This window comes from Schistocerca nitens, chromosome 3 (genome assembly GCF_023898315.1).
Source record: "Schistocerca nitens isolate TAMUIC-IGC-003100 chromosome 3, iqSchNite1.1, whole genome shotgun sequence".
In the NCBI taxonomy this organism is placed as follows: domain Eukaryota; kingdom Metazoa; phylum Arthropoda; class Insecta; order Orthoptera; family Acrididae; genus Schistocerca; species Schistocerca nitens.
The window spans coordinates 481989211-482061299 of record NC_064616.1 but is presented as its reverse complement, the minus strand read 5'-3'; positions in this window follow the sequence as shown (position 1 = coordinate 482061299).

Below are 72089 nucleotides of genomic sequence, written 5' to 3'. Positions count from 1 at the left end.
CGGTTGGGAAGCCTATAATAAGGCCATTGCATCCTCTGCTGAGGCACCCTGGCCCACAACTGTTGTAAATGATGCTTCATATCATGGATACTGGTAACGAGAGTGTGTTGACGTCCGAGCTGGTCCCACACATGTGCAATCGGGGGAAGATCTAAGGAACTTATTGGTCACTGGAGTACCTCGACATCATGCAGACAGTTCATAGAGACGCATGACACATACGTACGAGCACTGTCCTGTTGAAAAATGGCACCGCGATACTGTCACAGTATAGGTAACACATGAGGAGGCAGGATGTTGGTGACATACCGTTATGCCGTCAGAGTTCCCTCAAGCAGTAACAGCCGTGACCAGAAATCATACCCAATAGCTCTCTAAATCATGACACCAGAAGTAACACAGCTCTTCCTCTCAAAAACTCTGGAAGACTGGCACCTTTCCCCAAGTCGCCGCCGTACTCATTCACCATGGTCATCCAGGGTAGTGCAGAACCGCGATTCATCTCTCAACACAATGCGGCGCCATTCCTGAACAGTTCTGGTCACAGTAACAATCCAGTCGCAGCCATTTGTGTTGTGGTTTTATCGGTAACCCATGCGTGGGACGGTAATTCCCTAGTCCGGCTACTACTATCTCCGACAATTGGTGCAGGACGCCGGAGAATGTTACAGGGTGAGCATTACTTGTTCTCAGATGGCAACTACGGTGCGGAAATACTCCCTTGTGGTGGTCAGGTATGGTCGACAGGAATCTTTACGGTGAGTATGCCTTCCCCCACGTTTCCCTCCAGTCCAACTGATACACGTGTATCGATTGGACCCGTCAGTCGGCCATGTAGTATCGATATGGCTAAAGTCAGAGGTCGTACTCGTTCGGAGCATAGAAAAAGCACTCTGCCCTTGCTCTTGAACAGTGAGCTGTGGGTCGTCAATAGGAGAGGTTACCTGTAACGAGGTTTGGCGGAATCACGTGCGGTGAACGCGGCCGCGCCTCGGTAGTCGGTATTCGGCTGTTGTTTTGATATACCGGAGAGCTGTGAAAGCGGGCCAATGAGGTGCCCGTGTTCGACTGGGAGTGCACCACGAGTGTTTAAGTATTACTGTGTTCTGCTTCGATCCACCACATTAAATGCATGTTGAAAATTTTGTCTGCTTGTGTTTTGAGAAGTGTGGCGTGTGGCCACTTCGCAAATCTGAAGCTGTACCCTTCGCCTTTAGATCAACATGTCATTGTATGTTGTTATTACCTTGTTCTGTTTAAAAAATATATATATATATATGGCTAGAGCCTCGAAGTAATTACAGAAACCTTACTAGTTTTGTTAAGAACCTTGTAAGTGGCTTAGTGCCGCCAATCGCTGATAACTGTTTTCTTAATTTGAGTAAAACGATCGTGATTTGGAATAGCAATAAGTAATCCGGTTGAATGCTCTAAGTATGAGTGTATGTTTCTTGAATGATGTTAATAACTGTTTTGTAAATCTACCGTCCAGTGGCTTTCCACTCAAGGATCGCTGTATCCAACGTTTCCCGTTCTAAAAGTTTTAAAAGTGCCGTTAGTTCCAAGTAATTCCATCGAAAATTCACCAATTCCGAATCACACCCCTCTTTCTACCACTAACATCGGACCGCTTTCACATCTGAATGCTCCACAAATCTGTATAAAGCACGATTCAACCGGTCGATCTAATGGAGATTCAGGTACAGATAAAGCTATCTCTCACGAGTATGCGTCAACTCCGTGTCCTTCGAAATGATCACTCAGTATGTGACGCTGTTCACGCCACTCATATACAATACTAGGCCTGATAATAATACTAAACGCGAACTAGTACAGTCTGGTGACCGTTCTACCTGTCACGGAGAATGCAACTCTAATGATCTACATCCCCCTGATGGTGTGTGTGTGTGTGTGTGTGTGTGTGTGTGTGTGTGTGTGTGTGTGTGTGTGTGTGTGTGTGTGTGTGTGTGTGTGTACGACCCAAAGTCCATTAACATTTGAAAATTCAGTACTTGACGGAATAATGCAAGTAGAGAGGTAATAATTTACAACTAAAAAATATACTTGAAATGACGTGATGTTTTATTGTAACCAAAAAAGTGCGCAAAATGACCAACAGATAGCACTTCATATCATACAAAAGCAATGATTAGCATTACATTTACTTTTCAGCAAAAATTATATTCTTCATAACAAATGATTAACATATCGCCCGTCATTCATGAATAACACCTTTAGTCGAGGCACAATGTTGTGAACAGTACTGTACAGCATATCAATAAATGTGGTCAGATACTTGTGACTTCAGGTAACCCCATAAATAAAAATCACATGGATTGAGATCTGGTGATCTGGCAGCCAAGTTTGACGGAAGTGGCGGCTCAGCTTGCGACTCTCACCAAACGATGTGCGCGAGAGATCTTTCACACCTGTAGCAATACGGGGTGCAGCGCCATCTTGCTTCCAGCAGGGGCTTCTCAGTCAGGCTAGGTATGATGTTATTGGTTAACTTATAGGCGTACCTCGCACCACTCACCCCGTAATTCCTCGAAGAAAAGGTGTCCGATCACGACTGATGTGGTAAATCCACACCACACCGTGACTTTCCCGTCATGCAGTGAGGTTTCCATGACACTTCTAGGATTTCGGCAGCCCGGATTCTGCACTTTTGGGTGTTGACAGACTCGGAATGGGCTTCGTCGGTCCACAACACGTTAGACAACCAATCGTCATCTACTTCCATTTTTTGAAGTCCTCATACCGTGAATGCTCTCCGCATCACAAAATTGGAGGCTAACAATTCATGACGCTGGATTTTGTAGTGATAGCATTGGAGGGTACGCTTTAGTGCTCTCCAAACAGTAGTTCCTGGGATGCCGGTGCTACTTGTGACTTCACAAGAGTTGACTCCACCATGCGGAAGTGAACCCGCTAAAGTCACCATTTCATCCTGAGTTGTCCGAGCAGCACTTGCGGCTGGTGGCCCACTAAGGATTAGATCGTCTAAACAACACATGGGCCCAAACCTGGTGATCATTTTCTTGATAAGGACACTTGTAACATAACTTTTACTCGTTTGAATACCCTTGCTGGGCGATAGGGCCGTAAAGCTTCAGCAGCGGATTCTCCATTCTGATATTAACTTACTTACTTACGACTCGACTCTACAGCCCTTCAAGGGCCTTGGACTGCATCACAATATCCTGCCATTCTATCCGATCCATGGCTTTCCGTCTCCATCCTCTGACACCCAGCTTTTTCATGTCTTCTTCAACTCCATCCACCCATCTCATTCTGGGGCGTCCCCTCCGCCATCTGCCTCCAGCCTTGCCATCAAAAATCTTCTTACATGCTCTGTCTTCTTCCATTCTGACCACGTGCCCTGCCCATCGCAGTCTTCTTATTTTAATGGTAGTGACAATGTCAGGTTCTTCAAAAAGGTGTTGTAGTTCTGCATTCGTACGAATGCGCCAACCTTCTTGATCATATATTGGGTCATATATTTTACGTAGCACCTTTCTCTCCCATATGCTACGGATCCTTTCCTCATTTACAGTCATGGTACACGTTTCGGCACCATACAAAACAATTGGTCTTATAATTATTTGTAAATGAGGATTTTGGATAGAAGCGAACTCCTAAGCATGGGTAATGCGGCAAAGTAGCATCTGTTACCTGCTGCTATTCTGTCTTTCACCTCACTGCCAATGTCATTTGTCTGAGTGATAGTCGACTCAAGGTACTTGAAGTCTCTCACCCTTTCAAACACCCTATCGGCTATCCTGAGATTTGGTACGTTTTGTTGGTTGGTCATTGCCATATACTTGGTCTTTTAGACACTGACTGTCAGGCCAAGTTCCCTTGCACCTTTCTCCAGTTACTGATAGGCTTCGCCTAGCACAGCAGTGTTTCGTGCGAGTAATGCCACATCGTCAGCGTAGGCTAGGTACTGTAGTGAACGATTTAAGAAGGTTCCTCCTTTATTTAACTGAATCTGACTTATGGCTTTTTGTAGGCAAAGGTTGAATAGCAATGAGGAGATATTGTCACCCTGTCTAAGTACCTTCTTGACTTCCACTTCTCTGGAGATATCGCCCTGTGTTTTTATTTAGTAGGGAGATTCCTCGATAGTTCTGGCAGTTTAATTTATCTCCTTTTTATGTATGGGGCACATTATAGCTGTTTTCCACTCCTTTGGCATGCTCTCCTCTTGCCAGACATTCAGTATTATTTTATGAATTGTTTTCCACAGCATTCCCCCACCATATTTGAGAAGTTCGGCCTAGATCTGATCTTCCTCAGGGGCCTTATTGTTTTTTTAAGGTCTTAATGGCTTGCATCACTTCCCCTATTGTAGGTTCTGGTGTTCAAACCGCTGGTCCACAGTAAGTCAGTTCCACTAGTTCCTCTCGTTCTAACCCTTCTACTTCTAGATTCAGTAACTCTTGGAAGTATTCTGCCCACCTGTCAAGTATTTTATTACTCTCCTCTATCAGATCCCCTTCTTTGTTCCTACACATATTTGTTCTGGCTTGGAACCCGGTCTTTCCTTCTTTAATCTTTTGGTACATTCATGACTTTGCTTCTCCTAGCTGTTCAATTTCTTCCAGTTTTTTCTTTTCTAGTGCTTTTTTCTTCTGTCTGCATACCCTCTTCGGTACACGGCGCTTTTCATTATATTCATTCAGATTTGCTCGAGTTATTCTCTACAATAATTTCATTCGTGCTATATTATGTTCCTCAATTCTTCTCATACATTCTTCGTCAAACCAATTTCCCTTCCTTTGAGCCCGTTCATGTCCTAAAACCTCTCCAGCTGCCTCGAGGATTGCAGTCTTACATTATTTCCGCATGCCTTCTATATGTCCAGTTGATATGTCCGTCTCATTCTTAATCCCTTCTTCTATTTTCGTCTGATATGCTCTTCGTATTTCATCTAACTTCAGTTTCTTCATGTCAAACCTCTTTTGTTTGTGGCATTTTTGTTTACTCAATAGTGAGATCCTTTGTCTATATTTAATTCTCACTAGATGGTGGTCCGAACTGCAGTCAGCTCCACGTTGGCTCCTAACATCCATTATGTCCGATCCGTATCTCCGATCAATCAATATATGGTCTATCTGATTTCTGGTTTGTCCATCTGGTGAAATCCATGTTTCTTTGTATGTTTTTTGTATGAGAAAATGTACTGCCGACAGTCATGTTTTTGCTTACAGCAAAATCTGCAGCCCTAAGTCCATTGCCGTTTGATATTTCATGGAGGCCATGTCTTCCTATGGTTGGCTGAAAGGCCTCTTCTTTTCCTATTTTTGAATTCAGGTCTCCTATTACTATCTTGACATCCTGTTTGGGAGCCTGATCATACAGTTGTTCTACCTTGCTATACAATTCGTCCTTTTGTTGTTCATCTACCTTCTCCGTGGGTGAATGTACATTTATCATCGTAATGTTGAAAAGTTTTCCCCTTAATCTTAATATGGACATCCGTTCATTGATTAATTGGAAAAACATCAACGCATGTTTCAGTTCTTTAGCGACCACAACACCTGTTCGAAAGGTATTCATCCTCCCGCCACTATAGAAGATAGTGAAATTTCTTGCGTCCATTATGCCACTCCCCTTCCACCTAATTTCCTGGAGAGCCAATATTTTTATACTGCAGTTGTTTACTTGCGTTAGCAGCTGACGTAGGGCTCCAGCTTGGTACAGGCTCCGCACATTCCTATGTACATATCTCTTATCATTTTTTTGTATGCTGGGGTCGTCATCTAAATATCTGTCCGGCTTATTCCTTTGCTAGCATTCGCAACAATGATGTTTTACAGGGGGAGACTGTTAATCCTCCGCCCAACCGTTTGGGGGGTTGCCCCTTACAGCTCGCAGAGTAGCTGGCTCCATGTTCAGAGGCGCATTCTTAGCCTTTGTAGATCCCTCTAGTAACTGCAAGGCAGCAGGTGATTTGTAGCGGGTTTACTCCCTTAGGGAGACTGGCTTCACCACGCCTCTAGAGAATTCCCTGCCCTATTCTGATCTTAAAGCTTCAATAAAAAAGTCTTTTCTGGAAAAATCAACATGCCGCCACTCTCTCACTACAGTTCTTTTTATATACGACTCTCAAGTGGCGTCGCTGACGTGATGCTGTCCAGTGCCATCTGTTTTTGCACTCGTTTTTGGTTTTAATAAAACCCCATGTATTTTTGTAAACATTTAGCGTTCCATTCGTTTGATATTACGTCTTGGAGCAATACAGGAGTACTTTTTCTAGTATTCATCAAAGAAGAAGTAACAGAGCGAGCTCACACTGCAGATGGGAGCACAAAGAAGCCCAGCGGCACTGCGTCACTTTTACGCCAGAATTGGCCGAGGACGGAGGTAGCGAACTTACATCTCTCACTAGGGCGGAGAGGAAACAAGTTTCATGTGGTAAAAGATTCTGGAAAAGTCGAAGGGTCAGTCTTAACTGAATCAGTGGTAGTTTCTTCGGCCGACACAGCGGTTGGCTGGTGAAAGTCTACAGAGACAGCGGTGATGGAGTTACACCGGCGAGCAGATGCGGCAGGAAATGGGGTCAGCAAGTCCTAACGAGTGTGACCTGCTTTTAGCTACTTCAGAGCCCCATTACAGCAGTCATCTTATCCTCTTCGTCTTAAACATGATCGAAGCATCTACATCGTCATCTCTGTGTATTTTTAACTTCCTTTACAAAGAATCTGTCGTTAAATCTTCTAAAATCTATGAAACTGTCTTATTTTAAATGATATTCTTGTGATCTATGTACAGTACTGAAGACTTATTTAATAACTTAGTTGCTTTTCACGTTTTACCACCATTGTAAAATTCTGACTGATAAAGTGATCGTTCCCATCCGCAGTGTGGAAAATCCAGAAGAAACGCAGTGGAAAAGAAAAGTAGACATACAAGCAGAGAGTGATTGGCAAGCGTCAAACGCGGCGATTCTACCAATTTGAATTCAGTTCTCCAGCAAGAATGCTACGAAAGTGTTGCACATGATAACAACTGCTCAGTATGGTGACAGCAAGAAACTGTCTTTATTTGTGGAATGTTATGAGCATAGCTACTAGTAACAGATGTTATTTGGCTTTTCCTGCATTATGCGTATTGCAAATTAAGAAAGCTTTTTTTTACCTACTGCATTTCGTTTCATTTGGGAAACATCGTCAGTGGTGATTCTGTAAAAGTCATCTCAAGCACGATGTTTTACGAAATTACAGTAAAGTGCAACTATAAACCAAATACACTTAAAGAAAATGTGGGCTTTAAAAGGCGACAAAAGCGCGCAATGAAAGTGATGCCATGCTCTATTCGACTGGAACCTCTGCTTGCAAATAGATGAAACTTCAGTTTCATGGAAACATGTGTAAAGGAGCAAAAACTAACGAGTAAATAACATCTCATTCGTGAGCAAAGCTTAACGGTAATCGAATATAGTGTCTGAAAAGAATTTACACCATCACCATTTATGATGCTTTACCAATGGAGTGAAACGCTTGCGGTAAAAACTGGATTTAATTTGCAACTAGATGAAGAAAGGGAACTCCATCGCATACTTGTTATATCCCAGCTGCTACGTAAAATGGCCATTCCAACTAACATACACTTTCTGCTTCATTACCATTTGCTGCATATTTTACCTGAATAAATTAGGTTTCCTTATAGCACTTACAAAATATCTCGTTGAGCCATTATTGATATACTTTTGTACTCATCCTACACGCCGAATGTTACTCATCTTAAATTTAGGAAGCTTATGGCTTCTATTAACTTTTTTCTTCCGATGAAGGCGAAAATGTCATGTGGCAGAAGTAACTTTCTGTATGTGTGCCTGTCAAAGAAATAAAATAATTTAACATAAAAAGTAGCAACCATACTGTTGTTCAAGAGCAGTGTACTATCCCAACGATCAAGTAATTTAATAGTCTTTCGAGCAATAGGAGTAATATGTCAAGATTTTAAACTCTGAAATTAACTACACAGCAGATATTTTAATTGCACTAGGAAAAAAAATAATATTTTTGTGGTTGGGTCTTAATCCATCATCAAAAGTCAAGAAAAATTCCTTTATTCAAACTGTGTTTAAGTATTCAGTTTTACATATAAAAAGTAATTGGAACATGAATTAATACAAGTGAGATAAATTCAACTGTCTATTTTAATTTCCTGTGTTAAGCATAAAAAAATGTATTCAGTAGTTTTATAGAGTTTGTAATTTGTAGTTGTAAGTTTGCTGTCAATGCACTGAATAACGTTCTGTTCTCAAGGTGAAATTAAATTTTGTACGTTGTAGCAAGATTCTTTGGTGTTTACTAACATGAAGTTATGTAAGTCTGTAGGAAAGTACTTAATGGACAGCAAAAACCGTTCAGAGATTTATCTCTGTATTATTAGGATATAATAAGTATTGCAACCGCAGTTACTTGTACAGAAACAAATTTCCATATTGATGATAAGCTGTTTTAGAGTGGCGTTTATTATTGTACCTAATGGAAAGCAAAACGAATTTGTCGTGGCCGAACGAGTGCATGTCGTATTAATTGGAATTATGTTGTGTGATCCGCATAATGTGGCTATAGAAAGATGCAAGGTCGTGCAATACATAATAGCAACAACACATCCACCATGTGATGAGCCAGCGGATAGTGTCGTTCTGCCAATTCTGGGTTAATAATTTAGCATTCATTTTTGTGCTTATGCATGTATAGCGAAAGCTATTTTACCATTTAATTTAACACGAGCTGTTTGCAGAAGACTAGAAAGTATGGTGGAAATTGAAAAGCGTCGAAGCTGTGTGTTTCGTCTCTTTTCATTTCGCGATTCTGTAATATGTCAATTAGCTAGGTTTTTGATATGCAAATTAGAAGCAGTTTGATACGGAAATTAATAACATCTCAATTAAATCCAATCGAAATTAGTGAAATTACGGAAACGCATGTTTATTTGTATCTGCAATATAGTGACTGATTGTGTAGGTGATTTCTGTTTTTTCTTCTATTTTTGCACTTGCAGATGTACTGGTTACAGCTTAAGACGACTTCAGACGACTGTGTCCACCACGGAGTAGACAGGACATTCCGACAGAGGGACCCTCATAACACCCGCTGGTCTTAGGAGGTGGAGATAAGGCCTGTCGGCAGGCGCGGGGTAATGCCGGTGGGACCAGATCAAGCCATCTTCGTTTTCTCACGCTAGAAAACAGTGCGTCATGGACACTAAAAAATACGACACGTAAGTTGGTTGAAATATCATGACGTAAAATTCTCTTACACAATTTTATGGAAGTTGGACACCACTACACTTGAGTAGTATGGCCGCATTTTTTCTGTTTTGGTGGAAGTAAAGCGGTGTTCCTTTACTTTTTTCATTGATGGGACACTAAATGTAGCTCTCCTGGTTGGCAATTGCCAACTTGAGGCCCGATAAAAGTTAGCAGAACAGACGCGCTCTATGCTCTTTAGACTCTTTGGGTTCTGTTTCCGGTAGACAGACTTCAGTTTCTGCCTGCAGTAGAGACACTTCTGATTCTGATCTCCGCTGGGTTACAGAGACTCCTCGTTCAGACCTTGTCCAAAGACGATGCAGCAGCTGCCAGAAAACAGGTGCACAGTGGGCCATCGGCAGCACCAGCAGCCAACACACTCACACGGCAGGGATAGAGAGATTTGCGTGCAGTACCGGCCGTATAATTTGTGATGAAATGAGTAACACTGCATAATTTCACTTTTAGATTCAATTTGGCCACTGGGGCAGGCACATCTGCGCGATAACTTCACTTCTGTTTCCAGAATGATAAGCAATGACTGTTGCCGAGTTGTGGATTTTGCTCAGTCAGTTTTAATATTTTAGGAAGCTGAATTTACCGTCACACACTTTCCTGTCCCAAACTTTACCAACCTCAGGTTATTTCAATTTTGATTTTTCCTTATATTGTTAGTGTCTTTACATTAGCTGTAAGCTTTTATTGAAGCATTTGACAATGTTTAAAGTGAATCAGTTATTGTTAATAAACTCAGGGATTTATTTTACCTTTCATAGTTAGTCATCCCATTGCATTAGAGGAAATCTGTGATTACCTTCAACCATCGAGCCATTGCTGAGCCGAAAATTAGTGTTTATTAATCCCGTTGCAAGTAGTTTAAATAGAAGCGTATCATTGAGTACAGACTATGTAGGCAACTTGATAGCATTGTTTATCTCTCTTTAACACAGAGGAAAACCTTCAAATGTGTGTGAAATCTTATGGGACTTAACTGCTAAGGTGATCAGTACCTAAGCTTACACACTACTTAACCTAAATTATCCTAAGGACAAACACACACACCCATGCCCGAGGGAAGACTCGAACCTCCGCCGGGACCAGCCGCGCAGTCCATGACTACAGCGCCCCAGACCGCTCTGCTATATGAATCATCCTAGAATATTGATTGAAAAAGGCGATACACATTTATAACATTTGTAGATTTAGGGAAAGCTGTAGACTGGATTACATGATTTGAAATTATGATGGTAGGAGGGATAAAGTACAGGGTGCAAAGATTATCTACAACTTTCGCAGTTATAAGAAACAAGCTACATGAAATCGAAGCAATGGTTGAGAAGGGAGTGATGTTATTAAATCTGTACTTTGGGAAAGCTGTGAATAAATTTTGCAGCCATGTGGAAGGGAAATTAAAGTTCAAGAAGAAATTTTGGAATCTTTTACTGTACGCCAATGAAATTGTATTGCTGCCGGAGATGGCAGAGAACTTGGAAAGATCAGTTGAACGGAATGAATAGTGTCTGGACTAGAGGCTGTTACATGAATGTCAGCAAAAGGAAAACTAGGGTCATGGTAATCGAATTAAATTGGTAGGTTCTACGGGAATTAGTAAATGTTCTCTGAAAGTATTTTTTTGAAGTGGACAACCTAACTAACCCATACGCTGCTGTGGACGTGTATATAAGTCCTGCTACGCCGTTGCCCAGGTGTTGCGAACGTGTATAAGCGCGCCGCTTTGATTTTGCTACAGTGCTGTTACTTCCATAGCACAATGAATAAAAAGAGTTTCGAGTATTTATCATACAATATATGTACCTCACTGAGTGCCATGATTTGCAAACACCTTCGTTTCGCTGTTTTGAATTGTTTATGAGATATAAGGATTTTTATGATCACATGATTCGACAGGCGCAAGCGTGTGAAGAGACGCGTCACCCGCGACTGTCCTTCAGCTATAAATCACAGTAACTCTAGAACGAAATGAGATATTCTTCTGCTCTCAGTTTTAAATAAAATTTCGATATATTATCAACGTTTCATTCACTGCAATGTGTAAGCTAAAATCAACCATATGCAAAGTTTAAGCAATGAGTTTTTTACCTCTGAGAACTCTTTAAAATTTCGTGCAATGTTTTACTTAATGGGCGAGAGAAGAAACAGTGACAAACATGATGGTGCCCCTCTCACGGATCCCGATTCTGGAGCCATGGCTGAGAGCCAGCACACTGGCAGAGCCGAAAAGCATTCTCCGCCTCTCTGCGCGAAAAATACTACCACATTACTTGTTTCGTGCCGGATACTTGCAGTTACGTAAATTAATTTGTGCAGAATACGTTTTGCTAGGCGCATCACCGATACCCTTTACAAGTGTTGGCTGTGAAACTCTGGCCACATACACACTTACATGCAGTTAACATAGGAGATGCGTAGAAGCAATAATACCTGAAAATGCAGTAGCGCATAGCAAGAACAAATATCAACAGGAGCAAACTACCTTCCAAAATAATAAATAAAGTAAAGTACAATAACGGTTATAAATAAAACGAACAAAATCGTGGACATTCTGTTGTATTAATTTATATAGTTACCCGGTTTTTCTGTACACCAATATTCAAGAAAGGTGGTAGGAGTAATCTACTAAATTATAGGTCTGCTGGCGTCTGTGGCCGGTTCTAGGCACTTCAGTCCGGATGCGCTGCTGCTATGGTCGCAGTTTCGAATCCTGCCTCGGGCTTGGATGTCTGTGATGTCCTTAGGTTAGTTAGGTTTAATTAGTTCTAAATCTAGGGGACTGATGACCTCAGATGTTAAGTCGCATAGTGCTTAGAGCCATTTAAAAAATTACAGGTCCATGTCATTAACGTCAACATGAAGCAAAATTTTGGAACATATATTGTGTTCGAACATTATGAATTACCTCGAAGAAAACGGTCTATTGACACACAGTGAACACCGAGTTAGAAAACATTGTTCTTGTGAAACACAACTAGCTCTTCATTTACACGAAATGTTGAGTGCTACTGACAAGGGATGTCAAATTGATTCCGTATTTCTGGATATCCGGAAGGCTTTTGACACTATACCACACAAATGGCTTGTAGCGAAATTGCGTGCTTATGGAATATCGTCTCAGTTATGTGTGTGGATTCGTGATTTCCTGTCAGAGAGGTCACAGTTTGTACTGTACTGATGGAAAGTCATCGAGTAAAACAGAAGTGAGTTCTGGCGTTCCCCAAGGTAGTGTTATAGGCCCTTTGCTGTTCCGTACCTATATAAACGATTTGGGAGACAATCTGAGCAGCTTTCTTAGGTTGTATGCAGGTGATGCTGTCGTTTATCGACTAGTAAAGTCATCAGAAGATGAAAAAAAATTGCAAAACAATTTAGAAAAGGTATCTGAATGGTGCGAAAATTGGCAAGTGACCCTAAATAACTCGCTACATCTGACAAAGGTAGATATTTCAACATCCTCAAAAAAATAAAAATCTTTAAGCACATGAAACAAAAGATTCGAATAAAATTCAAAGTGGACAAACATAAATACGAAACAAGAATTTATCCACAATTCCACAAATTTCCTCTTAAACAAAAACTTGCCAAGAAGTGAAATGACCTCACAAAGTCCACACAACAGAATTTACACAAACTACACTGAGGTGACCTAAGTAGTGGGAAGGCGATAAGCATATATACAAATATCATTCGTATCGTGTACACAAAGCATAAAAGGGCTGTGCATTGGCTTAGTTGTCATTTGTATTCAGGTGATTTATGTGAAAGGATTTTCGACTTAATTATGCCCTCACGACGGGAATCAACAAACTTTGAATGTGGATTGGCAGTTGGTGCTAGACGCATGGCATCCCATTTCGTAAATCATTAGGGAATTCAATATTCTGCAATCCACAGTGTCAAGAGTATGCCGAGAATGCCGAATTTCAGGTATTACCTCTCACCACAGACAATGCAATGGCCGAGGGCCTTCACTTAACGACCGAGAGCAGCGGCGATTGTGTAGAGATACCAGTGCTATCAGACAAGCAACACAAGTGAAATAACCACAGAAATCAATGTGTGACGTACGACAAACCTATCTGTTATGACAGTGCGGCGAAATTTGGTGTTAATGGGCTATGGAAGCAGAAGAACGACCAAAATGCCTTTGCTAACAGCACAACATCGCCTGCTGGGCCTCTCCCGGGCTCGTGACCCTGGACGACTGGGAAACGGTGGCCTGGTCAGATGAGTCCTGATTTCAGTTGGTAGGGCCGATGGTGGTGTTCTACTATGTGGGCAGATCCCTCGAAGGCATGGACGTAAGTTGTCAATAAGGCACTGTATAAGATAGTGTGGCTCCATAATGGTGTGAACTGTGTTTACATGGATTGAACTGTATGTTCGGCTACTTGAGGACCATTTGCAGCCATTCGTGGACGTCATGTTCCCAAACAATGATGCAATTTTTCTGGATGACAATGCGCCATGTCACCGGGCCGCAGTTGTTCGTGATTCGTTTGGAAAACGTTCTAAACAATTCATGCAAATGATTTGACCACACAGAACGCCCGACATGAATCCCAACGAGCATCTATGGGACCTAATCAAGAGGTCAGTAGGTGCACATAATTGTGCGCTGGCAACTCTTACGCAATTATGGACGTCTATAGAGGCAGCATGAATCAATATTTCTGCGGCGGTCTTCCAACGGCTTGTTGAGTCCATGTCACGTCAAGCTGCGCGCTACTCTGGGCAAAAGCAGGTTCGACACGATGTTATGAGTATCCCACTGCTTTTGTCACCTCAACGTATGTTTCATACAGTTTACTTCTATATTAATTTAGTTTTATGAGGTTTACTTTCAATAACAGAAACAATCATATGACGAATATACACGTCACATAAGTGACATAAACAATGCGAAAATTACACAAAATAGAGATAATTGGAACCTGCAGTATCGACGTCTTTGACAACAAAATACTTCTCTGGTAATGTAAAGCACATTGCCTCACCTGTAACAAGGCGCGGGCCTGCTAAAATTTTTGGTTCAAATGGCTCTGAGCACCATGGTACTTAACATATGAGGTTATCAGTTCCCTAGAACTTAGAACTAACCTAAGGACATCACACACATCCATGCCCGAGGCGGGATTCGAACCTACGACCGTAGCGTCGCGCGGGCCTGCTAAAACCAAGTAGAAGATAAAGTAAGTAAATTATACGTAAGTACTCGGAAACCTAGCGCAAAATAGTGAAAACATTCCACAGCACAATTTATTGTGTACCTTTTGTAGGCTCGTTGGAGTTTGGCACGTAGCCTGATACTGGTTTGGGAAAAATAAAAATAAACAATGAAATAGGTAACCTTGTCTATCTATATACATACAACGACATTCACCAGCTTGTTACAGACTGCAGGAAAACGTAAATATGAAACTTTTATACATAATACAGTTTTTAATTTTGTTATTTACAGATTAAAATAGTTTTCGCATATAAATCTGATATGTAATTTATCTACGGTTTTTATTCCTCTTTTTTACATGTTATGGTTCAAAAGCCGGCCGGGGTGGGCGAGCGGTTCTACGCGCTACAGTCTGGAACCGCGCGATCGCTACGGTCGCAGGTTCGAATCCTGCCTCGGGCATGGATGTGTGTGATGTACTTAGGTTAGTTAGGTTTAAGTAGTTCTAAGTTCTAGGGGACTGATGACCTCAGAAGTTAAGTCCCATAGTGCTCAGAGCCACTTGAACCACTTGAACCATGGTTCAAAATGGTTCAAATGGCTCTGAGCACTATGGGACTTAACATCTATGGTCATCAGTCCCCTAGAACTTAGAACTACTTAAACCTAACTAACCTAAGGACATCACACAACACCCAGTCATCACGAGGCAGAGAAAATCCCTGACCTCGCCGGGAATCGAACCCGGGAACCCGGGCGTGGGAAGCGAGAACGCTACCGCAGGACCACGAGCTGCGGACTACATGTTATGAAGACCAAGGATTTTTCCCATGTTGTTAGCGGATGTTGAACTGAAAAATCTTGGTTGTACTTTCAACCTTCTCAATTTTTCGACTTTTAGGAACACCATTTTTCTTTTGTTGCATTTGCGGTTTTTGCACGTCATTCTTCTAAGACGTCACGAACATTTCACGGTAGGAACGTACTGTGGTTTCACCTGTTTCTATGTCCTTTTGTGTTCATTTATTTTTCGTGCAGATTATGAGCAATGGAAACCTTGTGGAAGCATTATTTTTATTAAAATTTTGTATTTATGTGTATCTGTGAATGAGTGTGTGTTTGTATGTGTGTGTGTGTGTGAGTGTGTGTGAGTGTGTGTGTGTGTGTGTGTGTGTGTGTGAGAGAGAGAGAGAGAGAGAGAGAGAGAGAGAGAGAGAGAAAACGTCTCAAACGGAAATGTGCTTATATCATAAAAGTAAATAATAATTGATATATAACTGCTGCTGGTGAAGATAGTCACTCAGAGGAACATATAAAAAGAGGTATATGTTTTAAGAGATGCTGTGCTGTAATACACAGAGGACGAGAATTTGTTTCTTTCCTGGTCCTCCATCACTACGATACCATCACACATAAAGTTGAAAAAAATTTCATGTTTTCCTTTTCTTTTTGGTTATCCATCGACAACTATACGGGGTGGTCAATTGATCGTGACCGAGCCAAATATGTCACGAAATAAGCGTCAACGAAAAAACTACAAGGAACGAAACTTCTCCAGCTTGAAGGGGGAAACCATATGGCGCTATGGTTGGCGCGCTAGATGGCGCTCCCATAGGTCAAACGGATATCAACTGCGTTTTTTAAAATAGGAACCCGCATTTTTTAATTACATATTCGTGTAGTACGTAAAGAAACATGAATGTTTTAGTTGGACTACTTTTTTGGCTTTGTGATAGATGGCACTGTATTAATCACAAACATATGGCTCGCAATTTTAGACGAACAGTTGGTAACAGGTAGGTTTTTTAAATTAAAATAAGGAACGTAGGTACGTTTGAACATTTTATTTCGGTTGTTCCAATGTGATACATGTAGTTTTGTGAACTTATCATTTCTGAGAACGCATGCTGTTACAGCGTGATTATCTGTAAATACCACATTAATGCAATAAATGCTCAAAATGATATCCGTCAACCTCAATGCATTTGGCAATACGTGTGACGACATTCCTCTCAACAGCGAGTAGTTCGCCTTCCGTAATGTTCGCACATGCATTGACAATGCGCTGACGCATGTTGTCAGGCGTTGTCGGCGGACCACGATAGCAAATATCCTTCAACTTTCCCCACAGAAAGAAATCCGGGGACATTAGATCCGGTGAACGTGCGAGCCATGGTATGGTGCTTCGACGACCAATCAAATGGTTCAAATGGCTCTGACCACTATGGGACTTAACATCTATGGTCATCAGTCCCCTAGAACTTAGAACTACTTAAACCTAACTAACCTAAGGACAACACACAACACCCAGCCATCACGATGCAGAGAAAATCCCTGACCCCGCCGGGAATCGAACCCGGGAACCCGGGCGCGGGAAGCAAGAACGCTACCACACAACCACGAGCTGCGGGCGACGACCAATCCAGCTGTCATGAAATACGCTATTCAATACCGCTTCAACCGCACGCGAGCTATGTGCCGGACATCCATCATGTTGGAAGTACATCGCCATTCTGTCATGCAGTGCAACATCTTGTAGTATCATAGGTAGAACATTACGTAGGAAATCAGCATACATTGCATCATTTAGATTGCCATCGATAAATTGGGGCTAATTATCCTTCCTCCCATAATGCCGCAACATACATTAACCCGCCAAGGTCGCTGATGTTCCACTTGTCGCAGCCATCGTGGATTTTCCGTTGCCCAATAGTGCATATTATTCAAGCGTTATGTACGCCGTGTACTTCATAGATCAGCTACACTTTCCCAAACCCCTCTCTGTACTGATAAGAATCTGAAATGTTTTCTAAGGAATTAAAATTCGTCTAAGGTAGAATTATGGTTTCTTGTATTCTGATTTACTGGAGCCACGGCATAATGTATGAGAATGAACGATGGCTGCAGCAGCGCGAGACGCTTACCCGCAGGACGCAGCTGAAGCATCCCTGATGCTTCCGATTAGAATCGATGCTCACCTTCTCAAGGAAACTATTTCCGCCGGGAGATATGGAAACGCTACGCGGCCAACAAACACAGTTATCGACAAGGCCACGCGAACTGCGAGGGAACTTCCGAATGCGCCGCGCTCTTCATTTTGTATGTGCGCCTAAGACGACTGCAGTTCCAGTTAAGACCCAAGTTCAGACTTTAATATTTGCCTCTCTCCGGATTAATTAGGTCGTAGCGTTTCGTATCATCTAATGGCTACACCGTAAACGGCTGCTCGTAAAAGGATGAAGGTAAATTGGAATTTACGAAGTTCCAGAACCTTTGGACGTAAAGTATGTTCTTTTTTTTTTAGGAATTGATAAATGGCTCGCAGAACTTTGCTGTCGAGGCGTTTTCCTTCGAGAATACAGTTTCAGCAGTCATGTGCCGGAGTCTATGTCTAAGGTGTCTCGTTTCCCGCGGTAAGCTCTGCACTGCGCTTTTCCTTAAGTCTTCCGCGGAACTTTATGAGTTAAATCTATCTCCTACCTACTTCAAAAAAATACAGAAACGAAAGAAAGAAATGTGGTTAGAAGCTAAGTACTGCATTAACTGGTGCAAAAAATTTTTGAAAGCCACCTGAGCTGTAAACTCAGCTATCACCAAGACCGTTTACGATAATGAATTACGTTACCTCCCAGATCAACGGTAAGAATGTCTTCGCCTGGTGAAATATTGTCTTTTGTCACATCGATATTTGTTACATTTTTTTTTCAATCGTATGACTAGGGGCTCCCCGTCGGGCAGACCGTTCGCCGAGTGCCGGTCTTTCAATTTGACGCCACTTCGGAGACCTGCAGTCGATGAGGATGATAGGATGATGATGAGGACAACAGAACACCCAGTCTCTGGGCGAAGAAAATTCCCCGACCCAGCCGGGAATCGAACCCGGGCACAGGGGACTGACAACCCGTCACGCTGACCATTTAGCTACCGGGATCGGACATTTGTTACCATAACTTACAGAGATATCATGCGAACTTCGTGTATGACCTAGGGCATAATGCAGGAAGCTCTATGAAGCTTTTTGCCGATGATGCTGTTGTATACAGAGACGTCCCGACGCTAGATAATTCCAGCAGAATGCAGGCTGACTTACTGAGGATAGACACTTGGTGCAGGGATTGGCATAAAGAACATAAAAATGTAACGTATTGAGGATAAATAATGTAAGACTGGTTATTTTTTGACTACATAAACGCCAAATAGGCACTGGAAACAGTCACAACAATTAACTATCTTTGAGTATGCCTATGGAGTAATTTGAAATGAAACGACCACATCATAATAACCGTAGGAAAGGCAGATGTCAGAATGAGGTTTATTAGAAGATGCTAAGGAAGGATAGCCCATCCAGTAGGAGGAAACCATCGTTAGACATATACTTGATTATTTCTTGTCAGTCTTGGCCTCCTACCAGATAGCACTGATAGAGAAACAAGATCCTACACTTACCGTAATTTACGGACGGTTGGTTAGTAGGTGCGGAGTTGGCACCCGATAGCGTTCCATTTGGGTTTCATCGGATTCAGATAAGCTCAATTTGATGGCCAACACATGAACGTGAGTTCATATCAGCACACTCCTCAAACCATTGCAGCACGATTCTGGAGTTATTACACGGACAGTTATCCTGCTAGAAGTTTCCATCGCTGTGGAGGAAGACATTCAGCATAAGGCGTTACGGGTGTTCCCCAATAATGTTCACGTCGTCCACATCTGTCATGGTTACTTCGATTACTACCGCAGCTCCCATGGAAGCCCAGCATGTTTCGAGCAGCCTTTAGCTGGATAACGGCGTATCTCTCCACGACCGTTGACCTGGTTTGAAAATAAATGGAATTCATCCGACCACGCGACACGATTCCATTGATCCGCTGTCCAATCTCGATGGTAACCTGCGCACAGTAATCGTAACTTACGATGTTGTTGGGTCAGCATAGGTTATGGAGGGGTCTTCTGCTGCGCAACACCATGTTCAAAACTCTGCACTGAACGGTGTGCTCCAAAACGCTTGAGCCGGCGCCAACACTGTACAATGTCCTCAGATCTGCCACAGATCGCTGCCTGTCCTGCTTTAAAGATCCTCCGATCCCTACGTTCTGTGATGAGGTATAGATGTACTACTTCTTGTCACCTACTCGTGGTTTCAGCATTCTTCAACCACTTTCCATAGATGGTCACAATAGTAGCACGCGAACAGCCGACCATCTTCACCATTTCCGAGATGCTCGTTCCCAGGCACTAGGCCACAACAGTGTGCCTTTTGTCAAAGTCGCTTAAGTTAGTGGATTTTGGCATCTGCTATGTACTGCTCTCACCGCGTCGCGTGTGCTCAGCGCCACCAGGAAGCATACAATCTCACTGTGGGCAATGGTCGTAAAGTTTTGGCTCATCAGTGAATATCATTGACGCTTCCAGAATGAGATTTTCACTCTGCAGTGGAGTGTGCGCTGATATGAAACCTCCTGGCAGATTAAAACTGTGTGCCGGACCGAGACTCGAACTCCGGTTCCGAGATCGAGTCTCGGTCCGGCACACAGTTTTAATCTGCCAGGAAGTTTCATCACTGACGCTTGTCTTGTCTAAGACTGCAGATGTTCCTATGGGAAGATTTATTCTTCAGAGAGAGTTGTAAAAATACTAGCTAGTAGAAATCAAATGTTTGTTTTGGCTATCCGTTACTGAAAAAGAACGCAAAAATTAAGCAATATGCCAAAGCAACCAAAAGAAGGAATCACTAAAATAGGGTGTAGAACACGATTCAGTTTCGCAGAGGTATATCTCTGCCAAAATGGTTATTCTGTCATCTACTGGTCGACGAAAGCAGAGTCTGAGATTTCGCAGAATAACCATCTCTCGACGAAGTGGCATACAACTGAATTCGCACACTCATGAAGTGACCCTGGTGTCATCCTATTGCTAATGATAATAAACTACAGCTGATCTAAATCTCTGACTAGAGAAATATTAGTACAAGAGTAATGTGAACCCAGCTCATTAAGGGGAACTGTCATATATTATGAAGTGATTAATAAGGAAATAAAAGTGAATACCTCTGTTTTCTATGGTTATTCAGTTGATCTGTTTCCACTGAGTGGTTTCTTTTCTTTTAGAGCTAATATGTGGCAGGTAAAGCAGAACAGTCCTCAAAGTGCTTCGTAAGATATAGCACTCCGTCTTCAGACCACAAGTGGCCCATCTGGACCATCCGACCGCCGTGTCATCCTCAGATGAGGATGCTGATAAGAGGGGTATGTGGTCAGCACACCGCTCTCCCGGTCGTTACGATGGGTTTCTTTGACCGAACTCGCTACTATTCGGTCGAGTTGCTCCTCAGTTGACATCAAGAAGTCTGAGTGCACGCCGAAAAATGGCAACAGCACATGGCGGCCCGGATGGTGACCCATCCCAATGCCGGCCACGCCCGACAGCGCTTAACTTCGGTGATCTGACGGGAACCGGTGTATCCACTGCAAGGCCGTTGCCCCTTTCGTGAGATATAATGGGAAAAAATGGAAAGTAGATAAATTACTGTATACAAGCAATGTAATAACTTAAAGGTAAAATGAAACTACCACAACAAGATACTACTGTGAAGAATGCCTTATGTTTACGTGTGTATTAGTTCTGTAAGTGTACTCGGGTAACGCTGAAGCCCGAATTTAATTCGAGATTATAAGTGAAATTGGTTGAGTTAGGATAATAAGTGATTTCTTTAATTTGTGAAATAAGTGATCTCACTTGCCACCTGAGATGTCTGGGAACATCAACGAAATGTAAAAGCGTTCACCTCTTACAGAGAGAAAAATTAAATTTAAGGTAATTTTGGCGTCAGGCGCAAATCCAGGGTTCAGTTCTTGGAAAGGGGTCAGATGTAACATTCTGTCCGTTCACTTTCAACAAGCCACAGACCCATAAGATTTTAATAATAACATGAACAGAATGTTTTAATGCAGTTATAAGGATAATAATAACTTGTTTACATCACTAGACAGTACACCGCTGTATCATAACTGCCAAGAAGTTGCAGTTCAGAGAAATACATCATCTGAAAAGTATTCGTTCAAATACTTGTGAAGGGCGCCGAACCGCACAATAACCCTTGGTTCTGTGTTAGGCGGCGGTGGAGTGAGTAGACTGCTGTAGCCTGGGCCGGCCGCTGTGGTCGGGCGGTTCTAGGCGCTTCAGTCTGGAACCGCGCGACCGCTACGGTCGCAGTATCGAATCCTGCCTTGGACATGGATGTGTGTGACGTCCTTAGGTTAGTTAAGTTTAAGTAGTACTAAGTTCTACGGGACTGATGACCTCAGATGTTAAGTCACATAGTGCTCAAGCCATTTTGCTGTAGCCTGTTGTGGGGTTGTGTACAACTGAGGGCTACGGCAGGGACGAATCCTCTCCGTCGTTTCTAGGTCCCCAGTTCAATACATACATACATACATACATGCAGTAAATAATGGTGAGGAGATAAATCACATATTGTGTGGAATCACTTATATTAATTCCATAAAAATCATTCCTCCGTGCTACGCGGCCGAGAACACAAACAGGAAAACTGCACTGAAGAGCCAAAGAAACTGGTACATCTGCCTAAAATCGTGTAGGACCCCCGCGAGCAAGCAGAAGTGCCACTACACGACCTGGCATGGACTCGACTAATGACTGAAGTAGTGCTGGAGGGAATTGTCACCATGAATCCTGTAGGTCTGTCAATAAATCCGTAAGACTACGAGGGGGTGGAGGTCTCTCCTGAACAGCACTTTGCAAGGCATCCCATATGTGTTCAGTAATGTTCACGTGTGGGGAGTTTGGTGGCCCATGGAAGTATTTTAAACTCAGAAGAGTGTTCCTGGAGCCACACTGTGGCAGTTATGGACGTGTGGGGTGTCACATTGTCCTGCTGGAATTGCCCAAGTTCGCCGGAATGCATAATGGACATGAAATGATGCAGGTGATCAGACAGGACGCTTACGTACGTGTCACCTGTCAGAATCTTATCTAGACGTATCAGAGGTCACACATCACTCCAACTGCACACGCTCCACACCATTACAGAAACTACACCAGCCTGAACAGTCCCCTGCTGACATGCAGGGTCCATGGATTCATGAGGTTGTCTTCACACCCGTACACGTCCCTCCGCTCGATATAATCAGCAACGAGATTCGTTTGACCAGGCAACATGTTTCCAGTCATCAAAAGTCCAATGTCGGTGTTGATGGGCTCAGGCGATGCGTAAATCTTTGTGTCGTGCAGTCATCAAGGGTATACGAGTGGCCTTCGGTTCCGAAATACTATACCGATGACGTTTTGTTGAATGATTGACACGCTGACTCTTGCTGATGGTCCACCATTGAAATCTGCAGCAATTTGCAGAAGGGTTGCACTTCTGTCACGTTTAACGATTCTCTCGAATCGTCGTTGGACCCTTTCTTGCAGGATCTTTTCCAGCTGCAGCGATGTAGGAGATTTCATGTTTTACTGAATTAATAATCTTCACGGTACACTCGTGAAACGGTCGTACGGGAAAATCCCCACTTCGTAACAACCTCGGAGATGGTGTGTCCCATTTCTCGTGCGCCAACTATAACACCACGTTCAATCTCACTTAAATCTTGATAACGTGCCATTGTAGGAGCAGTAACCGATCTAACAACCTCACCAGAGACCTGTTGTCTTATATAGGCGTTGCCGACTGCAGTCCCTTATTCTGCATTATTACGTATCCCTGTGTTTGAATACGCATGCCTATACCAGTTTCTTTGACGCTTCAGAGTATATTACAATAAATATTAGCCGCGACTACTGAGACCGCACACGACAAGCAGCGCAAGGGCGGTATAAAACAGACATGACATTAGTGAACTGTTTAAACTGGAAAAGTGGGAAGTAACAGTGGAAAAAAATGAGCAGTCGGTTACGTAAGTCTAAGCTGCGGCCTCAGTACTCACGGCTAGTATTTACTAATACACAGCTTTCCTTTTGTGTTCCTGGTCGCGTAGCACAGAGGAGCCGTTTTTATGGAGTTAATGTAAGTTACTCCACGTAATTCCCTTCCCACAATTTTTATTGTATTGTTGTGTGCATAGTTCCGCGTAGTCAGCGCGTACACAACTTTCCCACTAGAGCGCGCCCCGCTAAGCACAACTGCGCAGGCGCAGCGCTCGTCCGTCTCCACACTACGAGATGGCGCTGTCTTAGAGACGGACCAAATTCTGCTTCCGCCGATCCGCGTATTAATATGTAACGCAACCAATGAGATTGCTGCTAACGTAGAACCTTTTCTCCTCGCGGACCACACTCGCGCAGTGATACCTGAACGCGCGAGGTATTATAACGAGTGTACAGACCTCCGATTAGTCAGTCTGCATTTGTCAGCACCAGTCCGTACCAGTCTGCATTAGTCTCTACCAGCCTGTAGTCAAGTTTCAGTCTGCGCCTAATAAGATTATCATATTCCTGTACATAGCCATGAAGAGAAATGTATAGACACTTTCTCAAGTATCAGAGATATGTGAGAATAAGATTAACGTACCAAAAGCAAAGGAATTTCAGATTGTCAATTGTAAACAGCATCCAGAATCAAGTTACGTAATGTCTACGATTTTTATTATTTTAATAAATGTGTGTGAAAATTAATCAAGTTCTGTTTAAAGTTAGTCACCGTCAATCTGCTACTCTAAGCGTGCAAGTGGCATTTCTATCGTCTGACCTAACGGCCGAAGATAAACACGCCACGATAAGACCACGAGACATATTGCTGACACTCGCCTACTTCGCTAGAGCGACAAGTCAAATAATCTGATGGTGTGTGTACTGAAGGTCTTACAGTACGCACCCCACATGTATTTTATATGTTTCAGTATGCTGGTGACTTTTGGTGTCCGGTCGTGATGTCCGTTTTGTCGAATGTCTTAGGTGCCTTTTGTCCTATTGACATGGAACATTTGGTTCAAATGCTTCAAATAGCCCTGAGCACTATGGGACTTAACATCTGAGGTCATCAGTCCGCTAGACTTAGAACTACTTAAAGCTAACTAACCTGAGGACAGCACACACATCCATGCCCGAGGCAGGATTCGAACCTGCGACCGTAGCAGCAGCGCGGTTCCGGACTGAAGCGCCTAGAGCCGCTCGGCCACAGTGGCCGGCATCATTTTGTTCCATGACAGCATTGGTGTGAAGGTGACCTCAAATGGTTAAGTGATTTTATATGTAAATAGCATCATGCTCTGTCTTTTAATTCATTTTAATTCAGAAATTTTAGCTACATAGTTCCTTATCTGATATTTCGGGATTGAGAACCAATCCCATTCTCCTGTAGCACAATATTTCCATTATTACAGATTACACCAGGTGATTGAACTTTAAGTGTTCCAAAACCAGTCGTGTACACAATAAGAGATTAGGTGTTAAGCAAGTGTTGTGTGGATTATTCATTTTAAATTTCGGGAATGTTGTTGTCCATAGACGATTGCCTCACAGATACTGCTAATTTATGCACGAGTTGTCATGCCGATACAGGCAACCATCGGCTCCGAATTGTTCCTCTACTGTACGCAGCACACACTGCTGTAAAATGTGTTCATATCCTTCTCTTCCTAGCGTTTTCTTAAGCACAATAAGAGGACCACACCCTAACCACGAAAGACATCCCCATACCGTGACACAACCTCCTCAGTAATTCACTGCTATTGCTACACATGATTGCAGGTAACGTTCCCTTGGCATTCGCCACATTCAAATCCTTCTTCCTCATTGTCACAGGGTATAGCGTGATTCGCCACTCCAAATCACTTGGTTTCAGTCATCCACTGTCCAGTGGCATCGCTGTTTGTACCACCTCGGGAATCGCTTAGTACTGACCTCAGAAATGCGTGGCTTATGAGCAGCTCGATGATTGTACCCCGTTCTTTTTAACGCCTTTCGCACAGTGTGCTACCTGGACTGCCGGTAGCACTTCGGAACTCACGAGTGATAGCTTCCGCTGATTTCATGCGATTTTTTACAGCTACCCTCCGCAATGTTCGATGGTGCCTGACTGACAGTACATGACGTCTGCTTGATATTGAGTTAACTTTGGTTGTTCCTTCGAGGTTCCCACGGAGCGAGGTGGCGCAATGATTAGCACACTGAAATCGCATTCGGGAAGACAACGGATGAAATCCACGGCCAGCCATTCAGATACAGTTTTTCCGTGATTTCCCTGGATCGCTCTAGAAAAATGCCGGAGTGGATCCTCCGAAAGGGCTAGGCGGATTTCCTTCGCCATTCTTGAAACGATCAAAGCTTGTGCTTGAGCTCCATCTCTAACGATCTTGTTGTCGACAGAACGTTAAACCCTGATCTTCCTTCCTTTTTTGCTTTTCCACTTGATAATCAAATCACCAACATTCGACTTGGGCAGCTTTAGAATGGTTCAAATGTCCGTGATGAATCTGTTACCCAGGTGAGATCCAATGACTATACCACGTTCAAAGTCACCGAGCTGTCTTGGCCGAATCCATTCTGTTGTTAATGCGTCTCTATTGACAGCACAAGACTCCCCTCTTTCTTTAAATTGGCGGTTCGGCTACTCGAGTCGTCTGTTGGTCAATTCCGCGTTACATAGAGTCGTCCGGATATTTTTGATAAGATAGTGCAACGGTGCACTTTCGACCCCTTGTTACCACCAAGAACATGGTACTGGATTCGATATTCCCAACCATGGTCTGAGTTTATAACAAGAGAGAATGGAGTACGTAGCGATACATGAAGAGACTCATTTTTCTCTCGCTCAGTATGCAAACGGGAAAGACCCGGAAGTTACTAGTATTTATAGGAAGTAAACTCTGCCGTGCACAGTGGCTTTAGGTGTATCTACAAAGTGTTTCAGGAGGAATAGTAAGTATTTTATGGGAGGTGCTAATGTAGAATAATTCGAATAAAACTATACATATAAGATGTGTTCAATTTTTATTGATTACAGAAAATCCGTTGATAGAAGGTAACCCAAAAAAACACTCACAGGAAGTGATGAATTCTTCTCGGCTTATCAGCCGAGTGATGGTGTCTTCTTGTCGCAACGTTTCAATAAGTCTCGTACCAATCATCTTCTGGCGAAGAGGGTAGAACGTAAACCTTCAACAAGGACACGCAGAATTTCTACACGTAGGGGTATCATTGTTCCATATACAATAACATGGCGGATATTATGTATCTACGGTCTGTATCTTTATTGCTTACAGCGGATTCATCACCTTCGTGAAGAAAATATAGATTTTCTTCTAATTTTGTAAGGCAACTTTGAAATCACTTCGCCAGAAGATGATGGGTACGAAACTCATTGAAATGTTTCGACAAGACGACGCCACCACTCGTCTAATAACCCGAGAAGAATTCATCAGTGGAATACGCCGGAAAGACTGCAATCGCATAAACTCACAGGAAGCGTTAAGTAAAGCAAATTGTTATGTTCAAAGATGAATTTTATAAATTCCACAAGTCTTCAATACACTTTCGAATTCTCTAGACATTACCATAAGTAGCTTTTCTGATATTGTCTTTGAGTTCTTTTGTGAAGGGAGCTCTAGTGATAGTTTCAACCATTAATTTAAATCTTTTGTGTACTTTTTATTTGTAGACGTCGCCTTTCAACCATCCTCACAAGCAACCATCTAAAGATGTTAAGTTCAAATGGCTCTAACCACTATGGGACTTAACATCTGAGGTCATCAGTCCCCTAGACTTAGAACTACTTAAATCTAACTACCCTAAGGACATCACACACATCCATGCTCGAGGCAGGATTCGAACCTGCGACCGTAGCAGCACCGCCGTTCCGGAGTGAAGCGCCTAGAACCGTTCGGCCACAGCGGCCGGCAAAGTGGTTAAGTAAGGGGACTTGTTGGCCCATAAATGTGACCACCTTTGTAGATCTATCTTCCAGGGAACGTCAGGTTTAGATGATCTTGCCGAATCAAGTGTGTAATGATCTAATCATACTGGAAGGACATACCCATCCTTGTAGTTAACAGAATCTATCTCAATAATGCCTTTTAAGAAAAGTGGCATGTCGGTCTTCACCATATCACCGATCTGTGTTACGAGTGTTGTTGATATTTTCACGAATGAAAGAGGCCTCACCAGTAAATAGTACTGATTGGATTACTCAGTGATTTGAAATTGGCCAACGACAAAATTAGAAGCGTATATCTATATTTTCTTTTCGAAGGTGATGAGTCCGCTGTAAGCAGTAAAGATAGAGACAGTGGATACATGATATCGGCCACGTTATTGTATATGGAACAATGATGCCCCCTACGTGTAGAAATCCTGCGTGTCCCTGTTGAAGGTTTACGTTCTACTGTATAATGTCTTCTACTTATCACACACTGTCCATCTGCATATCCCGCTTTATATATATATATATATATATATATATATATATATATATATATATATATATAAAATGAACACCTAGCTACTGCCCCAATCTCAGTAAAAACACGAAAAGCAACGACTCTGGAGTATAATACTCCGCAATTAGGAACTCTTCTACCGTATTCTCCACTACAAAACCAGTATATAAATGCCATACCAGCATAATCAGCACTGCGATATACGTGCGGCATACTTAAACAGTACAGCAGAAGTAGCCAACAAATGACAATCACAGTTCAAAAATTCAGTTTTGTAATCTCAAGCACAATTTCACAACTTGAGCTTCGAAATTAAAATGACAATCGATGAATGAACTCATCGAAATGACAAATAATCTCCGTAACCAATAAAAAATGGACAATCAATATGTGGAATGTTTTATTCTATTTAATCTGTGCTTCCACAACATAAAAAATTCCCTATTCCCGCTAAAACAGCCTGCATATGTAGATGTCGAATAAACATGCCCATTTCACCAATCGCTTGGCCACTGCTGCTGCAATTAAACCTCCGATAATCGGAGTACGCGCGCCTGGATATTTCAGCCGCATTCCTGCATGCCTCAATACACCTCCGCCCAGCCCGCGATTAACCGCCACCGGCGCCTGTCGACCCGCGTATCGAACGATTCAGCGTATCGCACGAGCTGTCCTCGCAATAGAACGTGTATTTATTTCAATGTTCAGCTAAATGAGCTTTCAAGTCAGTGGAGATCTTTCGAAGAACGATGTCTCATTTTCTTTTTCAAAATAGGCGCCATATAATTTTACTCTCTTCATTCAGGGAAACACAAAAGAGCAAATTGCGTCTTAGAGAAATTCAGCATTTTGTGTTGAGCAAATTCTTCAATTGTACTGTATTTTTGACGCATTTTAATAAATCCATTATCATATTTGTGACCTACAGTCGCGGTAGTAACTACCATTTCTTCCTTTCAAGGGCCGGCCGCGGTGGCCGTGCGGTTCTGGCGCTGCAGTCGGGAACCGCGGGACTGCTACGGTCGCAGGTTCGAATCCTGCCTCGGGCATGGGTGTGTGTGATGTCCTTAGGATAATTTAGGTTAAGTAGTGTGTAAGCTTAGGGACTGATGACCTTAGCAGTTAAGTCCCATAAGATTTCACACACATTTGAACATTTTCCTTTCAAGAACAAACATTCTGCCCATTCTTATGAAGTAGTTACGCCACAGGATCTGTTAGCGATTGAGTTTTCACAACATTACTATATGTAAAACAAAATGTATTTCTTATTTTTTTCTTTAATCAGATATTTGAAGGCAGTGAATGGGCATTTGAACATTCAAGGAAAAAAATTGATTATAGGCCTCTAGCGATCCCCCATATCAGAACACAGTGCTTTCATCTCCAGACGTCACGCTGTGTTAAACTCTCTTCTTGAGAAAGACACGAAGTTGATTCTGTGCCAGGATTTGAATACAGGTTTATTAGTACAGGGTGACAATTATTGAACTACATGAAAAAAAGTAAATTAGGTACAAACTACAGCGTGCACATACTTCATTCAATATGTAAACGTCACTACAGATATTCAGATTTAGGTTATGACATGTTCGATATGCCTGCCACCATTGGCGATGATGTGGTGCAGACGAACAGTGAAATTCTGCATGACCCGCTGATGTGTCGGAACATCAATGTTGTCGGTGACCTCCTGAATGGCTGTTTTCAGCACAACAACGGTTTAGGGCGTTATTGCTGTACACCTTGTCTTTAATATAGCCCCACAATACGGAGTCGCATGTGTTCAGATCCGGAGAATATGCCACCCCGAGGCCCATACCAGTGGCCTCTGGGTACCCCAGAGCCAGAGTGCGTTCCCCAAAGTGCTCCTAGAGAACACCAAACACTCTCCTGCTTCGATGGGGTCGAGCTCTGTCTTGCATGAACCATATCTTGTGGAAATCAGGGTCACTTTGGATAATGGGGTGAAATCATCTTCCAAAACCTTCACGTACCGTTCGGTAGTCACCGTACTATCAACGAATATCGCACCGATTATTCCGTGGCTGAACACTGCACACCATACAGTCACCCGCAGAGGGTGAAGAGACTTCTCGATTGCTAAATACTGATTCTCAGCCTCCAAAATGCGACAATAATGCTCATTAGCGCACCCATCCAAATGAAAGTGAGCTTCGTCGCTAAACCAAACCATGCATACGCATACTAATTCCCATCATGCCCCGCGGCTAACCGTGCAATTTGAACATTCTAACGCAAACCGTTCAGAAGTTATGACGATCTTATTGTATATAGTTGTATATAGCTCCAACTTCTTTTCTCACGTTACAGGTGCTCAATATAGGCGCCATTTGGACAGCGGCAATGTCAATACGTCATTAAATGGCAGACCCTAACTGCCCGAGAAGACGTGACAGCTCCCCATATTGGAAATCTGTTCACTCCACTGTCTACCTGCAGGTGCGAACTAAGTCAATGCAACAACGTGAAGCATATGATTTTTCTTCATTTTCCGACACACCTACGCCCTGATGCGACTACGCCAGGACCCGTATTACGAATATTAACTTGTAGAGATGCTCTGTCCACTGATAAGTATTATATTTTATGCCTTGTAGTTTTCATGCAAACAGATCCTGAAACCATGGAGGTTCTTACAAATCACACTGTTTAAACTTTTTGCCTGATTCTCCAGAAAAAAAAGAATGATAATGGACGTACTTAAATCTTAAAACTTGGTAGAGACAGTATAATTTCCAAGAAGACTTCGAGGAAACAGCAGCAGGATCATAGACAATATCTTCAAAGTCTGTTGTCTAGTTGAAGTTCAAAGTGTGAGGGAAGTTAGCAATGACCTGTCGGATCAATATGCGCAGATAATAATAGTGAAATTATTCAAGGCACAGTCATACAACAAGCTAATAATCCACAGATTCAGAGATATATCTCCACCTGCAGTGCACACATATACAGCCGATCTCGTATGGCTAACTTCGCAATATGTCTACGATACAAATGACTTGAACGACAAACGTAATACATTTATTCAAACATTTATCACTTTCTTTAATAGGTCTTCCGAATTAAAATATGGGGAAACACATTCAGCACAAATAAGCTATCGATATTGATACTGACATTGGCATTAGAACATCATCTAGCAGGAAACAGGGGGTATACCGAAATATGATGGATAGTCTGAACCCGGTAACAGAATTTCACTACAAAAAAGGGTGCTCAAGATAATACATCTCTTTTGTGTGAAAGTGAAACTGATGGTGATGCACTAGAGTTGCGCAAAACACACTCGTGTGCTAAATTAAAGGACTAAAGCAATTTTCACATGATGTGTAGCTGCCGAGTAACACAGCTCGATAAAACTTGGACCATACGTAAAAAGAACTGGTACAGTATGGGGCGGAAGGTAACTAAAATAAATATCCAACAAGACGAACAACAAAGACGCTTCCATGCAAAGACAATAATTACGCTGAAGTCACCGTGAGGCATGATGATCCCCTAGACATTACAAAAGGCGGGACATGGTTCATAATATGGTTTGTGATCACCACAGAAGGCAGTGCATGCACTGCAATGTGTTCCCATGCTGGACACAAGGTTGAGAAAGAGTATTTTCGGTACAGCGTTCCATTCCTCCATCAGCGCGGTTGACAAAAGTGGGATGGTCGTTGGTGTATGTGTACGTACTGCAATACGCCTCCTTAACGCATCTCCCATGTGCTCGATAGGATTTAAGTCGGGGAAACGGGCAGGCCAGTCCATTCGCCGAATACCCTCTCGTTCCAAGAGCTCCTCCACCTGCGCTGTTCGATGCGGCCGCGCATTCTCATCCACAAAACTGAAGTTACCATAACATCTGGACCACCGCCGGCCACTGTGGCCGAGTGGTTCTAGGCGCTTCAGTCCGGAACCGCGCGACTGCTCCGGTCGCAGGTTCGAATCCTGCCTCGGACATGGATGTGTGTGATGTCCTTAGGTTAATTAGGTTTAAGTAGCTCTAAGTTCTACGGGACTAATGACCTTAGACGTTAAGTTCCATAGTGCTCAGAGCCATTTGAACCATTTGAACCTGGACCACCAAAACGATTGGCTTCGACACTGTTCTTGGTGTATTACGGGTTCCCAATTGTCGTTAAATGAGGGCAGGTCCAGCAGAGCTTCTTACCAAGTTGTGTCCAGAATGAGAGCACGTTTCAAAGCTAGCATTGCCGTCCGTGGTGATCACACAACCTTTTAAGAATCATGACCAGCCTTTTCTAATGTGCAGGCGTCCAACACGAATCGTTGTGACTTCAGAGTGATCACTGCCTTGAATAAAACTACCTTCTGTACTATACTGTAGCAGTTCTATTTATGTATGGTCCTAGTTTCGGCAAGCCATGTTGCCTGACAGTGACACATCACGCGGAAGCTACTTTCGTCCATAATTTATGTACACCACCTTGTCAACAGTTGGAAAATAAAAGCCGGCCACTGTGGCCGAGCGGTTACAGGCGCTTCAATCTGGAACCGCGCTGCTGCTACAGTCGCAGGTTCGAATCCTGCCTCGGGCATGGTTGTGTGTGATGTCCTTAGGTTAGTTCGGTTTAAGTAGTTCTATGTCTAGGGGACTGATGACCTCAGATGTTAAGTCCCATAGTGCTTAGAGCCATTTGAACCATTTGGAAAATAAAACTGAAATTTTATTGTTAAAGATAAGTATGCTAAACTCTTGAAAGCTGGTGATCCGATCCAACTAGTTCACCTGTAGCTACAGGAAAGAAGGAAAGGTGAAACTTGAATCAATTATTAAGTCACAAAGAGCAAAGACTCCCATGGGTATAATGAAATTTCAAATAGGGCTTTGAAGAACAAAGCTCCGTATGTTAGTTCTATATTCAGTCACCTGTTGAAACGCGGCTATTTTTTGCAACGACTCGTTTCATTCATAAGTTAATATGACCCTATCCTCTCTCACTGGAGACTCTTTGGTTGCGCCATCGAATCAGACGCTTGGAGTTAGAATTTGCTTTTACTGAAAGTTCAGCTTCAGCACTGGGTAGTCCCAGTTTCCTCGTGTGACTGTCTTGGTTCTCGTCTTCCAGACAGACTTCTGTTGCTGCATTCACTTCATGTTGCTGCACATTTCTGTTGGTGAGATTGCTACACGTTTAGACTTAGGTAATGCATTGCGAATATAATCAGCTGCATTCGTGTTGGACGAACTTATTCTCTTATGTCACGGTTACATACAGTAAATGTTTTATTGTACTTGGCTCTCTGACTGAAAACGGAACTTAGTTCTTTGAGAACGGATTTGAATCGACTGCCCAAATGGACCGGGATATCCATGCGTTCTATTGGCATTCATGGCCATACTAAATACTAAACCCTCCACTCATTCAACAACAAGTTATTTCGATTCATTGAAACCATTATTTTATTCATCACGGAAAGTGGTCTACTTCTGTTGTACTTAAACTTCGATGTGAATAACCGACTTTCAGTTTTCCTCGTCCTAATCTGAAAATAAATTGGTTTTACTAACAGAGCAAGTTCTTAGTGAACTTCATATCTACACTCCTGGAAATTGAAATAAGAACACCGTGAATTCATTGTCCCAGGAAGGGGAAACTTTATTGACACATTCCTGGGGTCAGATACATCACATGATCACACTGACAGAACCACAGGCACATAGACACAGGCAACAGAGCATGCACAATGTCGGCACTAGTACAGTGTATATCCACCTTTCGCAGCAATGCAGGCTGCTATTCTCCCATGGAGACGATCGTAGAGATGCTGGATGTAGTCCTGTGGAACGGCTTGCCATGCCATTTCCACCTGGCGCCTCAGTTGGACCAGCGTTCGTGCTGGACGTGCAGACCGCGTGAGACGACGCTTCATCCAGTCCCAAACATGCTCAATGGGGGACAGATCCGGAGATCTTGCTGGCCAGGGTAGTTGATTTACACCTTCTAGAGCACGTTGGGTGGCACGGGATACATGTGGACGTGCATTGTCCTGTTGGAACAGCAAGTTCCCTTGCCGGTCTAGGAATGGTAGAACGATGGGTTCGATGACGGTTTGGATGTACCGTGCACTATTCAGTGTCCCCTCGACGATCACCAGTGGTGTACGGCCAGTGTAGGAGATCGCTCCCCACACCATGATGCCGGGTGTTGGCCCTGTGTGCCTCGGTCGTATGCAGTCCTGATTGTGGCGCTCACCTGCACGGCGCCAAACACGCATACGACCATCATTGGCACCAAGGCAGAAGCGACTCTCATCGCTGAAGACGACACGTCTCCATTCGTCCCTCCATTCACGCCTGTCGCGACACCACTGGAGTCGGGCTGCACGATGTTGGGGCGTGAGCGGAAGACTGCCTAACGGTGTGCGGGACCGTAGCCCAGCTTCATGGATACGGTTGCGAATGGTCCTCGCCGATACCCCAGGAGCAACAGTGTCCCTAATTTGCTGGGAAGTGGCGGTGCGGTCCCCTACGGCACTGCGTAGGATCCTACAGTCTTGGCGTGCATCCGTGCGTCGCTGCGGTCCGGTCCCAGGTCGACGGGCACGTGCACCTTCCGCCGACCACTGGCGACAACATCGATGTACTGTGGAGACCTCACGCCCCACGTGTTGAGCAATTCGGCGGTACGTCCACCCGGCCTCCCGCATGCCCACTATAGGCCCTCGCTCAAAGTCCGTCAACTGCACATACGGTTCACGTCCACGCTGTCGCGGCATGCTACCAGTGTTAAAGACTGCGATGGAGCTCCGTATGCCACGGCAAACTGGCAGACACTGACGGCGGCGGTGCACAAATGCTGCGCAGCTAGCGCCATTCGACGGCCAACACCGCGGTTCCTGGTGTGTCCGCTGTGCCGTGCGTGTGATCATTGCTTGTACAGCCCTCTCGCAGTGTCCGGAGCAAGTATGGTGGGTCTGACACACCGGTGTCAATGTGTTCTTTTTTCCATTTCCAGGAGTGTACATGACTCTTTTTTTCCGAAAGAGCCTTTGTTTCTCCTACAGCCACGTGCTTATGTAGCATCATGACCTGCAACAGGTCACACTATGATTCTATGCCATGCTTAACTGTACCGCCTATTCACATATGCACATTTCTCAACGCTACGAGCGTTATTATATATTATGCAAATTTCGGTATTTTTAGGTAACTAGTCATGCAGGAGACTGATGTTAAATAGCAGCAACGCAGCCAGCACTCGCTGCACATCATCTCTCACGAAAATACTCATATAAAAGTTCTTTTTGTATTCAGATGTTTGTATTTGAGTACTGTTCCAAATTGTCACAAATTTTACAAACCGAAAAAAAAACATGTGTATGTCGAGGACGATTTCTTATGAAGGATCTCCAATACAGTAAGAGTTAGCAATCTGTGCTCTTCCTAGTTGACGTTTTCTTCTGCTTTCTGAGAACTAAGCAACCATTACGACGTACAGTTATTTCCTTCTGATCCTTCAGAGCCCGTTTTCCGTAGTGCTTGTGAAAGTTAACTTTTATCGAAACTTAAACAAATGTCAAATACATCTTCATCTGGTATTGTGCAGAAACGGTTGTAAACTATTGCAAATAGTTCAAAGTCTGGTTGATTTGTTAAAACACAGGATACGACAGTTCGCCTTCACAGCGGGTTTCAAGTGTGGTGATGTGGGGCGGCATGTTGGAAAATATGTTGCTGTTATATAAAATTTGTTTGGTTGTAGAAATACTGCATTTCCCGGCCGATGCACCATATGTGGGGCGGCAGGTGGAATTATTGTTGTTAATGATGTTCCTATTATTTATGCTGTTGTTTATGCTGTCTTTCGCCGTTCTCAACACTGGCTCTCCAACTACAATATTGGCTACCAGAAAGTGATTAGCAAAACGTGAAGCCTGTATTTAGAATTCCTAGTACCCACTTCATATGAGAATACACTTATAGTTACAGCTTATAGCTCTGAGGAATTAGAAGATTGTCCGGGATTTATAATCAAAAACGATTTTCTAAAAAAAAAAAAAAAACGTTCTGTATTCTGAAAGTCACAGATGAAAACAGAAGAATCCACACAATCTAACTAACAGAGCAGTTCAGAGTCTAATCCGCTGATGCAACTATAAATGTCCAAATTAAATGTTTAAATGAATGCTCACCATAATTTGATGATTAGGTTCATCAAACGCCACGCTAAATAATTGGTAGAATGTCTGTCCCGCGGCGGCACGTGAAAATACGACATACGCAAACTGAAGATCGATAATTAAAGTCAACCCAGAATTAACACTTCACTCGAAAATGATTTCATGGTTACGCGTATTCCGAGTAACTTAATACGGCATCCGAGGCTGTTTGTAGCAATGATAACGACGCGACGCGACTCCCGACACAGATGACGTGCTATTCAGCGTCTGGAGAGAACTGGGGCCTTGCTTCCTCGCGCAGCGTTCTTATATATAAAGCCGCAGTGCGGACGGCTAAGGGAACGCCTGATCAAATCGGCTCTCCCGACTAGCCGCTGGGCCAGTAATGCACCACATTAAGTTATTGAATAAATTATAGCTTCTTTTGCTGATGGCCGATGAAGCTCTTAATTTAAATGTGCATCCAGCACACAGGTAAGTATTGATAATAAAATTTTGACGTGGCTAAGTTAAATATTTTGGGCGAGAGTATTAATTTAATTACACTGCACGCAGTAGACGAGCTCTGAACTGGCCCTTTGGAGATACGCTATCGCTATAGTTTTATAGGTATTCAAATGAAACTTCACATTTTCATAGTTATAGCGGATCTCCAACCTACTTAAATATAAACATCCTAGCCTTATTTATTAGCCTACTTAATCTATCTTGCTTCCTTAAGTTTTAAGACAAAACCCAGAAAATAATGAATTTCCACTAAAATTTTAATTTGTGAGATCCAAAGTACTGTTTTTATTAAATAATTATGAAAAATGAATCTAAATATGAATTTTTAATTCTCTAGCTCTTTTCTGTTGCGCCAATGATTTTTACAGAAAAATGTCAAAATTTCGAAAATGGCTAAAGTTATCGAACTGATATTCAACACATGTTGTTTTAGTATTACTCCTGACATGCTAGAAATGTTTTAGGTTATTTGCTTGATTTTTAAAGTATTGCGCTACATTTATGACGTCAGAGCTAGTTACAGCGGACTGGGCTGGCACACAATGCAAAGACTGATGTGAATTTACTACGGCGTGAGTAGGCTGCTTCCCTACAGTGAGTTCCGTTAGTGAAACCACTCCATAAAGAGTGTGAAAGCGATTACGTAGATATCACTCCTTTGCTGCCACTGCTTTCGAATGTTTCTGGAAAAGAAATGTATAAGACAGTAATGGAACATCTCGGCACATATAATTTACTGTCGGAACCTGTATCTGGTGTCAGAAGAAAGGGTATCCACAGAAAATGCAATTTATTCTTTCCCGTGTGAAGAACTATTAGTTCTAAACGACAAGTTGCGAACGGTTGGTGTTTTCTTTGATTCGGTAAAAGCATTTCATTGCATGTATCCTGTATTACCTCTGCGTAAACTGGAACATTATGAGATTTGGGGAAATGCCCAACAGTGGTTCACTTCATATCTAGCAAGTAGGAAGCAGAACTTTGTCCTCCAGTATTATACTGAGTGCACTATCCGAAAATTACCTCGAGCAATTAAACAGAGAACCGACTCGTGGAGATAACATCTTGGACCTACTGATAACAAACCGACCCGAACTTTTCGACTCTGTATGTGCAGAACAGGGAATCAGTGATCATAAGGCCGTTGCAGCATCCCTGAATATGGAAGTTAATATTGTTGTTGTTGTGATCTTCAGTCCTGAGACTGGTTTGATGCAGCTCTCCATGCTACTCTATCCTGTGCAATCTTCTTCATCTCCCAGTACCTACTGCAGCCTACATCCTTCTGAATCTGCTTAGTGTATTCATTTCTTAGTCTACCTGTACGATTTTTACCCTCCACACTGCCCTCCAATGCTAAATTTGTGATCCCTTGATGCCTCAAAACATGTCCTACCAACCGATCTCTTCTTCTAGTCAAGTTGTGCCACAAACTTCTCTTCTCCCCAATCCTATTCAATACCTCCTCATTAGTTACGTGATCTACCCACCTTATCTTCAGCATTCTTCTGTAGCACCACATTTCGAAAGCTTCTGTTCTCTTCTTGTCCAAACTAGTTATCGTCCATGTTTCACTTCCATACATGGCTACACTCCATACAAATACTTTCAGAAACGACTTCCTGACACTTAAATCTATACCCGATGTTAACAAATTTCTCTTCTTCAGAAACGATTTCCTTGCCATTGCCAGTCTACATATTATATCCTCTCTACTTCGACCATCATCAGTTATTTTACTCCCTAAATAGCAAAACTCCTTACTACTTTAAGTGTCTCATTTCCTAATCTAATTCCCTCAGCATCACCCGATTTAATTTGACTACATTCCATTATCCTCGTTTTGCTTTTGTTGATGTTCATCTTATATCCTTCTATCAAGACACTGTCCATTCCGTTCAACTGCTCTTCCAAGTCCTTTGCTGTCTCTGACAGAATTACAATGTCATCGGCAAACCTCAAAGTTTTCATTTCTTCTCCATGAATTTTAACACCTACTCCGAATTTTTCTTTTGTTTCCTTTATTGCTTGTTCAATATACAGATTGAATAACATCGGGGAGAGGCTACAACCCTGTCTCACTCCTTTCCCAACCACTGCTTCCCTTTCATGCCCCTCGACTCTTATAATTGCCATCTGGTTTCTGTACAAATTGTAAATAGCCTTTCGCTGCCTGTATTTTACCCCTGCCACCTTCAGAATTTGAAAGAGAGTATTCCAGTTAACATTGTCAAAAGCTTTCTCTAAGTCTACAAATGCTAGAAACGTAGGTTTGCCTTTTCTTAATCTTTCTTCTAAGATAAAACATTTCTACGGAATCCAAACTGATCTTCCCCGAGGTCCGCTTCTACCAATTTTTCCATTCGTCTGTAAAGAATTCGCGTTAGTATTTTGCAGCTGTGACTTATTAAACTGATAGTTCGGTAATTTTCACATCTGTCAACACCTGCTTTCTTTAATAGGAATATAAATAAAGGAAGGAAGGTTTATCTGTTTAGCAAGAGTAATAGAAGGCAGATTTCAGACTACCTAACAGATCAAAACGAAAATTTCTGTTCCAACACTGACAACGTTGAGTGTTTATGGAAAAAGTTCAAGGCAATCGTAAAATGCGTTTTAGACAGGTACGTGCCGAGTAAAACTGTGAGGGACGGGAAAAACCCACCGTGGTACAACAACAAAGTTAGGAAACTACTGCGAAAGCAAAGAGAGCTTCACTCCAAGTTTAAACGCAGCCAAAACCTCTCAGACAAACAGAAGCTAAACGATGTCAAAGTTAGCGTAAGGAGGGCTATGCGTGAAGCGTTCAGTGAATTCGAAAGTAAAATTCTATGTACCGACTTGACAGAAAATCCTAGGAAGTTCTGGTCTTACGTTAAATCAGTAAGTGGCTCGAAACAGCATATCCAGACACTCCGGGATGATGATGGCATTGAAACAGAGGATGACACGCGTAAAGCTGAAATACTAAACACCTTTTTCCAAAGCTGTTTCACAGAGGAAGACCGCACTGCAGTTCCTTCTCTAAATCCTCGCACAAACGAAAAAATGTCTGATATCGAAATAAGTGTCCAAGGAATAGAAAAGCAATTGGAATCACTCAACAGAGATAAGTCCACTGGACCTGACGGGATACCAATTCGATTCTACACAGAGTACGCGAAAGAACTTGCCCCCCTTCTAACAGCCGTGTACCGCAAGTCTCTAGAGGAACGGAGGGTTCCAAATGATTGGAAAAGAGCACAGGTAGTCCCAGTCTTCAAGAAGGGTCGTCGAGCAGATGCGCAAAACTATAGACCTATATCTCTGACTTCGATCTGTTGTAGAATTTTAGAACATGTCTTTTGCTCGAGTATCATGTCGTTTTTGGAAACCCAGAATCTGCTATGTAGGAATCAACATGGATTCCGGAAACAGCGATCGTGTGAGACCCAACTCGCTTTATTTGTTCATGAGACCCAGAAAATATTAGATACAGGCTCCCAGGTAGATGCTATTTTTCTTGACTTCCGGAAGGCGTTCGATACAGTTCCGCACTGTCGTCTGGTAAACAAAGTAAGAGCCTACGGAATATCAGACCAGCTGTGTGGCTGGATTGAAGAGTTTTTAGCAAACAGAACACAGCATGTTGTTATCAATGGAGAGACGTCTACAGACGTTAAAGTAACCTCTGGGGTGCCACAGGGGAGTGTTATGGGACCATTGCTTTTCACAATATATATAAATGACCTAGGAGATAGTGTCGGAAGTTCCATGCGGCTTTTCGCGGATGATGCTGTAGTATACAGAGAAGTTGCAGCATTAGAAAATTGTAGCGAAATGCAGGAAGATCTGCAGCGGATAGGCACTTGGTGCAGGGAGTGGCAACTGTCCCTTAACATAGACAAGTGTAATGTATTGCGAATACATAGAAAGAAGGATCCTTTATTGTATGATTATATGATAGCGGAACAAACACTGGTAGCAGTTACTTCTGTAAAATATCTGGGAGTATGCGTGCGGAACGATTTGAAGTGGAATGATCATATAAAAATAATTGTTGGTAATGCGGGTACCAGGTTGAGATTCATTGGGAGAGTGCTTAGAAAATGTAGTCCATCAACAAAGGGGGTGGCTTACAAAACACTCGTTCGACCTATACTTGAGTATTGCTCATCAGTGTGGGATCCGTACCAGATTGGGTTGACGGAGGAGGTAGAGAAGATCCAAAGAAGAGCGGCGCGTTTCGTCACAGGGTTATTTGGTAACCGTCATAGCATTACGGAGATGTTTAATAAACTCAAGTGGCAGACTCTGCAAGAGAGGCGCTCTGCATCGCGGTGTAGCTTGCTCGCCAGGTTTCGAGAGGGTGCGTTTCTGGATGAGGTATCGAATATATTGCTTCCCCCTACTTATACCTCCCGAGGAGATCACGAATGTAAAATTAGAGAGATTAGAGCGCGCACGGAGGCTTTCAGACAGTCGTTCTTCCCGCGAACCATACGCGACTGGAACAGGAAAGGGAGGTAATGACAGTGGCACGTCAAGTGCCCTCCGCCACACACCGTTGGGTGGCTTGCGGAGTATAAATGTAGATGTAGATGTAGAACAAAGAAGGAAGTGGTCTGTATCTAACTGGTTTCGTGTAAAGTGGTTGGTGCCACAGGATTATTTTCTGGGTCTATTGTTTATATGCTGTACATCAGTTATCTGCCACTAAACGTCACATGAGACAAACTATTTTCTGTTTACAAACGATGCAAGTATTATTGTGAAAGGCGTCCAACGTAATATAAGTGATTTAGCTAGAAGGATACTCAGTAACATCAGCACCTGACTTTCAGGGAAGACATAAACGCTGAACTGTAAGAAAACGCAATGCACACAGTCACTGACACGGAACCAGTGTATGAGGGAAAATTTACTGTCAGAATGACGTCATTCTGTGAAGTCGAAGTTTTTTAATTCTTAGGACTGAGGGTAGATGAAAGCTTTTTTGTTTGTATCACGTCCAAGATCTTACGCAAAAAGTGAATGCTGCTATCTTCATTATAAAAGTGATCTTCCCTGTCTCTGACCTTTAACTGCGAAAGCTTGATTACTTTGCTGCTCTTTTACTCTGTTATTTCGGATGGCGTTATATTTTGGAGGACCTCTGTCCAATCAGCAACAATATTCTTAGCCAACAAAAGGGTGGTCAAACTGATATGTGGCGTCAGTTCGTGAACTTCTAGTATGCCGCTATGCAGGTATCGCGGAATTTTAACTCCGTCAACCCTGTACATGTATTCCATCTTGGAAACTGTTGTTGACAATACTGACGCATTCAGAAGAAACTGCGACATTCGTTGAGTGAATACTACACAGAAAAACGACATGCACATGAATAATATGTCCTTAAGCGTCACACAGAAAGGTGTGCGCTATTTAGCAGGCGTTATTTTCAATACATTTCGACAGAACTGTAAGAAAAAAAGAACAATAAACTCAAAGTATTAACATTACAGTTTTCCTTGGAGCACAACCCTTCTATTCTGTACAGGAGTTCTTTGCAGTATTTATGAACATTTCTCTGTGGCGTTTTATTTATTTATACGAGGGCCTCCCAATCAGTAATGCAACATTCTTTTTTTCTCAGCCAGTTTCGGTTAAGAATGCGAAATTTGTTCTGGGACATCGTGGAATATTACTGCTTCAGCCCCTGAGGTTTCAAGTTCCGATTGGTGGCAGCGCTATACGTAGCCTTCAGAATGGCGTCTGTAACGGAGATGCGTTCCAAGCAGAGAGTTGTCACTGAGCTTCTTTTGAGCGAAAACCAGAGTATCACTTATATTCATAGGCGTTTGCAGAATGACTACGGAGACCTGACAGTGAACAACAGCATGGTGAGGCGTTGAACGAGGCGTCTGCAATCATAACAAGTCGTGCAGATCTGTCCGATCTCTCCTGTGCCGGCAACCTGCTAACAGTTGTGATTAATAAAATGTTGGAACGTGTCGACACTCTCATTCGAGGTGATCGGCTGATCTCAATCAAACACCTCGTTGCACAACTGTACGTCTCTGTTGGTAGTTTGCTGACACACTCGTCCACCAGTTGGGGTACTCAAAGGTGTGTGTCCGCTGGATTCTTCGCCGCCTAACAGGAGACCATAAAGTTCAAAGAAGGGCCATTCGTGGCACAACGAAGGGTGCACTCCGCGGGAAGCAGTAAGTGGATGAAAAGCAGTTTATTGATGCAGAACGATGTTCACTCCAACGTCGAGCAGTTAAGTGGTACAATATGGGTATACAGGCTCTCCCATTAAAGAGGCGTAACGCCGTCGCATTGCACGGAGATTATCCTTAAAAATAAGGGTTTGTAACCAAAAGAATGGAAAATAATATGGTGTATTGGAAACCTGAATGACACCAAACTGCTTTCAGAACAAAATGTGTTGCGTCACCTATTGGACGCCCCTTGTATGTTCTCTTACAATCTTATTACGTTTTATTAATTTTTCGTTTACAGATTTGCTAATCAGCGTTCTATAAACTATATACCGACTCGAAAGACGAAAAGGCTGTCATGGATCCACCAAACAAGGTAAGTAGATAAACATGCGTCGAATGTACGTGTCATCGTTTTCGGTTTCAATTTATTTACGTAAAAGTATTGTAAAAAATTGATGGTTTTTGCTTTGTTTTAGGCCTAAAAACAATGACAAGTGCATTTTTATTTTTATTTGATTGCTTACCTGCAACTACATTAACCTGTACAAATCGGCATTTATAATTAATGCTTTTTTAGGAGAACAATGGAAGCAAGATTAATATGCTAATGCTGTAGTTTTTGGTCTAAAATTGAAAAGCAGTCATTAACTTCGTATAATGTTTTTATAGAAATAACTCGAGATACGTTAAAAATGACACTAAGGTCTAAACTGGTGACCCAAACTATTATGACCACTGCCCGCTGACCAACCGAAAGCAACCAGTTCACTTTGCTGGTGTGTGACGCGTTGTATGTAAGTGTAGCGGAGACAAATGGGGAATCATTATAGCGACGATATAAGCCGCAGATGGGGAAATCCACTGATATAAGTGACTTTGACGAGGAAAGGTTGTTATTGGCCTGATGTCTGGGAACCAGCATCTCAGCCGGCTGTTCGCGTGCTGCTGTCGTAAACATACACTCCTGGAAATTGAAATAAGAACACCGTGAATTCATTGTCCCAGGAAGGGGAAACTTTATTGACACATTCCTGGGGTCAGATACATCACATGATCACACTGACAGAACCACAGGCACATAGACACAGGCAACAGAGCATGCACAATGTCGGCACTAGTACAGTGTATATCCACCTTTCGCAGCAATGCAGGCTGCTATTCTCCCATGGAGACGATCGTAGAGATGCTGGATGTAGTCCTGTGGAACGGCTTGCCATGCCATTTCCACCTGGCGCCTCAGTTGGACCAGCGTTCGTGCTGGACGTGCAGACCGCGTGAGACGACGCTTCATCCAGTCCCAAACATGCTCAATGGGGGACAGATCCGGAGATCTTGCTGGCCAGGGTAGTTGACTTACACCTTCTAGAGCACGTTGGGTGGCACGGGATACATGCGGACGTGCATTGTCCTGTTGGAACAGCAAGTTCCCTTGCCGGTCTAGGAATGCTAGAACGATGGGTTCGATGACGGTGTGGATGTACCGTGCACTATTCAGTGTCCCCTCGACGATCACCAGTGGTGTACGGCCAGTGTAGGAGATCGCTCCCCACACCATGATGCCGGGTGTTGGCCCTGTGTGCCTCGGTCGTATGCAGTCCTGATTGTGGCGCTCACCTGCACGGCGCCAAACACGCATACGACCATCATTGGCACCAAGGCAGAAGCGACTCTCATCGCTGAAGACGACACGTCTCCATTCGTCCCTCCATTCACGCCTGTCGCGACACCACTGGAGTCGGGCTGCACGATGTTGGGGCGTGAGCGGAAGACGGCCTAACGGTGTGCGGGACCGTAGCCCAGCTTCATGGATACGGTTGCGAATGGTCCTCGCCGATACCCCAGGAGCAACAGTGTCCCTAATTTGCTGGGAAGTGGCGGTGCGGTCCCCTACGGCACTGCGTAGGATCCTACGGTCTTGGCGTGCATCCGTGCGTCGCTGCGGTCCGGTCCCAGGTCGACGGGCACGTGCACCTTCCGCCGACCACTGGCGACAACATCGATGTACTGTGGAGACCTCATGCCCCACGTGTTGAGCAATTCGGCGGTACGTCCACCCGGCCTCCCGCATGCCCACTATACGCCCTCGCTCAAAGTCCGTCAACTGCACATACGGTTCACGTCCACGCTGTCGCGGCATGCTACCAGTGTTAAAGACTGCGATGGAGCTCCGTATGCCACGGCAAACTGGCTGACACTGACGGCGGCGGTGCACAAATGCTGCGCAGCTAGCGCCATTCGACGGCCAACACCGCGGTTCCTGGTGTGTCCGCTGTGCCGTGCGTGTGATCATTGCTTGTACAGCCCTCTCGCAGTGTCCGGAGCAAGTATGGTGGGTCTGACACACCGGTGTCAATGTGTTCTTTTTTCCATTTCCAGGAGTGTATATGGGGAGCGGTTGAAGGACGTTAAAACCACAAGTAAATGGCAGAGTTGTGGAGGTCCAAGTTTCGTTACAGAACGTGAAGGCGACAGGCTTGCCTGCACTATAAAGAAGGACGAGCGGCTATCGGTGGCGGATCTGACGACGGCGTAAAATTGTATAAAATGTCGAATTAAAACACCCTTAGCCGTCTAAATTTACAGTTGTTATTTTATTCGAGCAATCAGTTGCAGCGCTACATGATACCGTCTTCAAGCCCCCTGACCGACGTGTACGAAGAATTCCACTTCTGGTCCATTCAGAAAGGGGCCAGCGTTCAGTGACTGGTATCCGTAGATTTCTTTTTAACAACAACGATCTTTTCGATCATCGGTATAGTCGGCAAGTGATGATCGAAGGGATAGCTGTTTTAAGAAGAAATCTATGGATGCCAGTCACTGAACAGTGGCCGCTATTTTGAATGGACCAGAGGTGGCAATCTTCCTGCACGTCGGTCAGGGAGCCTGAAGATGGCGTAACGTAGTGCTGAAACTGGCTGCTCAAATAAAATAGCAACTGGAAATTTAGACGGGTGAAGGTGTTTTGATTCGACGTTTTATATTGAACAGTCGAGATCCCGCAACCATCTGCGTAAATATGGATTTGCAGAGTGTAAAATACTGATGCTACAGAAGTGTTTCGGAATACGCCGTTCAGCGCATCTTGTCCAACATGGCGCTCTGCCGCAGACGACCGCTATGTGTTCCCACGTCAGCCCAACAGCATCGTCAGTTACGACTGAAGCTGAAAGGTGTCATCGAGATTGAACAATGGAGAAGTGTAATCGTGTCGTCTGGTGGGAAGATTCACGTTTCCTGTTACACCATTTCTATAGTCATGTCCGGTAAACGGCTACTCAAAACATGCACCACGAAAGGGACGCAGTGCGGAGGGGGACGTGTTATACAATGGGGCACATACACCTCGGCTTCCATGGAACCTATGGTAGTAATCGAAGGCACGATAAAAGCTGTGGTCCCACGTACCTCCGCAAACCTATCAAAGACTTGTCGAATTCATGCCACGCAGAATTGCTGATGTATTGCATTCCAAAGATGGACCGAAACGCTATTAAGGATGTAGCCATAATGTTTTGGCTCATCAGTGTTGGTGTCGAAACATAACTCGGTACAGAATATAAAAAATAAATACGTTGTGTTTGACAGAATACCGAATTTTAATAACGAAATTTAATTCGTAAACTCGGAAGGAACGTCAACAAGAGCTTCGAACGCCAGTCACTTACCGCTGGGCGTCTCCTCTGTCGCTTGTCAACTTGGTTATATAAGCAAATTCAATAATCGAAAGTTTCGATTAAAATGTGTGTAAAGTATCACAGAAATAAGATAAAAAATTTTAGAAGACTTCTTTATTCAGCGTCGCATCCTGGAAGGGTTGTCACGACCGGCGCTGCTTTCAAGACGAACCTCGGATAAAGATGTTGCACTTTATGCCTTGCATCATTTTGAAAGAGGTAAAAGCGTGACTGATGGAATCATACTATACGCTTCTAGTCATCTATCCAGTTTGTGTTGTTGAGCTCTTTGAAGGCTTGCTGCTGTGTGTTGCTGGATGCAATGGCCTTTTGGAGATACCCGGCCTCAAATGTCCACTCGCTGCGTTCTCTCGGAAAGTGATCGAAATGGATCTACATTCATTGATAGGTTTGTAAACGACTGTGAGTAACAAGGCTTTATACAAGTTTCCCATCACTGTTGGTTAGGATCTCATTACGACCAATCTTTCTACGCCGTTTTACTTGGTAGCGAGTGCTACACCATTCTCGTAGACACACACCAATACACCATAGATGATACACCAATAAATCGGTCAACATCGTTGACGGTGCTCCTGGTCACGTCCAAACAGGGTAATTCCTTTTTGCCATTCTGTCACGACTCGAAGTCGAAACATCTTACTGTGCTGATCCATAAATCGACTGGCTCATTGGGGGTCACATGACCGCTTAGTATCAGTTCTATAAACAAACAAACGCCGTCCGGACAGGCTTTGAAGGCCCATTGCTACCGACTGGCCGCCGTGTCATCCTCAGATCTTAGGTGTCACCGGATGTGGATACGGAGGAGCATGTGGTCAGCACACCGCTCTCTCAGCCGTTGTCAGTTTTCGTGACCGGTGGTATAAGTTCTATAGCGCTCCAAAACAACCAGTGTGCGTTTTAAAGAGCGTGACTAAAGATTTGTCTAGTGAGCTCCGTGCGATATACAGTTTACATCATACCCCCAACATGCTTTTGTAACGTGTGAGTTGCACATTTTTTGTTATATATGGGGTTGGTGCATACGTTCGTAGCGTTTTCCCAGCGTTTTTCCGGATACACGTAACAGAGACATACGCAACACTAATATATTCTCCTTCATTATTTACAACTGCCAATAAACGCTGGGGTAACTTCTCGATTCCATGACTGTAGAAATAACGTGGTTTTCAGGCAAAGAACTTGTCGAGCCATGTTCGGAGCGCATTTTCATCCGGAAAGAAAATTCCTTGAAGGCTGTTCGATATAGAGCAGTAAAGGTGAAAATCTGAGGGCGTAAGATCAGGTGAACACAACGCAGTCTTCCTGTTCGTTTTTCTTAGATTGTGTCTGCAAGACGTCTCAGTTTCGACAGTTAATGTCAGCAGTAATGGTTACACCTCGGGGAAGCAATTCGTCGTACACCACACCGTCGTTGTTCCACTTGATGCATAATATTATCTTTTGTCGGTACACACAGGTCTTTGTACGTGGAGTTGCTGCTTTGTCTGGGCTGAAACATTCCTTTCTTTTTCTTATGTTAACATAAAGACACCATTTGTTGTCAGCAGTAACGAAGCTGGATGGGAATAATCGGTGTTGTTCACGAGTCAATTGATGACGAGTACCCACACACTTGGTTTCTAGACTTCCGCCATTGCTTGCAAATGTGGCACAATTGTGGAAAAAATCACACTTCTCGTGTACACAGGCGTTGATCATTGTGTATTAATGTGTTCAAACAATCTTCGTCGAACCACGAACGTCTTCCGGAACGAGGACAGTCACTAATCCAGAATGATATTTCCACTCTGCAGCGGAGTGTGCGCTGATATGAAACTTCCTGGGAGATTAAAACTGTGTGCCGGACCGAGATTCGAACTCGGAACCTTTGCCTTTCGTGGGAAAGTGCTCTACCAGCTGAGCTACCCAAGCACGACTCACGCGCTTTCCTCACAGCTTTACTTCTGCCAGTACCTCGTCTCCTACCTTCCAAACTTTACAGAAGCTTTCCTGCGAGCCTTGCAGAACCAGCACTCCTGAAAGAAAGGATATTGCGGAATGGCTTAGCCACAGCCTGGGGGATGTTTCCATTATGAGATTTCCACTCTGCAGCGGAGTGTGCGCTGATATGAAACCTCCTGGCAGATTCAGTTGGTAGAGCACTTGCCCGCGAAAGGCGAAGGTCCACAGTTCGAGTCTCGGTCCGGTACACAGTTTTAATCGACCAGGCAGAAGTTTCCGAGTCACTAATGTCAAAACGGCCTTCCTTAAAATGAGAAAACCATTTTCTTACCGTGCTGTGTCCAGTGTCATTGTCCCCATACACGGCGCAAATGTTTCTGGCTGCCTCCGCTGCTGTCACCCCTCTAATGAACCCAAATGGAAGAATATATCGGATATGTTCAGATTTCTCCACTTGGTACTCCATTTCTAGCGTCCATAGCTCCACCTATTATCTCCAAATGGCAAAATGTTAATATGTAAACTCAAGTAACAACAGTGAACTAAAAATAAAAAATGGCAGTCGATAAATAACCCATAGCAACCGGAATATCGACATGAAAAACAAAAACGCTACGAACTTATGCACCAGCCTAATAAAAAGGACATTTTGTATGATAAATACGTCTACTGACAATAGTTTTGTTTCACTGCGTACTTCAGCCCATCAAGAAAAATTAACAAAGACATGGAGCATTTTTTATTCAGGTCAGAATGCCCGGCAAGACCGCAAAGGTCCGTCCTGGCTGTACGGTGCAGTCTGTGCCATTAAGGAAAAGAGTGGAAAGGAAGTATTGCCTGGCACTACATCCAAGATGAACCTCAGATAAGAAAGTAGCCAGTAGCGCCTCTTGGACGCCACGGTCGGTTCTCCAGTGCTCGGCCGTAACTGTTTTTAAATTTTGATCAGGGGCGGCACGCAGCAACAGGTAAGTGGCCGCATAATCGCGCGCCATCTCCTGCAGCTGTGGCCCGATCAAGTTTTCATCGCGAGCACTGCCGACTACCCAGCCACTCGCTCCGCCTCACTCCCTCTTTTTTATTTTCCAGCAGGAACTGAAACTGAAAATGCAAATGCGGTAAATTCGATTTTATGAGAACGTCATAAAAACTTTAGAATCTCATATTACTTATGTATGGCCCACGTAAAATTCTGAAAATGCAGAATGTTATTAATTTCAGAAGATTACACAAGTTATATGTAATCCATTATTTAATAACAGACAAGGCGAGGTACCGTAGTCATTTAGAATATTGCCCTCTTACTTTAGGGAAATGGGATTGAATTTACGTCAGGTCATCGTGGGTTAAGTTGTTAGTAACATGAACCATATACGCCTTTAGTAATCGAAATGACGTGGAAAGAATCAATTCTAGGATACATATAATTATTTGTTTGTTAGTATGGATACTCGGTTTTTCGCTTCCCGCGCCCAGGTTCCCGGGTTCGATTCCCGGCGGGGTCAGGGATTTTCTCTGCTTCGTGATGACTGGGTGTTGTGTGATGTCCTTAGGTTAGTTAGGTTTAAGTAGTTCTAAGTTCTAGGGCTTCCCCCATGAACCATGGACCTTGCCGTTGGTGGGGAGGCTTGCGTGCCTCAGCGATACAGATGGCCGTACCGTAGGTGCAACCACAACGGAGGGGTATCTGTTGAGAGGCCAGACAAACATGTGGTTCCTGAAGAGGGGCAGCAGCCTTTTCAGTAGTTGCAGGGGCAACAGTCTGGATGATTGACTGATCTGGCCTTGTAACATTAACCAAAACGGCCTTGCTGTGCTGGTACTGCGAACGGCTGAAAGCAAGGGGAAACTACAGCCGTAATTTTTCCCGAGGACATGCAGCTTTACTGTATGATTAAATGATGATGGCGTCCTCTTGGGTAAAATATTCCGGAGGTAAAATAGTCCCCCATTCGGATCTCCGGGCGGAGACTACTCAAGAGGACGTCGTTATCAGGAGAAAGAAAACTGGCATTCTACGGATCGGAGCGTGGAATGCCAGATCCCTTAATCGGGCAGGTAGGTTAGAAAATTTAAAAAGGGAAATGGATAGGTTAAAGTTAGATATAGTGGGAATTAGTGAAGTTCGGTGGCAGGAGGAACAAGACTTTTGGTCAGGTGATTACAGGGTTATAAATACAAAATCAAATAGGGGTAATGGAGGAGTAGGTTTAATAATGAATAAAAATATAGGAGTGCGGGTTAGCTACTACAAACAGCATAGTGAACGCATTATTGTGGCCAAGATAGACACAAAGCCTATGCCTACTACAGTAGTACAAGTTTATATGCCAACTAGCTCTGCAGATGATGAAGAAATTGATGAAATGTATGACGAGATAAAAGGGAGTGAAGGGAGACGAAAATTTAATAGTCATGGGTGACTGGAATTCGTCACTAGGAAAAGGGAGAGAAGGAAATATAGTAGGTGAATATCGATTGGGGGGGAAGAAATGAAAGAGGAAGCCGCCTTGTAGAATTTTGCACAGAGCATAACTTAATCATAGCTAACACTTGGTTCAAGAATCATAATAGAAGGTTGTATACCCGGAAGAATCCTGGAGATACTAATAGGTATCAGATAGATTATATAATGGTAAGACAGAGATTTAGGAACCAGGTTTTAAATTGTAAGACATTTCCAGGGGCAGATGTGGATTCTGACCACAATCTATTGGTTATGAACTGCAGATTGAAACTGAAGAAACTGCAAAAAGTTGGGAATTTAAGGAGATGGGACCTGGATAAACTGAAAGAACCAGAGGTTGTAGAGTGTTTCAGGGAGAGCATAAGGGAACAATTGACAGGAATGGGGGAAAGAAATACAGTAGAAGAAGAATGGGTAGCTCTGAGGGATGAAGTAGTGAAGGCAGCAGAGGATCAATTAGGTAAAAAGACGAGGGCTAATAGAAATCCTTGGGTAACAGAAGAAATATTGAATTTAATTGATGAAAGGAGAAAATATAAAAATGCAGTAAATGAAGCAGGCAAAAAGGAATACAAACGTCTCAAAAATGAGATCGACAGAAAGTGCAAAATGGCTAAGCAGGGATGGCTAGAGGACAAATGTAAGGATGTAGAGGCTTGTCTCACTAGGGGTAAGATAGATACTGCCTACAGGAAAATTAAAGAGACCTTTGGAGAAAAGAGAACCACTTGTATGAATATCAAGAGCTCAGATGGCAACCCAGTTCTAAGCAAAGAAGGGAAGGCAGAAAGGTGGAAGGAGTATATAGAGGGTTTATACAAGGGCGATGTACTTGAGGACAATATTATGGAAATGGAAGAGGATGTAGATGAAGATGAAATGGGAGATAAGATACTGCGTGAAGAGTTTGACAGAGCACTGAAAGACCTGAGTCGAAACAAGGCCCCGGGAGTAGACAACATTCCATTAGAACTACTGATGGCCTTGGGAGAGCCAGTCATGACAAAACTCTACCATCTGATGAGCAAGATGTATGAGACAGGCAAAATACCCACAGACTTCAAGAAGAATATAATAATTCCAATACCAAAGAAAGCAGGTGTTGACAGATGTGAAAATTACCGAACTATCAGTTTAATAAGTCACAGCTGCAAAATAATAACGCGAATTCTTTACAGACGAATGGAAAAACTGGTAGAAGCGGACCTCGGGGAAGATCAGTTTGGATTCCGTAGAAATGTTGGAACACGTGAGGCAATACTAACCTTACGACTTATCTTAGAAGAAAGATTAAGAAAAGGCAAACCTACGTTTCTAGCATTTGTAGACTTAGAGAAAGCTTTTGACAACGTTAATTGGAATACTCTCTTTCAAATTCTGAAGGTGGCAGGGGTAAAATACAGGGAGCGAAAGGCTATTTACAATTTGTACAGAAACCAGATGGCAGTTATAAGAGTCGAGGGGCATGAAAGGGAAGCAGTGGTTGGGAAAGGAGTGAGACAGGGTTGTAGCCTCTCCCCGATGTTATTCAATCTGTATATTGAGCAAGCAATAAAGGAAACAAAAGAAAAATTCGGAGTAGGTATTAAAATTCATGGAGAAGAAGTAAAAACTTTGAGGTTCGCCGATGACATTGTAATTCTGTCAGAGACAGCAAAGGACTTGGAAGAGCAGTTGAACGGAATGGACAGTGTCTTGAAAGGAGGATATAAGATGAACATCAACAAAAGCAATCCGAGGATAATGGAATGTAGTCAAATTAAATCGGGTGATGCTGAGGGGATTAGATTAGGAAATGAGACACTTAAAGTAGTAAAGGAGTTTTGCTATTTAGGGAGTAAAATAACTGATGATGGTCGAAGTAGAGAGGATATAAAATGTAGACTGGCAATGGCAAGGAAATCGTTTCTGAAGGAGAGAAATTTGTTAACATCGAGTATAGATTTAAGTGTCAGGAAGTCGTTTCTGAAAGAATTTGTATGGAGTGTAGCCATGTATGGAAGTGAAACATGGACGATAACCAGTTTGGACAAGAAGAGAATAGAAGCTTTCGAAATGTGGTGCTACAGAAGAATGCTGAAGATAAGGTGTGTAGATCACGTAACTAATGAGGAGGTATTGAATAGGATTGGGGAGAAGAGAAGTTTGTGGCACAACTTGACTAGAAGAAGGGATCGGTTGGTAGGACATGTTTTGAGGCATCAAGGGATTACAAATTTAGCATTGGAGGGCAGCGTGGAGGATAAAAATCGTATAGGGAGGCCAAGAGATCAATACACTAAGCAGATTCAGAAGGATGCAGGTTGCAGTAGGTACTGGGAGATGAAGAAGCTTGCACAGGATAGAGTAGCATGGAGAGCTGCATCAAACCAGTCTCAGGACTGAAGACCACAACAACAACAACACGTTCTAGGGGACTGATGACCATAGATGTTAAGTCCCATAGTGCTCAGAGCCATTTGAACCATTTGATACTCGGTTTTCATTTACAAATGGTTCAAATGGCTCTGATCACTATGGGACTTAACTTCTTAGGTCACTCCTCTGGAATTTAGAACTACTTAAACCTAACTAATCTAAGGACATCACACACATCCATGCCCGAGGCAGGATTCGAACCTGCGACTGTAGCGGTCGCGCGGTTCCAGACTGTAGCACCTAGAACCACTCGGCCACTCCGGCCGGCTTTTCATTTACAGATTACGAAGTGGCAAAGTGGCTTAAATTTCTAACTAGTCAAGAATAAACAAAAATCAGAAATTTGCTTTGCTACTTCTGAGACGTTGTACTCCTTTGCGAGTCACTTACAACTTTAGTAATGAGGAATAAAGGTATTCTTTTTTTGCTAGCGCTCTAGATGTGGACATCACAGTTCTCCTTGAATTGTGATTTTGTTAGCAAATATACATATTGTGAAGAAGCAATGGAAATACCAAACTCCTGACTGGATGACTGTAGCTGAACACCACACTGTACTCTCATTGCTCGTGTTTGTGCAGTAAGTCGTTATTTCTTGGTGATGAGTTATCCAAGAAAATTGTGTAATAAGAGGTTAATGAGTGGAAATGAGCAAAATATGTTAAAATGTTGATTCGTTTGCTTCCACAACTAGTGATAGGAACAACCAACCGAATGAGAGCGATTGATTCGGTCAGTGGTTGGAAAACAGTCGAATCGTTCAATTGTAGCTTTACGTAGCACTCGAATTACTCATTCAGTCTTCTGAGTTAAAGCAGTCCATTGGAACTATCGAATGAAATCACTCGATACAGTTGATTTTAGTCTTATTTATCAGTTTGATTATTATTCATTCATTTCTTTCTGGTGAAACCCCTCTGTGGGAGCAATCGATTCAACACATTCGATACGGTCCATTGCAGTTATGCATACTGACTGAATTATTCGTTTTTTGTAAGTGTCCACTGGGAGGATGTTTGCTAATGATTGGAATGTCAGCTGAATGTGTAAAAGTAGCCCGGTACATCTCACATGATTAAAATCGTTGCCTTCCAAAACAGTGGTCAAGGAATTCATTATCTGTGAAATTAAAAATGAGTCAAAATTAGTTCAGTTTAGTACATAAAATTGCGAGAGAATCGGTTTGACAACCATTGACAATGCTAAGTTATTCCCTTGGAAAGCTTTCACAAAGAATCTGGAATATGACTGAAATGAAAGCACAACTGGATAAAACCATTACCATAATTTTCGCATGAGTCATACCACGACTGCCGAAGGGTTTGTGTTTAAGACAGAAAGCAATGCAGAAGGGTATGCATTTGCACATAGACTTCCTGTAAACTTGAGTGCAGTTCAGGAAACGATGATGAAGGTGGATAGCGATCAGGCAATCTTCGCTTCAAATTAAACCACAAACGATCAATACTGTTGAGATATGCTAACTTTGGTGGCCATAAAAGATGCGAAACTTCATTCTCGTGCTCACGAAAGCGAGCAGTGTGAACGGGGCCCATATCGTCTTGAAACACAGCATCCCCATTAGGGAGCAAACTTTGTCCCGTCGGATAGACCTGATCAGCCACAATGGTCACATCAACCTCACCAGTAATACTACCTTGAAAAATAACCATGGGCCCATGGAATACCACGATATGCTTAACAAAATCAGCACCGAACCCCAGCTATATTTCACTCTTGGGACGCAAACTCGGCCAGAAGTTGGAAACAGTGTGAAAGAAGACTCATCCGACCAAATGATATTCCTCTATTGCTCCATATTCTTGGTTTTATGTCTTCATTACCACGTTTTCCTTATAGCAGCATTGCATCACGATAAGTGGCTTTGAAAATCCAAATCGCTCTGGAGTTCCCTCTTTATTGTGTTCTATTTGTGTTATTTTGCTGCTGACAGGGTTAGCGAGTGCGATATTCTATTCTGCAGTTACTTTTACAGCTGTCGTCCTCTTATTTTTCTTCACAATTCTCTTCAATGACTGCCACGTTATGATCACAGACTTTCATTCACATTGTGACTTAGTGAATGATGTTTTTTTGGGTTCCCTGGTTGCGGTATAAACCTTCGACCGGTGACTTTTCAAACACAAACACTTCGGTTAGTTATGGAAGCAGACACCATACGAGCACTAGCAATTAGCCGACATTCGAATACACTGGGCTCGAACATAATGCACTCACAACTACACAGAACACTGTTCTCACAACCATGACATGACACAGGTGCCGTTTCTGGTCAAATACAACAGCGCAACCTGCAGGCCTGGTTAGCATCTTCACTTATGTTGAAGCGCGGATTTATCACGGTGTTGTCAATTTTGTTATCGGATCCCTGTAACCACCTGTGAAATCCTACTGCCGAGGCTGGAATATTGCTGAAATGGCAGTGTGGAAGACCTCAGTTCGCCGCAGTGTGTAACACCATTATCGATTATGAGTAGTTAGTACAGTGTAATTATCTGCAGACAATTATGAAGTGTTTATTCTTTATGCGTTAAGTTCTTTGAATTCTTGGAAGGAAAAGGAAATTCGTGATGTAAATTTTGTTTTAACTTAACAGTGCGCTAAAACAATGAAACTTTATTAAATATGTCTGTTTGTGAAAACGAAATTGTATCTAGAAAACTGGTCCATACTTAGGGATCTGTACTGTGAAATAGAAAAGACGTAGGGAACCTCCTCCATTACGGAAGGGGCTTGGCGCGCGAGAAAATGTGGAAGTGGCGGTCAATCTGGCCGGCAAGAGAGAGAGCACGTTAGGCAGTCAGTGGCCAGCAGTCGCGTAGTCAACACCTCAGGTGCCAAGTGAGGCAGTCTGAAACCAAATCTATGATGGAATGGCCTCGGATGTGGTTTCGGCTGTAAAATGGTGCTCTCGCATTTGCAAAGGCTCTAAACATGATGAATATGTCGCCAAGAAGAATTAAATAGAGCTTAAAACCGCTACGAGGAGAGCTGATAGCCACCACGTGCCTGCCACCTCGATTGCGCCATCACTGCTTCACCTACTTTGGAAGACAGATATGTATGCCAGTATGAACCAATGTGCTTCTGTGTGCTTTTGCAATAATAGTTCAAGTGTTGCAAAATTTGTGTTTGAACTTTGAAACTGTCCTCTTCATGATACCAAGCAGGGTCCTATCCTAAAAGTGCTAAAGACCGAGTATCCCGTTTATGAAGAAATGCAAATTTGTTTCTATTTAAATGTGCATAAGTTTCAGTTTTAAGGTATATAAATCCTGCTAGTTATATCATTTGTTTCATAGATAAAGAGAGAGGCACATTATTTTAAACTTGTTAAAAAGCTTTATTTTGCTTTGAACTGCTGCTACTTTGATTGTGTCAAAGTTTAGTGCTAAAGCGTATAAATGTTGATACTTAAAACTACTTGCTTCACAAGTAGTAAAGGAGGCACATAATCTTGAACCTACTGAAAACTTAACCTAAACCTGAATTTACTTCCGAAGCTGAAAAAGAATATTGCTAGAGTAAATTTAAAGCCGGCGGGAGTGGCATGGCGGTTCTAGGCGCTACAGTCTTGTACCGCGCGACCGCTACGGTCGCAGGTTCGAATCCTGCCTCGGGTATGGATGTGTGTGATGTCCTTAGGTTAGTTAGGTTCAAGTAGTTCTAAGTTCTAGGGGACTGATGACCTCAGAAGTTAAGTCCCATAGTGCTAAGAGCCATTTGAACCATTTTGTAAATTTAAGTAGGGTTTTAGTTTAGCATTTATATCATGCAAATTGTTTATGAAATGTGTGCATAGTTTCTTGTAAAGGAAGGGATAGTTTAAGGGCCCCTAACTTTAATGTTTGCTCATAGGTGAAAGTTAATTTGAATATGGTTCTTCCTAATGAAATTTGAAACATTTACACAGTACAGTGAACATGAAATGTCTTAGTACGGTGTTAATTTATTGCATTTGTGAAGTGTATGTGTTAGTCAAACTTGAACTCTTGTCTGGTGCCACTTAATCTTGTGATACCTTTGATGACATTTGGTGCTGATGTAATTAATGATTGAAGTGGTAATTATTTTCAATATGAGTAAAAAGTCTGATTTATGTTTCTGTGATTGCCAACTGATTACTACTGATATCCACTATGCAGCGCGTCTGGTTGTTGTGAATGTTCATTGCACTTTACTAGGAGAGAAAGAATGAAAGTTTCTTTTGCAAAATTATATTTAAGTCCATGAAGAATAATGTTCTCATATTATTATGCCTAGTTAGGCTGGCGACCGTTTATCATTTCATTCACGAAAACTTTCACTACTTTTATTATTTCCTAAATGAAAGTCTTTCTACTTTCTACTAATTGCCGTAGTACGAAATTCAGGTTCGATACCCTCTGTCCATTAGGTTAACACATGGTCAGTTTCAAAATTCTTCCGAGAGGGTAACGCTATACTTTAGGTTTATGTCATATTTTGCATTTAACAGTCCGCGGGTGTGTTATAAGTGACAAGCTAAATGTCCTCAGGCTGCACGGCATTGCTTCCCTGCGTGACTGAAGGCTGTCCCCGTCGCCATAATGTTGAGCAGAGTCGCTATAAATACTCGCTGCTCAGACGCTAGCAGTACCTCTTCTTCGGCTACTACCGACACTGAGACATACTCCACGCCAGTACGCGGTCCCATGTGGGACAACAGTTTCGTCTACTTCTAACCGCTTTATCTGCTGGATGCTTGTCTGCCAGCTGCTGCTAGACGCGATGGTTCTAGGGCTCGAGTTGGAGCCAGCAAGAGGAGCTACCTCAAGGGAGGCATCGTCTGGTCTCCGGGCGCCTCCAAGGATTATTGAGTTCGGGGCAATGTTCATTTTGTATACTGACTGCCCTGTGGAAACAACTGTAAACACTGTACTCCCCTCCTTTCAGATATCGAAGTTTGTATTCCCAGTGTAATTAGCACAATCTACCTTCCCTTTCAGGCATTGTTGTGTATGTTCTCTCCAGTGATACGAAATACCACTTTTTTGGAATACACACTACGGAAAACTGTTAGAGTGATACCTGTACGTCATTCACATAGCAAATGTATGAATAAAAATTGAAAAGAGAATATGTAGTGCTTGTGTGACATCGACGTAAATTTCGACTTTGCTGCTGATTTTTAGTTAGCGACGCCACCACGTGAAAACAGCGATGTACGCAAATGAGGTGAGACAAAATTGATTTTACAAAGCGTAAGCGACCGGGTTGCCAAGTAATTAATGGTGACTGACGTTAAAACTGCCATTAATTTTCTTCAAAATTTCGAGTCTCAGCATAATAAAACTGCCCTGCGTGTAAAATTTTTGTTCCTACGTCTCATGCCAATACCTATAAATAGCTTAAAGGTGCTGTAAAATAACTCGATACAATATGTCACGGAATCAAGGCGAAATGGGGAGGCCAGCTACGCAGCGGCGACGATGACAACAAAAGAGTGTTGACATTGTTTACGCTCGGCGGTTAAACCGCCAATTCTACTGTGTACAAGCAAACAGTGTTACAACATCACATAATCACACGGTATATGGGAAATGGCTAATTGAAAATGAATAACCGTCATAAAGTATGATGATGCCTGCCGATACCTCGTTTCCCGAGATGGTATTCTCTTGTTCACATGGAAAAATGCTGTGCCTACAATTTTCGGCTCATTTTTAGTACATTTCAGGGTTATTTCTACCGAATGTTTCACTAAGATTCCTGACTCTGCTATTCCAGTGCGTTCTTCTTTTGTTGTTCTTGTGATCTTCAGGCTAAAGGCAGGTTTGTTGCATCTATCCATGTTACTCTATCCTTTGCAAATCTCTTCATCTCCGATTAACTACTGTTCACTGTATCAATCTCTTAGTCTTCCTCTACAATTTTCAACCTCCACACTTCCCTAAAATACTAACTTAGTGATTCCTTGATATCTCAGAATGTGTCCTGTCAACATGTACGTTATGCAGCAAATTTTTTCTGTAGCATCACGTTTCAAAAGCTTCTAGTCTCTTGTCCTCTGAACAGTTTAGTGTCCATGATTCACCTCCGTTCAGTCCACCCCTGGTAGCTGAGTGGTCAGCGGGACGGAATACCATATTTAACGGCCCGGGGTCGATTCTCGGCTGTGTCGGGGATTTTGTCCGCTCAGGGACTGAGTGTTGTGTTGTCCTTGTCATCATCATTTCATCCCCATCGACACGCAAGTCGCCAAAGTGGCGTCAACTCGGAAGACTTACACCAGGCAAACGGTCTATCCGACCGTAGGCCATAGCCACACGTCATTTCCATTTACATCCGTACAAGGCTTCGCTCCAGACAAATACCTTCAAAAAAGAATTCTTAGTACTCAAATCTACGTTCGATGTTAAAAAATTTCTCAAGAAACGCCTTTCTTCTCATTGCCAGCCAACAGTCGATATCCTCTCTGCTTTGACCGCCATCTGTTATTTTACTGCACAAATGGCAATACTCATGTACTGCTTTTAGTGTCTCGTTTTCTGATCTGATTTCCCCGGGATCGCCTAATTTAATTCCCCTATATTCCATTACCCTCGTTTTGCTTCTGAAGATATTCATCTTATATCCTCTTCAACATTTTATTTATTGCTTCTCGAAAATTTTCTTTGGTTTCCTTTACTGCTTGCTCATTGCACAGATTGAATAAAATAGGGGATAGACTACAACCCTGCCTCACTCTCCACTCAGTCTCTGCTTGCTTTTCATGCTCTTCAACCCTTTATAGCTGCCGTCTGATTTCTGTACAAGTTGTAGGTATCCTTTGGATCCCTGTATTTTACCACTGCTCCCTTCAGAATTTCAAAGAGAGTATTGTAGTTATTGGGCAAAAGTACTTCTACACCACTTACAATATCGAATCTATGTGCAAATTAATTAAATTGATGTATTAAATCATCCCTCCCCTCCCCTTGACCGATTGTTATCATAAATGGTTTCTGAGAAACCCCCTAATCCCTCCTCCCCCCCCCCCCCCAATCTGTGGGAAGAGACACTTCTTTTGTCAACTCTTCCAAATTCAATTCAGAACCACTTACCCCATCCTGGGAAATCCCCCCGCTCTCCCTTCTTGCACTTCCTCCTCCCCACCTCCATCAGGCAATAGGTGAGAAGAAGCCTCAACTTGTGCTGAGCTACAGGAGAGGAAGAATGTAAGGCAGTGTCTTTATTTATTTACTTTATTTATTTTGAGGGACTTGAATTGTCCTCCACACTCCACTGCCCCTTATCCACATTTTCCTCTCCCACTTTCCGCCATCTCCCACCCCCCACTCTTTCCGATTGTGTGTAGTTATGTTTTCCCCGAAGTCTGAAGACCGATTGCTCTTGTTCACAATACCGCCACTAGAGGGTGCTCAAAACTGTCCTATAGCTGCCCCACCCACCCCCACTTTCCGCCTCCCTCTGCCCCCACTTGTTAATTGTCAGGGAAAAGGCTGGAATGGAACGTACTGTTTTTATTTTTTGGCAGGAAATGTGTTTAATTGACGAGATGTTGCTGATAGACAGAGAGGAGTTAAATAAGTGTATTACCTGTATGAATACCGCTGAGGATTGTGTCCATAGCCTCCTACATGAGAAATGGAAGGATGTGATAATGGATGAGCGTAGGGGGAATACTTTTCAGCAAATCATGATGCTGTATCAAGATGGACTGAGAATGGATTTTGCAACTCATAGAACTACTACCAGTGCTGGAGCTGTTCGTGTTTTTTGAAATGTCAGGTCAATCCACAGTGCAGGAGAAAACCTTGTCCTATTCCACCAGCCCCGACTGAATCAACCAGAGATGTTCACCTCAGTGTATTGCGCAAAACTGAGGATGCTTGAAATGGGATTTAGTTCTCCTTCTGATTGTGTGTGTATGTGTGTGTGAGTGTTCACTTGTTGGTTGCTCTAATCCACAATACTACACGAAATGGACTCGCATTCGGGAGGACGACGGTTCAATCCCGCGTCCGGCCATCCTGATTTAGGTTTTCCGTGATTTCCCTAGATCACTTCAGGCAAATGCTGGGATGGTTCCTTTGAAAGGGCACGGCCGATTTCCTTCCCCATCCTTCCATAATCCGAGCTTGTGCTCCGTCTCTAATGACCTCGTTGTCGACGGGACGTTAAACACTACTCTCCTCCTCCTCCTCCACTACACGAAATTTGCAGGGAACTGTCCTACAGCCACTGCCATAATAACTGCATCCTACCGATCTACAAGGCATAGCTGCTGAGGAACCTGGTACACAGATACATGATAAGAATGGACAGGGAAGCAAACTACAACAGAAATGTAGAAAGCGTTGCCTCTTATCGATCTACAAGTGAAATAGCTGCTCAGGAACTCATACACAGATACAGGGTAAGAAGAGATAGAACAGCAAAGTATCACTAAAGTGTAGGAAGGCCAATACACACTATCACCTCTGATGGAAAATGTCTCACTACTGTAATTACAAAGCACAGTTGTGGTGAAGATAGATACTCCACTCGCAAACAATTGGTCATAATGCGCGCGCGCGCACACACACACACACACACACACGCACACACACACACACACACACACACACACACACACACACACACACTTGGTATTGAGAAAAGTCATTGTAATAACACACCTATCGCAAAAAATACCCAAAAAGATCTCATCAGGAGAGAGTGGTGTCAGCTGGAAGTATGTTCTCCTCGATGTGCGGATACAAATTAACCAGCCTATAACCAGTCTTACCTCCTCTCCTAACTTCCGTTCCTCCCTGCTCTCCTCTCCCATAGGTTGCGAATCAGTTTTCCAGGCCTGTTCTAGCCTGTCGCTGATGGTACACAAGGAGATTCAGCTGAAACTCTTGATAAATACATAATCTGTGGCTACACAAGCACTTTCCTCAGGCCAGAGCATTCCTTTGACTGGGAAATTCCAGATTTGATTCCTGTTTCTCTCTATCTCTCTCTTTCTCTCTCTGTCTCTCTCCCCTCGCTCACTTGAGAACTGGAGAGAAAATCTCAATCTCCATTGAGCTGCTGGACTGGGAAGATCTCCTGACACGAAATGGGTAGTACACTAGAGCAATGTATTGGTTATTTATTTAAATATTAATTAAATTATTTAATGAAGTGGGTGAGAAATGCTGGGCTGTGGTTCTCTTTATATGGGTAGGGAAAAATAGCCCAGTGCTATGATTCCATACGACAAAGGGGGAGCTGACAAAATTGCGATATCAGAAATAGCTGGAAATAGTCGATTTCCACTGCTCTATCAAATTAATTGTTTAACAATTTGCGAGAGACAAATAGATTTCTTATAACACTTCCCACCACCTTACGATGAGTTTTCTTCAAAATAATATATGCACTACTGGCCATTAAAATTGCTACACCAAGAAGAAATGCAGATGATAAACGGGTATTCATTGGACAAATACATTATACTAGAATTGACATGTGATTACATTTTCACGCCATTTGGGTGCATAGATCCTGAGAAATCAGTACCCAGAACAACCACGGCCTTGATATGCCTGGGCATTGAGTCAAACAGAGCTTGGATGGAGTGTACAGGTACAGCTGCCCATGCAGCTTCAACACGATACCACAGTTCATCAAGACTAGTGAGTGGCATATTGTGACGAGCCAGTTGCTCGGCCACCATTGACCAGACGTTTTCAACTGGTGAGAGATCTGGAGAATGTGCTGGCCAGGGCAGCAGTTGAACATTTTCTGTATCCACAAAGGCCCGTACAGGACCTGCAACATGCGGTCGTGCATTATCCTGCTGAAATGTAGGGTTTTGCAGGGATCGAATGAAGGGTAGAGCCTCGGGTCGTAACACATCTGAAATGTAACGTCCACTTTACAAAGTGCCGTCAATGTGATAAAGAGGTGACCGAGACATGTATTCAATGGCACCCCATAAGAGTGGACGATCAAGAACGAAGTGCTCGTATTAAGATGGGTGTAAGACAAGGCTGTAGCCTTTCGCCCTACTCTTCAATCTGTACATCGAGGAAGCAATGATGGAAATAAAAGAAAGGTTCAGGAGTGGAATTAAAATACAAGGTGAAAGGATATCAATGATACGATTCGCTGATGACATTGCTATCCTGAGTGAAAGTGAAGAAGAATTAAATGATCTGCTGAACGGAATGAACAGTCTAATGAGTACACAGTATGGTTTGAGAGTAAATCAGAGAAAGACGAAGGTAATGAGAAGTAGTAGAAATGAGAACAGCGAGAAACTTAACATCAGGATTGATGGTCACGAAGTCAATGAAGTTAAGGAATTCTGCTACCTAGGCAGTAAAATAACCAATGACGGACGGAGCAAGGAGGACATCAAAAGCAGACTCGCTATGGCAAAAGAGGCATTTCTGGCAAAGAGAAGTCTACTAATATCAAATACCGGCCTTAATTTGAGGAAGAAATTTCTGAGGATGTACGTCTGGAGTACAGAATTGTACAGTAGTGAAACATGGACTGTGGGAAAACCGGAACAGAAGAGAATCGAAGCATTTGAGATGTGGTGCTATAGACGAATGTTGAAAATTAGGTGGACTGATAAGGTAGGGAATGAGGAGGTTCTACACAGAATCGGAGAGGAAAGGAATATGTGGAAAACACTGATAAGGAGAAGGGACAGGATGATAGGACATCTGCTAAGACATGAGGGAATGACTTCCATGGTACTAGAGGGAGCTGTAGAGGGAAAAAACTGTAAAGGAAGACAGAGATTGGAATACGTCAAGCAAATAATTGAGGACGTAGGTTGCAAGTGCTACTCTGAGATGAAGAGGTTAGCACAGGAAAGGAATTCGTGACGGGCCGCATCAAACCAGTCAGTAGACTGACCACCAAAAAAAAAAAAAAAAAAAAAAAAAAAAAAAAAAAAAAAAAAAAAAAACACGCCCGGTGATACGCCAGTATGGCGATGACGAATACACGCTTCCAATGTGGGTTCACCGCGATGTCGCCAAACGCGACCATCATGATGCTGTAAACAGAACCTGGATTCATCCGAAAAAATAACGTTTTGCCATTCGTGCACCCAGGTTCGTCGTTGAGTACACCATCGCAGGCGCTCCTGCCTGTGATGCAGCGTCAAGGGTAACCGCAGCCATGGTCTCCGAGCTGATAGTCCATGCTGCTGCAAACGTCGTCGAACTGTTCGTGCAGATTGCTGTGGCCTTCTTCGCCAGACATCAAGGCGCCTAGAGTACCAGCAACCAAACTGACAGCCTGCAGCCGCGGGTTGCCCACCTCGCAGGCACACCGAAGCACTACACAACCGATAGGCAATATTGATGAACGGCCACCACAACAACAACAACACAGCAAAGACACCAGCGGCCACCAGGGGCCACTACCGGCCCACATAAACATAAGGAAGAAGTTGCTACAGATCCTGGAACTATTTTCACACGTGAAACCACTTGATGGAAAATAGTTCCGAGGTACTCATCCGCCGGAGCGCTATAAAAGCCGGCGCTCGGCCGCACATTGGCAGTTCATCGACCGCCAGCAGACGTGGATAGCTGCCGCCCCGGCAGCCCAGCTTGGATCTTCTCACTGATCTCTGGATTAGGCTTTGTATATCGGAGAGGTCTCTGGCGAAGACTAGTAGGAAATTAGTTCAGTTGTTTTCTACATTATTCTTGTATGTAGTTGTGATTCGAAGACGGATCACTGTTCTGTGTTGGTGTTATACTTGCAAAATTTGTTTTGATTAATTGAACAGCCCAATACATTGTTTTCGGACTTTGATTGTTAGTTTCTTCTGCTTACGCAGACATATCACAGGTTGTTGTTGTCTTGCCAACGTCCCCATCTGTTGAGTCAGGGATCGAGACGTGGCTGCACGATCCGTCACAGCCATGCGCATAAGATGCCTGTCATCTCGACTGCTAGTGATACGAGGCCGTTGGGATCCAGCACGGCGTTCCGTATTACCCTCCTGAACCCACCGATTCCATATTCTGCTAACAGTCATTGGATCTCGACCAACGCGAGCAGCATTGTCGCGATACCGTAAACCGCAATCGCGATAGGCTACAATCCGACCTTCATCAAAGTCGGAAACGTGATGGTACGCATTTCTCCTCCTTACACGAGGCATCACAACAACCTTTCACCAGGCAACGCCGGTCAACTGCTGTTTGTGTATGAGAAATCGGTTGGGAACTTTCCTCATGTCAGCACGTTGTAGGTGTCGCCACCGGCGCCAACCTTGTGTGAATGCTCTGAAAAGCTAATCATTTGCATCTCACAGCATTTTCTTCCTGTCGGTTAAATTTCGCTTCTGTAGCACGTCGTCTTCGTGGTGTAGTAATTTTAATGGCCGGTAGTGTATATATGGCAGTTGTACAAGGCAAAGCTGCAACTTCCAGTTGGCCGAAGCCTCCTGTCCACTACTGCATTTGGCCGCGGGAGACTATGAGACAAGCAGGCACAGCTTTGACATATTGTTGTAACTGCAATTCCACCCCTGACATAAACTCCTCAGGCAATATTCTTTTCGAGGAACAATATTGAGAACTGACATTTGAAACAGACTGCAGAAGGATTCAGCTGCCGCCAACATACATTTCGTGAAAGGAACATGGAGATAAGATACAAGAAATGAACACTCTTATGGACGCATATAGGTATTCTTCCTTGCTGTCGCTGTATTTGTGAGTGGAATATGAAATGAAATGACTAGTAATGGTACAGGGTATCCTCTCTTAAGCAGATGTAGATGTAAATTTAGTCTACCTATTAAGGTATCAGGCCATCAAGTTATAGGCACATATAAATCAGGAAGAGGTTAACTCTTATTTATCGAGAAAACCAAAGACGGAACTTTGCGGCTGACTGTCTCTCAGTAATAACCTTCGTATTAGTCTACAATTTTCCCATTGCTGCCACTCTGTGAAAGGTATATCAGAGGTTGTAGTTTATTTGCCCGCAACACTTAGAAGAAGAGGTATAGAGCTCACCTCTCAACTCCTCTTTCGTCAGTGTATCGCTTACGTGTCATATTCTTACGAACCTTAAAGTCTTCGATATACAGCATTTCAATCCATCTGATTTTGACGAGTAAGAGATGAAATGAAATGAGCGTATGGCACGGTTGGCCGGGAGGTCACTATTCAGACGAGTTCGGTCGCCAATTGCAAGTCTTATTTCATTCGACGCCACATTGGGCGACTTGCGTGCCAGTGATGGGGATGAAATGATGATGAAGACAACATAACACCCAGTCCCCGATCGAAAAAAAATCTCCAGCCCTGCTGGGAATCGAACCTGGGCCAGCTTGCATGGGAGGCAAGCACGTTACCACCCAGATTTTTTTAAAATAGTTCGTTGCGGTTTTTTCTTTCTTTTCCAGATAGCACACAGCCCTCTGACCGAATACGCTGAGCTACCGTGCCGGCAACCTAAGCAGGGGGACACGAGTAAGAGATGTCCCCCACCAAGTCACAGAACCATGCTAATTCTCTCAAAAGCCCATCCTGTTCCAACAGCATTGTTGCAGTAGTTATAAAGCTCCACATGTCACTCACTAATCAAAGAGCTTCCACAAAGAGAAAAACAACACACTGACGTACAGGATGAAATTCACTATCATGCAGAGTATATGTGGATTGCACAAAGACATTCAGAAGCATAGCACCTACAGTTCACCGATATCGTGAGAAATACATCACTTGCTTTCCATAATACGGATCTAAAAGTATCATAGAGCTTTCAATGCACCCTACATTGAATCATTTACATTGATGTAACCGCTTTACACCTCTACCCATAATTCGGAGCTACTGTAAGAGTAGGGGGGATATTCGGGACTTAATAAAAGCGGTTGCTCATATTTAACCAACATGTGCCTACCGGCTCAAGGGACCTCCCTTTGTTCTCGCATAGAGCTAGTTATTTGTTTGGAAGCAAATCCAGTACTTACGCGCTTATCCAACTATAGTACATCGAGAGCCAAGTAACCAACAAGTACAAGTGAGACCAAATCAGTATCAGCGTCACCTCCAGCAACAGCAGTCGTTATAGTACTTCTTACACCTCGATCCGAATTGTGGTGCAACAGTCTCCAGGTGACATACTGAAGGGATTTACAGTCACTCGTCTCTACACCATCATATCCTAGTGGGCGGATCACACCCCCTTTTAAAATCCGTGCAGATGAATTTAAGCTTGATATATTCTTCTGCTTTAGCTCACCGACTGTTCAGTTCTTAGAGCATGAGTTGCTTTCCTTAAGATTACAGCAAATGACTCTGAACCCAACATATGCAACCTACTTCAGCTCGCTCCAGATGCTTACTGCTAGGCGTTTTATGGCAGTTAACGTTTTCAGTGACAGTGTAAGGGACTTCTAGTCCTATTCATGCACAACAGATTTAGTTTTGTGCAAGCCAATTACCAAATCCACCACAGGTCTTCCAGCCTGCTTGCAGACAAGTCCATCACCAACGATCATAAAATATACAGGGCTATTACAAATGATTGAAGCGATTTCATAAATTCACTGTAGCTCCATTCATTGACATATGGTCACGACACACTACAGATACGTAGAAAAGCTCATAAAGTTTTGTTCGGCTGAAGCCGGTCTTCAGGTTTCTGCCGCCAGAGCGCTCGAGTGCGCTTTGAGACAAAATGGCGACAGGAGCCGAGAAAGCGTATGTTGTGCTTGAAATGCACTCACATCAGTCAGTCATAAAAGTGCAACGACACTTCAGGACGAAGTTCAACAAAGATCCACCAACTGCTAACTCCATTCGGCGATGGTATGCGCAGTTTAAAGCTTCTGGATGCCTCTGTAAGGGGAAATCAACGGGTCGGCCTGCAGTGAGCGAAGAAACGGTTGAACGCGTGCGGGCAAGTTTCACGCGTAGCCCGCGGAAGTCGACGAATAAAGCAAGCAGGGAGCTAAACGTACCACAGCCGACGGTTTGGAAAATCTTACGGAACAGGCTAAAGCAGAAGCCTTACCGTTTACAATTGCTACAAGCCGTGACACCCGATGACAAAGTCAAACGCTTTGAATTTTCGGCGCGGTTGCAACAGCTCATGGAAGAGGATGCGTTCAGTGCGAAACTTGTTTTCAGTGATGAAGTGATGGGGTTATGTGAAAGATTCAGTGTTTAAACCTCCGCTACCAAGAAACGTGCCAGAACTGCGAGCTCGCATCAACGATGCTTTCGAACTCATTGATGGAGACATGCTGCGCCGAGTGTGGGAGGAACTTGATTATCAGCTTGATGTCTGCCGAATCACTAAAGGGGCACATAACGAACATTTGTGAATGCCTAAAAAAACTTTTTGAGTTTTTGTATGTGTGTGCAAAGCATTGTGGAAATATCTCAAATAATAAAGTTATTGTAGAGCTGTGAAATCGCTTCAATCATTTGTAATAACCCTGTATATATATATATATATATATATATATATATATATATATATATATATATATATATATATATATATATATATATATACTGCAAGCAGATTAACAGTGCATGGTGGAGAGTGCATGACACTAAAAGTGCATGACACTAATATTATCTGTTACCCATCCATCTCAGTCTCCAGGCTGATCGAGAAAGAAAGAAAGAAATTGCCTGTCTACTACCATACATACCTTAATCCACCCCTATGTTTCTGGGAGAACTATGTCGTCTTTCTGAGAGATTCTGTTTTCTGTGACATATTGGAATGGAGTTAGCCAACCTATATGATCCTAGCAGCAGCTGCATGATGCTTTTGCTTCACAGATCAGTTGCATAACACGAACAGATGTGGGCACACATGATTAGTACACAGTGCTATGTAGTGTCGAGCTGTCGAATCGGTGTTCCTGTTCACCAGTAGGTATCATTTAAACACAGTTGGATCTATGTGTGCAAATGTTAGGATAACAGCTAACAATGACCTCAAAGTTATAGTGGAAATAGAGAATGTATAGCGAGGTATGAAGGTGGGGCTCGTTCAACTAGAGTGGAGGGATCTGTGCAGCAAACTGACATATGTATCGGGAGGGAGTTGATGACTAATTCCGAAACAGTCTGTCTCGGCATTCCAATCTTCGACAGCAGTAGTGTTAGTGCGTCAATATTCATTGGACTTGGTGTTGATATATTAAAATTAACAGCTTGAGAGGCATCACAGGACCTATTTCTGAAGCAACAAAGTGCCATGAACACGTATGATCTACATAAAGTTGTGTGCACTGCAGTGGAGTGAGAGGATATCTGTGGTATTGTTTTGCTTAACGTCGTGGGAGCCTTGAAACTGAGATGTGCTGTTCGTGTTTTTGACAATTCAGTCATTCTAAGATCAAAAAATGCTCATTCAAGATGGTATACCCACTCCAACAGGTTCTGCATGCAATAAATGTGGAATTGAGAGCACACAAAAATATTAATTTACGAAATACTATCACATAGCTTCCAAACGTTTCTCAGATCTGTTTAAGCAAAGTGGTGCTTTTTGTGCTGCTCCCCCCCACCATTAGCAAATGTGCTGTTAAAGCTACAGTCTTCCACGCCATATACAAGCATATGGATCCCCTTCTAACTCCGAAATATAGTTTGCTTGGGTAGAAAAAAATACCCAGTAATCCAGCGGTGCAAGGTAATGAGATGCTTAACAGATCAATAGCTAGACACTAACCTTTTGAAGATGCCGTCCTCACATAATGTGAATGTGTTCTATGTTTGGGGTAAGCTAATCTAATCTCTAGCACATCAGATATTGTACTGCATAGTGATGGTGATTTAGGAGACGAATGTAGGAGTATCTCCATTGTGCACAGGTTGCAAGCATCATACAAAACAAACAGTTTGACCGACTGATATACCTCCCCTAACACCCTCTACATCCACTATAGCTCACTTCATACAGGGTGATTCACGAAGATATGCAAATAATTTAATACGTTATTCTACAAGTAAAGCTAAAGAAAAAAGTTCATATAAACATAGGTCCGCAAATGTTTAGTTACGGCTAATAAAACATTTTGCCTGAAAATTAGCAACTTCGCTGGTATGAAGCTATCACAAAACTGTATGAGGTTAAAGTAAAGCACGATTCCCATTCATTTTGTTGTTATTGATCTGGTAAATCTAATAAAATGTGTCCCATACGTGTATATGCAGTAGTTAGAATGGACATTTACAAATTACACATGAAGTACAAAATATAAAACATGCTACATTTACAAATATACTTTAACAATTTACAAATCGAATTACAGACTACAAATGGAACACATAAAGTACAAATTCTCAGTGGTACAGGTGCGACTGTATATTCACAGACATCTCAACTCCTTGCTGAAGTGATTGTCTTGTGCATTCTTTAAAATATTACAATGAATTTGTTGCACGCATGACTTTCTTTCTTAACACTCTTTTCACCTTAAAATTTGGGTTGGTTTTGGTTCCCGATGCTGCTGCCGATTACTGGTGGTTGATGTTGCTAGTCAATTGTAGACTCTGGACGATGTTGGTGATGATTATCGACATTGACAGTTCTGAGTGTTCAATTACAAATACCATTACATGGTCGATTCCATGTTGCATTGTTTTGACGACAAACTACTCGTCCAAGGCAATGCCATGATGTGACAACATAGGTGGCATAATCCTTTAGTGGCGTAGTTGGCATCGAGGTTGATGAGTGTAGCGCCTCAATGGTTGCTGCATTTTGATGTCCCCTTTATGCGTACTGTGTTTGATGGTTTGACCACCTTTGGTTGGTTTGATAGTTAGATTGAAATAACTGCCATGATTTTGTTGAATATTGTTTTCTGTTGACTCTGCCAAATCTCATTCTGGTTTAAGGTATATGATTTAGCAAGGAATCTTGCTCCCTTCTTCCCTCATCTTGGGACCCTTTCATCTCTTCATTACTTACTGTATCTTCATATCTTCTTTCTCGGAACTTGGAACTTCTCGGGCGTAGGGACAGGATATGTTATTCAGCGAAAGTTATGTGGAAGGACTACCAGTAATGTTGTTATGAGATATGGTCAAGTCTGAATAGATAATTTCTGAAGTGGTATATCTTTTCCACTAATCAGATTCTCCATCTGGGATATTGAGATAAATATTCTGAGTTTATTTTGCCAGGCGGTTGTACTAATGAGCTGTTGCAGACAGTTTGCTGTTGTATGTCGCTGCTAATGGGTTTGCTTGGCCTTCCTCGCAGGTGTGCGGCCTTAGTGTCCCTTGCTGCTACTGGTTGTCCCGTCCTCTTGGGGTGCGGCACGGGACAATATTCTTCAAAATACACCTGGCTCGGTCTCCGTACTAATGTGAAGCGTGAGACAGTAAATTCCTTACTTCTGTCCTCGGTTTGTCGCCTATGCCATACTGTGCAATCGTATAAACTCTCACACTCAGACCATAGCTACCCGTCGACTTTCTGCTTCTGCCGTCAGCTTGGCTTCCTTCACCAGACGATTGTAGTGAAGTTGTGATGCGTGCCTTCTTTGTTTCAATTGTTTTACAATGACTATTGCTTAATGTTACTACTTACAGTTCTTTGCCTAAATTTACTTTGTGTTTTACAGTTGAAAATTTACATGAATAATACGCAATGAACGTTTAAATAGTTTTTTTCAGTACTTTACATGAGAAATTAAAATACATCTCCGACACATTAAGTTACTCCATTTTCTAACGGTTCCTTTACTTCTTGAATGAGCATGGATTGATAATGTGTAGGTTAGTTAATTAGTTCATCATGTAATTAATTTTCTTTTATTTTTTTCTAACTTACTTTGATGATTTAAATGATTAGTATTATTGTACCTA